A 71,470-nucleotide genomic window follows, 5' to 3' on the forward strand; every position below is an offset into this window, starting at 1 on the left:
TAAAAGATATATAACAAGATGAGAAACTACCTGTAAGTAACAGATTGTTACTTTAGAGAGAAATGTATGTGATGTAACTAATATTGGAACTTTAATTGCACTTGAATTTTATTTTTTAAACTGTAGGAGAAAAGTCCTACATTACATTTTTGTTTCCTTTTTGTGTTGTGTGGAAATATGGCATGTATGAGAAAGACAACCGTAGCGCCTGTTGCTCCCGCCCTGCAGCTCACGGTTACCCTGACAACCGTAGCGCCTGTCGTTGCTCCCGCCCTGCAGCTCACGGTTACCCTGACAACTATAGCGCCTGTCGTTGCTCCCGCCCTGCAGCGCACGGTTACCCTGACAACCGTAGCGCCTGTCGTTGCTCCCGCCCTGCAGCTCACGGTTACCCTGACAACCGTAGCGCCTGTTGTTGCTCCCGCCCTGCAGCTCACGGCTACCCTGATAAAAGTAGCGCCTGTTGTTGCTCCCGCCCTGCAGCTTGCGGTTACCCTGACAACCGTAGCGCATCTTGTTGCTCTCGCCCTGCAGCGCACGGTTACCCTGACAACCGTAGCGCCTGTCGATGCTCCGGCCCTGCAGCTTAGTTACCCTGACAACCGTAGCGCCTGTCGATGCTCCCGCCCAGCAGCTTAGTTACCCTGACAACCGTAGCGCCTGTCGTCTCTCCCGCCCTGCAGCTCACGGTTACCCTGACAACTATAGCGCCTGTCGTTGCTCCCGCCCTGCAGCGCACGGTTACCCTGACAACCGTAGCGCCTGTCGTTGCTCCCGCCCTGCAGCTCACGGTTACCCTGACAACCGTAGCGCCTGTTGTTGCTCCCGCCCTGCAGCTCACGGCTACCCTGATAAAAGTAGCGCCTGTTGTTGCTCCCGCCCTGCAGCTTGCGGTTACCCTGACAACCGTAGCGCATCTTGTTGCTCTCGCCCTGCAGCGCACGGTTACCCTGACAACCGTAGCGCCTGTCGATGCTCCGGCCCTGCAGCTTAGTTACCCTGACAACCGTAGCGCCTGTCGATGCTCCCGCCCAGCAGCTTAGTTACCCTGACAACCGTAGCGCCTGTCGTCTCTCCCGCCCTGCAGCTCACGGTTACCCTGACAACCGTAGCGCCTGTCGATGCTCCCGCCCTGCAGCTCATGGTTACCCTGACAACCGTAGCGCCTGTCGATGCTCCCGCCCTGCAGCTCATGGTTACCCTGACAACCGTAGCGCCTGTCGATGCTCCCGCCCTGCAGCTCACGGTTACCCTGACAACCGTAGCGCCTGACGTTTCTCCCGCCCTGCAGCTCACAGTTACCCTGACAACCGTAGCACCTGTTGTTGCACCTGCCCTGCAGCTCATGGTTACCCAGACAACAGTAGCGTCTGTCGTTGCTCCCGCCCTGCGGCTCACGGTTACCCTGACAACCGTAGCGCCTGTCGTCTCTCCCGCCCTGCAGCTCACAGTTACCCTGACAACCGTAGCGCCTGTTGTTGCACCTGCCCTGCAGCTCACGGTTACCCTGACAACCGTAGCGCCTGTTGTTGCACCTGCCCTGCAGCTCATGGTTACCCATAGCGCTGAGCAGCTTCATCCAGGCCGAGAGGAAACAGTCGGAATCAGCATCCAGAAAGTGGAGACAATAAACTAATGCGCACAGAGGAAAGGCTTTCACCACCACTATAGTTTGTGTTTCACCTCCCAGTCTCGTGTCTTCCTGCGACCGTGTCCTGTAGCTGCCAGAGAGAAGAAGCCCCGCCCAAGAGGCTTCTGGTATGATGGCATGAAACACAAATACTACTGCAGTATTCGCCTGTTTCTCAGCAAACTACACATTCACCCACAGGCCGGCTCTTCACATTAAATAGGAGGTGTGCCATGCTTCTATAAACTAACGTCATGTTTTCATGTCATTCCAGCTGGTACTAACATAACCATGAAATCTCGCGACGCATTATTGTACTTGTACTCTTTATCTGCACAAACGAATGGCGTTAAAAAACATGTATGATGTGAGCTGAGCGTTGGTCTGGAGGTGAACGAGGTGGCAGGGACACTGCTGCTAAAGAGGAGTGTGTGTGCGTGTGTGTGTGTGTGTGTGTGTGTTGTTTGTTTACGCTTCCCGACTCGAGGTTCAACATGTTTGTTATTAATCGAACAATTCACCCAAAAATGAACATTCAGTCATCGTGTCCAGTTTGCTGGAGGAGCTCCTCTTAACGTGTGTAAATCCCGACCCGTGTTGGATCTCTGGGACTCGAGATTCTTGGATTACGCCATGAAGTCGAAATGTCCCGTCTGTTTCAGCTGTTTAGCAGAATCACAACGTTTGACGGGAAACCACAAACATTTAGCACTAAGTGTTGCTTCTTTTCTGTCCTCCTGAAGATGACAAGATGGCGACTGACTTTTCATTTCTGGGTCGGGTTTGTTGTGAGTTGGAACGCTTCGTCGGACTTTCTTTATTCCCAGCCCGGTTTTCAGCTCCTTCCGGTAAACTTTTCATGTGTAGAAATAAACATTTGATGACACGTCCATGTCTGCGCAGTAAATCAATCAATTGCTCTTATCTTGTTTTCTTACCTAATCCAGACTGCTAAACTAGTACCCTATTCATGTTAGATTGGTAATCTGCTCATCTAGTTCTCATCTACAGAGCAAACAAACACAATTCACGGAACCTTTTCTTCCAGATCAATGATCCGGAGCGTTTTTATTTTTTATTTTATATAAATTCTACATTTGTTATTGCTCTCACCCACGCTATGTCTCCCCCTATTTAGAGGACATTAATGTAGGCCGGACCATCTGCGATAATCTGTGATAATCTCAGGTTATGAAATGATGTTGCTGAGTAAATTAAATGTGGTCCGTCGTGGTGATATCATGCAACACCTGAACATTATGTCCTCTAGAAAGAAAACTTCTAATATAACTGACACCAAACAGATTCTGGATCTGTTTTAACAAACTGTCATCATTCTGGCTACGACATTAATATCTCATCTTCTGTACCTAATATTGTGCATGACTTTCTGGGATTTCTTTTCAAAATAAGACATAAAATAGTTCGGCTAAAAATAATCCATCTGAAATTCGTAGTTTGACTCGAATGTCACGGATAATTTCCCAAAATAAACTATTGTTCCACATTTCTGCCACAAATATACTTCAGAGTCAGCCAATGAAATGCTCTAGAATTTACAGTTGACTGTGTCGTTTCTCCCTGGGAATGTATTCTGTTGTGGTTGCGCGCACGTGTGTGTGTGTGTGTGTGTGCGTGCACGCACGTGTAGTGGCTTGTTGTACTAAGACATATGTGTGTACTTTAATTGAATTTGAAGACGAATCCTTTCAGTGTTTCTGTTCGTCGGAGAGAGAAGCTGTAACGGCGCGTTGTGCCCCCCCTTGTTTGCTCCATGAAACTCCATCACTGAACCAGTTCAATAAACCAGTAGCAGAAAACGGACTTGCGTCGTCTCCTGTGTGCAGATTCTTCCGCTCGGCCGTGAACCAGGCGCAAGAAAGTCCTTACGATCCGTGCGTCTGCTCGTCTTTCCTCAGATGTGGCTCCACGTGCCGTTACACAGAACCGGCCGGAAGTGCAGGATGCTTCCGGAAAATGAAGATGGCGCCGCCGCTAATTGCTGTTATAACGCAACACAATCTGAGCGGTCGATCTGGATAACGCACCACAAACACGTTCTTTTAGCCCTGCTCAGGAGGAGATAAGTCAGGATAGTCAGGATTCCAACGCTCCTGCCACGCACAGATTCAACCAACACTTCCTTGTTTCTAGGACTTTGGGAGTCCTGCTGGCTCTGAATATAGCTGGAAGGTGAAGAAATGATTTTGCAGACATGGGGTCGATTTTATTCTGAGCATGAACTAAGGGCTTCCATCCATTTTCTTGCGGAAATCCTGGACAGAAGGCACGCAGTCACGTGGAGAACGTGCAAACTCTGCCAGACCCTTCTTGTTTTAAGTCAGTAGCGTGTCCCGCTGCGTTGATCCCGATACAGGCGTAGTTAACGAAAATGCATCTGACAACTGGGAGGAACTCCTACCCAAAAAACCTCCGACAGCCGGGCATTTCCAAGACGTGGAGAAATGTGCCAGGAGCCTCCAGGGAAGACCGAGTGTACTAGGGATTTAAAATAGTCAATGCAGCTCTGCCCTCAGTTCCCTCAATCCCTGCATACCTGACTAAACACCTCCAAAGATTTAGTGACACCCACAGCCACAACACTAGAGGGAGCTCAAACAACAGCCTGATTACCCCCTCCTATAAGACAAACATGTGTAAATCATATTTCTACAATACTGCCCCCTAAGGGTGGAACTGTTTGACTCCTGCCCTCAAAACATGCACCTCTTTGGCCTCCTTCAAAACGGCCCTAAATTCACCTTTCAGGGGGGCAGAAACGGAGATAGTCATCACGACTCTCTCCGGATCAATCCCCCACCCCCCCTTTTTTGTCCACCTACGTTGTACATATTATGTGTCTTTTTAATTTATTGTTATTTTGCATCTGTGGTGTAATTTAATTAGTTTTATTGGTATTGTTAAATGTCGATGATTTATGTACGAAAGACTTTCAACGGAAACAAGACCGCAAGGGCTTTTTAGAAATGCTCCTCTTAGACAGGATGTTTGACTGTACTTGTACTGTAATACATGCTACTGTTTGACTGTACTTGTACTGTAATACATGCTACTGTTGGACTGTACTTGTACTGTAATACATGCTACTGTTTGACTGTACTTGTTCTCTAACATTCTATCTAATAAATATGTTCATCATCACCAGGGCGGCCATTTATAGTCTGCTGGGCCTGTGGTGTAGCTGTCCCATTACTTGTGTCAACCATTTGTGAATTGCATCGTTGTTTTACCTCACTCTGTGTGAATGGCGTCCTTCCTTCTGCCTGCTCACCTCCTCTGTCGAAGGTCGAAGGTCATGGATGCATTTTACTGACATTCCATTTCTTCTCATCTTCTCACTGGAAGTCAGCAGAGTTGAATTCTTTAACGAATGGACCACATATCCCCAGCAGGTGGCAGCAGCGTCCCAACCTGAGACCGAAGGCCGCCTTCTCGCTTCAGGCATGTGTGTGTGTTTGCATTTCAGACAGAAGTCTATTTGTTTAGTTCATTACTGCCTAAATCCCAGTCCAATTACCTGAGGATAATCTGAGATGGTGTAAAAAAATAAAATGCAGCAACTTGATCGCCTCTTTTTATTATATGATTGTTATTTTTTCGATGTAAAAATTATTGATTATTAAAATGCATCTAACGATTGTATAGGCCCATTAAAACAAAGGGGATGATGATGCAACAGCAACAGGACGCTGGCAGTAAAATATTCGGTTGAACAGGAAAAATGAAAGGATTGATCGACCTCGCTTTTGTTTTAATCATTGCTTCTTATTTGAAAGCACCGAGGGGCAGACTGCAGCAAAAACCCGGGACTAAATCCGAATCCCAATACCTTATTGATCCCAGTGGGAAACTGAGGGATTCTTTGGGATTCAACATTTAGATGAGATGATTATTACCATGATTTTTCAACGATCAGTTCTCACATTTGACTGAAAGCCATGAACATTAAAGGTTTGAACATTTTTGCCTATCTTCTGTTATTTGGCTATGAGTTAATCAATGATTACCTTTTTCCAACTCCATGCTATACTTCAAAGATCTGCTTTTGGATAAGTCTGAGTCTGAGTCGTTATAACTCCTGAAGCTTTAACAGAAAAACGATGGATCCATATTCTTTAATCATTTCTCCCCTTTCAGTAAATATTTTTCTGGCAGTATTTTGGTATAAAAATGCACTGACGTTGAATTCATGTTATGTTTCGATTTAAATTAACTTGATGAATGCAAGTATCTACGGTCAGCACGGTGGCACGCTGTTGCCTCACAGCGAGAAGGTTGCAGGTTCAAATCTGACTTGCAGCCTTTCTGTGAGGAGTGTGCACGTTCTCCCCGTATCTGCGTGGGTTCTAAAAACAAAAAAGAAAAGAGAAAGGAAACATATAGATCCAGTTACAACAAAGGATATCAACACTTTGATACACCGCCATGCATGTTCCAGCTCCTCTTTCTATCACAATCAATGGGGGGGGGGGGGGGGGGGGGGGCAGGAGGGCAGCCCCTCTCTGTGATGCCTCCACTCGCCTGTAACAAGTTGAATAGTTAATAGTGTTTTTATTACAGAAATCTAGTTATTATAACTGTTGGGTAACATAATACAATCATTTTAACGATGGAGGAGGTTTGTATCCATTTCAGCACAATTGCATCTTGACTTCCTACAGTTTGGTTTCCGTTAGTCCCCCCCCCCCTCACCCAACATGGTCTGCCCCCCCCCCCCGTTCCCTGCACGATTTAGATATATGAGGCAGAAGGCTGTGGAATTGAAATGGAAATTGAGCAATGAAATATGTCTTGTTTGTTTCTTGTTTGATCGCAATTGCCTCGTTTTCTTTATTTAAATGTGTTTTTCACACAGATTGTAATTTGACTGCGCTGCAGCTTTGCATATAAGACAGATACTGCAGAAAACAAGGACATAAACAATAAGACAAAAGAGAATCGATCAGACGCAATCTGTTCTTCTCTTCTTTTCTGTTCTTTCCTTTTTAATCTTATTTTAGCATCTTTTTTTTATTTATTTTTTACTATTTTAGCATATAGACCTGATCAGTATTTAATGTACACTCATTAAATATGTAATTTGCTGCATTTTTTACATTTATTTTTTATTCCATAAAAAGGAATTTCTGTCGCTGGAGAGATAGAGAGAGAGATAGAGAGAGAGAGAGAGAGAGAGAGAGAGAGAGAGAGAGAGAGAGAGAGAGCGAGAGAGAGAGAGAGCAGTTCGCACCACGCGGCGCGCATTCAAGCTGACCAGCGCGTCGCTCGCACCACGCAGACTCTCATCCTCTCCCCACAGAGAGCAGCTTCACCGCCGCGGACCGCCGGAGCCGGTAGGTCCATCCATCTTTTCCTCGGGTACCCTTTACGCGGGTAGAACCGCTGCAGACGCGCACATCGAACGCGCACAGCGCGGCCGCGGCGTCCTGCCGGGTTCGCGCCGCCTCTGGACCTGCAGCTGATGTTTCATTATAATGAGGGAGGGAACTTTCAGCATGCGTTTTCAAACAGGCATGCATTTCACGCAACCACAACGTAACGCATTTGCCCTCGAGCTTACCGGAGCGCGTTCACGTGAGTGAGGTCAGATTTCAGGCGCAGCAGGGCAAAGCGTCCGGCTGCAGAGGCGCACCGGAGCTGAAAAGTTTCATCTGAGTTCAGTTTCACAGAGAGGACAGCCGGGTGTGCTGCAACAACAACAACAACAACAACAACAACAACAACAACGATGATGATGATGATGATGATAATGATGATGATGTTTATGGGATTCTGTTTGGGAGCTCCAAGTTGGGTTTGAAGAAGTATAAGTAAATGGAGTTAAACATACATTCCTTATCTTGGTTTATTTGCTTCATGTTCTTTAGTTCATATTTTACATTTACAGAGCTGCAGCTCGACACACTGCGTATTACACAGACTCTGTAATCTGGAGTACACAAAGACGTACCTTACGATTCTGTGTTAGAAGCAGAAAAGAGGAAATACTTCAATATGACCAGTCGCTCTGGAGAGCATCTCTTCTCTTTTCTTCTCTTCTCTTCTCTTCTCTTCTCTTCTCTTCTCTTCTCTTCTCTTCTCTTCTCTTCTCTTCTCTTCTCTTCTCTTCTCTTCTCTTCTTCAATAATGTTTTTTTTTGCATCTTATCATCAGTCTTTGTGGGACATTATACTTTTCTTAGACTGTGTCAATATGACACACGGTTGGTTTAGTTGGTTTTGTTGGTTTCGTCACCACTTTGTGCCCCGAGAACAAAAAAAGATGTAATTTGGTAAAACGTCTTCTGTGTATTTGTGAGTAATCGTTCAGATTTTACAGGCTTGTGCGAACAAATCTAAAAAGACGCTTACCGGTCATTTAATTCAAGACTTGAGCTATCGCGTACAAAATTTAATTTTTCAGGAAGAATATTACCTTAACTATTAGAATACAGGATAACAGGTGACGGATGAGCAATATGTGATAATAGTATATAAGCCATATAATATATACTATAATATATACTCGTCACACTGTCACTGATGTGAACCCTCCTTCACTTTGTTCATTCCAGTGCCCAACTATTTAAGACATCCTGAAGACTAACAGACTATTACCTGACCTCCAATTGTTTTAAAACACAATAAGTTGTAAATGCTAGACATGAAAGACAATGTATTTCTCTCATATTGTACTTCACTCGTAATATATATTGAGAAAAATCGTATCAATGGAGGAAGCCTAAATTTAAACATGTTCCTTAAATGAAGCAAATAGTCCATCCTCATACATTGTAAAAAAATGAAATTACTTGATGCACATTCTTTAATTTTCTTACATTCCCAGAGAGCCTAAAACTGAAAACAAGCTTCTTTGGTGAGCTTTTAATGATTCTGGTTCTTTTTGCTGATCGATCATACAAATTCTTAATAATAATTGACGACAATCCAGAAAGAAAAGCATAATACTTGTATTTCAGTGTTCTCTGAATGCTCCATCAGTCATTATGTAGATGAATAAGTTATAATGCAGTCACACAGACCTGACATACACAGACCTCACACACACACCTGACACACAGATCTCACACACACACACACCTGACATACACACACCTGACACACACAGACCTGACACACATATTCCTTGCACACACAGACCTAACACACTCGTACCTGATACACACAGACCTGACATACACAGACCTCACACACACACCTGACACACACAAGGGACTGAAAGGGTTTCACTAACACACTCTATTATTTTATGGCTGTTGAAGTGAATGACTGATGAGCAGAATGTACAGAGGAAACAAGATGCATATAGAAGAGCAAAAATAAAAGGAAGTTGTATAATAGTAAATAATCCCTATTTACCAGAGTAAACAAATAAACCAACAAACAAAGAAACAAATGAGCACAAACACAAATAATCTCTTAAAATGAGGGAAGCTATGAAATGAAAGTGAATTATTTGTCAACAAACTGTTTAATGGCTTTTCTGATGTCTCTTTTTTTCCTGTCTCGCTGCACTGTTGCGTTCTCAGGTGCAGAGGAGGTTCAGAGGAGGTTCAGAGGAGGTGCAGAGGAGGTGCAGAGGAGGTGCAGAGGAGGTTGAGAGACGACGAGGTGATGCTTGCTCCTCGGCTCACTTTGACTCTGAGCTCACTGAGCGTTTAAAGTGTTTCAGGACGCCGCCCCTCAGACCGGCGCTACCCACCCCCTCTCCTAGAGAAACAAGCAAGTAACCGTCCCGACCTGACACCCTGCTGTCCACCACACACACACTCTCTACTCGTGTCCTCAGCATCATGGCCTTCACCCTGTCAGAGATCATGGCAGCTCGGCGGCAGCAGTCTCAGGCGCAGTCGCACGGCCAGCGAGGCGGCAGGACGGCCGTGGAGGTGGACGAGTACAGCGCCAACCCCACTCAGGCCTTCACCTTCTACAACATCAACCAGGGACGCTTCCAGCCGCCGCACGTACACATGTGAGTAGAAAGAGTGTGATGTCGAGTTCAATAGCATTTATCCGAGTCTGCATTTCATTTTAAAAACATATTTTCAGTGAAATGTTTCATTGTATATGAAGTCAGACCCGATGAGGAGACATACACCTATTGCTGTGTCTCAAATCTGATCATAGTAAAAGTGCACTACATCGGTGTACTACAAACACCCGTTGATAGGGGGCGATCTGTCAGGCTAGAAAAAGAAGGAAACAACAACAGCAATGTAAGAATATCAGCGGCAATGATTTGGCATTTCTAATGAAGCAAGGAACATGATTTTTAGTCAAATGAAAAGGCAGGCAGATGTTTTTGATGTTGCAGCCTTTATTTCTAGAAAGTACATCGTGGCTGTATCTGATTTGAGACAATTCATGCATTACACAAATGGTAGTACAAGCAGTGCACTGAAATGTACTGCATCATCAATGGAAGCTGTCAAAGAGTGATTCAGATAAACATCTACAGGCATTACGGTGAAATGACGCTGTTTGAGACGCGGCTCTATGTTCACTGCCTGCGTGAAATGACTCTCCACACCAGCAGGTGGCGCACAATAAAACAAAGAACTCAGAAGAACTAGATCTGTAAATGTTTCTACCACATCCACACCGCACCGGGTCTGTCCTAACTTCTTATTTTATTCCCGTTGACCATGTGGTTGTGAAAATATTCTAATGCTGGGATGAAAAATGAGATGAGCTTTCGTTTGCTCTCTTTCTTCACTCGTGTTTCACACTTCAGACATGAGGGAAGTCGACACCTCAACTTGTTCGAGCATTTTAAGACGAGTGGGATTTTGCATTTTAGCTGTGTTGCATGCCATCGTTTCTATCCCATGTTCTGTTCGTGCTTCAGATCATGTGACCAGGGGCTAGCTAGAGTCTCCACAAAATATAAAAATGATGGAATGAAAAACAGGCTGTTATGCCAGCTAGAGCATAAAGTAAAAATATTGATGAAAAATATTCAACAATATGATAAATTTTCTTCTTCAAAAGTCTTTACTTCCGTCTATTCCTTTTTGGTTAGATCGATTTGTTTCTGTTCTGGATATGTATTAGTTTAATTATACTGATTTAAATGCATAAATCAACCAAATAAACCATTAATGAATGAATGAATTAATTAATTCATACTTCGAGAGTCAATCTTATGATTGACTTATGGTTTATGATTGAAAAACATCATTCTGACATCTACCTGTGAGAATATAGCACTGTATTATTCCACAGCTTGTCCCATCAGCTTTCGTAATCTTAAGAAGTAGTGTTGAGTTTAGGTCTAGATCAGGGGTCGGCAACCGAAGACACGCGTGTCATGCCTGGCACGCGAGGGTATTTATGTTGACATGCGGAGAGTCAAACATTTTTTATATTTTATTGTATTATTAAGGCAGAAACCAAAACACGCCACTAGGTAGTGCTGTAGCACTAAACCGTTTTGCTGAGCCAAGCAATTTGAGTTGTTTGTCCTTCGTAGGACACCGTAGGTTACTGCTGTTCTCCGGAGGGCTCCGTGTTTCACTCAGTTTTCTCATAGTGAAACAAGGAAACTGTTCACTGATGGAGAAAACATGAAGGCTTTCCTAAAGACTGCGGTAAGTTTTGTGTGTGCCCTACATACAACGGTCAACTAAGCACTTAGTAGTTCAGTGAACATGTTTAAATACTGCAAAAAACTGTAAAAACATCATTTACAAGAGATTTTATGAAAGAAGTAAGTGCTGACACTCTGGGCTTGAGTATATTGTAAAGTGGCACGCGTCATGGAAAAGGTTGCCGATCCCTGGTCTAGATAGAGGCTGCCACTTCCAGGTATCAGGAAATCGAATACTTCTTGATCCGCAATAGAGTTTAAAGGGCGACTCTCTGCATAATGCGCATAAAGAAGAAGAAATTCTGAACAATTTCTGTGGCTGTATTTTAGATGTCTGAGTTTACAAGGTGTGTTTTAACATTGCCCAGATGCTTTCTCGAACAAAGAGGTGTTGATTTCAAGTTTAGGAGGTGCAAGGGATTTATATAAAGGATATAAGGAAGGATAAGGATTGATATAGTTCGGTACAACCCCTACTTACACTACTTGTCTAACAAAAGTAAAAAAAACAACTACAACCCCAGAGCGTTCATTTGAACTTTTATAAATGCTAGTTTTTAACCGCACATAAAATGATCTTTAAATCCAGTTAAACGGCTGCAAAGAGAAGGAATCTCTTTGTGTAAAGCGTCACTTCACGATTGCTGCCGTGTTTTCACTTCCACAGTGATTTACACTCCATCCCAGCTGTCCTGCATGCATTCTATGCCCTGTTTCCTCCTCTTGGTGCATGAGGAAGAGGATGAGGAGGCACTGCTGGGTCTGATCATACCTGAAGGAGAACTCACTAAAGTGGGCCATGGTTATTCACCAGCTCCCCCCCCCCCCCCCTGGAGACTTCATGGATCCGCACACTGGAAGTCCCACAGGACTCTGCTCTTTTCTATATCTGCGCTTTATTCTTTCTCTATCTCTACACGCTTCCCCGCCTGACTCGCTCCGCGCTACGCTTCCATTGTGGCCGCTTGTTTTCTCCACCACTTCGGTCTGTGGGGAGGATTCTCTGATTCGCTGCCGGATCCTCATGCAAACTTTATCACTGTCATCCTCCTACCGCAGAGAAATCGAGTTTAGTTCCAGAGCTCCAAGTGACCCATTTTATTTTTCTTCCTCTCTACATTAAATGTTCTTGTTTTCCAGGGTGGACCCGATGCCCCACGATGCACCCAAACCGCCTGGTTACACTCGCTTCGTGTGCGTCTCCGACACTCACTCCCGCACGGACGCCATCCAGATGCCGTACGGGGACGTGTTCATCCACGCTGGAGACTTCACCGAGCTGGGGCTGCCCTCCGAGGTCAAGAAGTTCAACGACTGGCTAGGTCAGCATCTCTCAAAGTCGTGGCTCTGCATTCAGAGCATCAGGGAATCATTGCTCTGTATTTTCCAGGTCGTGCTTTGTGCATCTGTTGATACAGCTGGGGTCAAAGGTCAAATTGACTCTGGTTGCGATGCTGTTGATTTGAACAGGGAAGGCTTCAGATATAATGAACTTTTTATCTTCAGCGTTATAAAGATTTCACACTTTTTTTTTAAAACATAGGCTGCAAATTGAAAATCTCCATTATTTTAAGTCCTTTTCAAAAGTAGACCATAGTTTCAGCAATTGATTTCCACCCTTGCTGAGAATAATTGAGCCTTTTCTTTCATTTCCTTGAGTTCAGGGATGCACGTGAGAACATTCGTGATTTGAATCGACTTCTGCAGCATGTTTCTGAAGCATAAGAAGCTGCAGGATTTGACAATCTGCTTATTGTTTGTCTTCTGTGCTCAAAAACAAAGCCCCTGAATGCAGCATTTATTGGCGACTTGTGAGTCCTTGAGGAGTTCCTTGAACACGCCACAAAGGAGCGTTTTTAAAAATGCGCTCTGCTCGTATCTGCATTGCCACACAATGAAAGCTGCGGTTAGCTGTCCATTCAAAGGACGCATGAAAGGAACAAAAAAAAAGAAGCCAAAACTTAAAGCTCACGCTCGACCGCAGTGATATTCAATCAGCCGGTGTGCGATTTGTGTTAAACATGCAAAGCCGTGTGATCATTTGAGCTTTGTGGTTCTGGTTCTGCTCCTCTCGGCTCAGACAGAGGCTGCACATAAATCCTGCTGTATCTGTGCATCTGAACCCCGAGCGCTGAATCTGACACATTTAATCGGATTAAAAGCCTAATCGGAATAAAAAATGCTTCATGTTCACACCCAAATCAGATTAGTCTGACCCAATCAAGCTCAATCCGATCGAGAGGGGTGGTTTATACCGATTGGTGATCCGATCGGGGCGCATGAAAACACTTATTCCGATGTTTCGGTACAAGCCGTCATTACTGCGCATGTTTGTGATGTCAGCTAAACGTGCTTCTGTTATTCCCTGAAGCTAGTTGAAGCAGAGCGAGTGAAAGACAGAACCGGTTAATATCTAAGACAAAAAAGTTGCCGGAGACATTAAAGGAGGAAAGTAACGGCGTGAAATAACGCTAACATTTCAAGCAGAAAAGGGCGGACCCATGTTTTGTTTACAAAGTAAGTTGCTATGACTACTACTACTATTTCCGGTATATTTGGTATAAATTGCGCATCAAAAGTGTGATGCAGGAACACGCACGTCCTAATCGGATCAATATTTTTAGAGTCCATGAACACAGTGCATCTGATCACAATTTTACTCCGAACTCTGATCGGATGAAAGAAACTTTGTCCATGTAAACGTAGCCAAAGAAGCACGTTCCTGCTTCTGGGGTGAGGACCTACGCTGGTCCACAGGCCGGATCTCTCCCAGGTAGTCTCCAGAGATGTGATCTTCAGAGATATCACATACAAATATAAATGTCATTACTGTAAAAATATAAGCAGGGTTAATTGCTGATGAATCGCGATTCCAGAGTACGTTTGAGGCATTTTTCTTTTCAGTCCGGTAGCGCTGCTAACTCGAGCTCACACTCCCCTGACTTCCTGTATCGCCAGCCTCCGCTGGAAGCATCGTGTCTCTGACCGTTGCTGCCAGAATGAAGCGACCTGCTGCGAAGCCACGGGACAGAGAAACATGTTGAATCCAGAATGTTCTTAGTGAGCACAGCTGCCCCGCCATCATCACCATCATCATCATCATCATCATCATCATCATCATCATCATCATCATTGTCACTGGCATCGTCGGCTTCGGCATACACCTCCCCTGGGTTGGCAGAGGACTGTTAGTGGGTGTGTGGGCCTTTGTGCATTGTGTCTGTCTATGGGGGGGGGACTTGTCCTTTCTTGCCTCACGCGCACGCACACACACACACACACACACACACACACACACACAAGAGCTGCAGGGAGCACAAACTGCAAATCCGCTAGCCTGCACTCCAACAGTGAGAGAGGCAACAGGAGAGGCGGGAAAGAAAAGATAAGCCGAGCCAAGCATGCCTGCTGCCGCCTCTGAAGTCAGCCGCTCCTCTCTCCCTCCCTTCCTCCCTTCCTCCCCCTCTTCCGTCCTCTGCCGTTATTTCCCTCCCCGAAACTCTGCAGTCCCTTCCTCTTCTTTTCATATAAATATTTATAATCTGGCTATTCCTATTCTTTCTCTCACTTCCATTCCTTCCTGCTCCCTTTCTCTGTCACACACACACACACACACACACTGTCTCATTCTGCAGATGAATGTAACTCCTGCTGTTTAGTGTGTGGATAGCAGGGAGATCCGGTCGGCGGAAGCTACGCCTCAGTATATAGCAACGTTATCTTTGCCTAACTTTCTGCTGGTGGAGACTCTTCTCAGTGCTTCTAAATTGTTTTCTTTTAAGCCCCCCAGGAAGAAGAAAACATTTTTGCATCCCCGCCCCTCTGCGACACAGAGAAGTAGCATCAAGTAAATCTCTGCATAGCATTGTATTCTTATTAACATTAAGAAAAACTAAAAAAAGAAAGAAAAAGGAAGCAGTTACAACAAGAATAACTTCATTAGGCTCGTTTTTAGTCTGAAACAGAAAAGATCTAAAGTGCGTCAATTTGCCTTCAATTCCAAAAAATGTAATTTTAATTTACCGGTATGTAATCTATAAAAACATTTCAACCAACTAAGTGAGCCGCTTGATCTCCACCCGTTTTCTCGTGGACGAGCCGACCTCAGCAGGCTACAGTCACTTAACCGTCTTGTGGGTTGCAGGTGTTGCTGCAGCCTATCCTAGCTGACTACAGGTGAGAGGCGGGGTACACCCCAGACGTGTCGCCAGCACATCACGGGGGGGCCACTCATGCAAACACCTGTAGAAAATTTAGCGTGATCAATTCGCCTAAAGTGCAAATGTTTTTAGGTGGGTGGATATACCGGAGAAAACCCAACAGACAAACTCCACACCGATGGGATTCGAACCTGGCACCTTCTTGTTGCGATACACCAGCGCTACCCACTGTGCCACCCAGCCAGCTCGTACTGAAAAATAAACTTCAATTAAATCGATAAAAAAATATGCAATTGATCAGCACCATTACCTCAGGAGCACAACGTATAAAGTATTTTAATCTACAAAACAAAAATTGGCAAACACACCCACACACACACGCACACACACGCACACACACACACACACACGCATACACACACATACACACACACACACACACCCTGGTATTTCACTCGTTTTGCATCTACTTTGGCTTTTGTTAATTTTATGTTTATTTTCTCTCCATCTATTCTGCCTTCAAACTCTTCGTCTACGCCATGTCATCCCCCCCCCCCCCCCCTTTCTCTCTCTCTCTCTCTCTCTCTCTCTCTCTCTCAGTGGCAGAGAGAGATTCCTCTCCCGGTCCTTATTTTTAGCAGGAAGTCAGTCAGCTCTCGGGAGCTGTTGGCAGCTGCTCAAGGCTTTGTCAGCGATGGCGAACGCTGCAGGAGAGAGGAGGTGTGGGGAGGTGTGGGGGGGAGGAAAACAGGGGAGGACTGGGGAGGCAGGAGATGAAATTCGTGCCGAGAGAAAGAAATTGAAGGGTTGGAAAAAGAGAATGGCAGAAGGTCATGGTTTAAAAAGACTAGGGAGGAGAAGAAAGCAGGAGGGACAACGTCCTGCTCTTCCCCTGGGTACGGCTGCCCCAGAGACCGCCACCAAAGTTCTGCCTTATGTCGTCATGGTAATCCATGCAAGTCCACCTGTCACTTACTAGACGAGGACGTGGGTATGTGAGTGAAGTTTCTCTGTGCATAAGACACTTCTAGAGCCTCCGAGTGTAACAGGGTTGCACACTTGTGTGAAAAAAGATATATTGTTTACTGCCTCTTTTTAATGAAGCTGTAATAGTCTCTAGCTCCGCCTCCTGCCTTTCCCTCAGAGCCGGTGGGATGACCCTTTAGTACGGAGAGAGAGAGGAACCAGGGCAAATCTGTGATGCAAAGTCCCGACAGTCTGACAATAAGACAGCAGTTTTAGTTCTGATTGGTCCATAATGACTGCTAGTGTTCTGGTACCTTACTGTAGACAGGTGCCCTTCACTGTTTGCCCCCTGCCCCCAGACCGTCAGATTCAGATTCACTTCCTTCTTTAGGATCTGTCTTTGTGAAACGGCTCGGACTCTTCTTGGTTGTCATCAAGTTTAGTTTGATTAAAGAAAATATTTTAGCTTTTCCAAAACACTATTTTTCATTTTTAAGTCTCCATAATGTCGACTTAGATATTTTAGGATGAGTAGGCTACGGTCATTTTTGAGGCTATGCTCGGTGATTGTTAAACTCTTTACTGATAAATGTGTCCAGAGTGTTTGTCAAACCAAAATGTTCCCGCAGAGAACATAATGAGGAAGAGCGGGCGATGAAGACAGGACTGTCGTGTTGAGATGGATGGAGGCGGGACGGCAGAAAGGAGACATCGAAGTGAGACGCTCAGAAGGGCAGGAGAATGTCTCCAATTGTCTCTAATAATGGCCTCTTTGATCAGGCCTTCAGCGCACGCACACACACACACACACACACACGACTCTGCATGGACTCCTGTGTGAGTGTTTGCTGTCGTGCACAGCGCTCACCGTAGACCTGTTCTTCATGCCGAGTTGGAAACTATTGTGTTTAAATATGGATCGCATTGTGCTTCAAAGTCGACTTTGAGTCAAGAGTTTAATTGTTGAAGGCTCTCTTTCTGGGTAGAGGTCTACAGTCTCTCTCTCTCTCTCTCTCTCTTTCTGGGTTGTTGTCTTTGATCTCTCTCTCTGTCTCTCTCTTTCTGGGTAGAGGTCTACAGTCTCTCTCTCTCTCTCTCTCTTTCTGGGTAGTTGTCTTTGGTCTCTCTCTCTGTCTCTCTTTCTGGGTAGTTGTCTACAGTCTATCTCTCTGTCTCTCTCTCTTTCTGGGTAGTTGTCTTCGGCCTCTCGCTCTGTCTCTCTCTCTTTCTGGGTAGAGGTCTATAGTCTCTTTCTCTGTCTCTCTCTCTTTCTGGGTAGAGGTCTATAGTCTCTCTCTCTTTCTGGGTAGTTGTCTTCGGCCTCTCGCTCTGTCTCTCTCTCTTTCTGGGTAGAGGTCTATAGTCTCTCTCTCTGTCTCTCTCTCTTTCTGGGTAGTTGTCTTCGGCCTCTCTCTCTGTCTCTCTCTTTCTGGGTAGAGGTCTTTGGTCTCTCTCTGTCTCTCTCTTTCTGGGTAGTTGTCTTCGGCCTCTCGCTCTGTCTCTCTCTTTCTGGGTAGAGGTCTACAGTCTCTCTCTCTGTCTCTCTCTTTCTGGGTAGTTGTCTTCGGCCTCTCTCTCTCTCTCTCTCTTTCTGGGTAGAGGTCTTCGGCCTTCATCGTCTTTGCTGCTACTCTTTACTTAGCGCCAGCTCCTCTCCCCTCTGCTGCTAAATAATAAATGAGGGACAGCCATGATGCGATTGCCGTGTAGGCACTTTAAATACGAGTGTGTGTTTTTCCTTTGCCCTGGAGACGGAGAGTTACTCGCGTGCTGCACCTGCCTTTACAGCCGTGCGTGTGCGTGTGCGTGTGCGTGTGCGTGTGCGTGTGTGTGTATGTGTGTGTGATGCGCTGACAGGTGTTGAACCCCCACCTCCGCTTTGGACTTCCTCATCACCTCCTTAGCTTCACTTATTTTCTTCCTATCTCTCTCTCTCGCTCTCTCTCTCTCTCTCTCTCTCTTTAGCATGGTAGCAACGAGGGCATTACATTTTTATGACTGTCTTTTTCTGGCTCTCCTCTCCTCCTCTGCTCCCTTTCAATGCTCCTTCCCTATTCCCTCTATGCCGTCTCTTTATCATTCCTCCACTTGTTTAATCTCTCTGCATCCCCGATGTCTTATTCTCCTTCTCTCCATCGCTCCACTTTCCTCCCTTCATATCCTTTTTGCTTCGTCCCATCTTCGTAACGAGGAAGTTTGACACTCCTTTGTGGTTTTTAACATTGGCAAACTAGACAGAATTTGAAGTGACTGTAAATTTAAGCAAACGGTTCCCCATCTGTCCGTCACAGCTTTCCTATCTTCTATTTGCACACTTGAAAGATGGCGCGCCTTGCCTGCGTGCAGCGGGAGGAAGAACACGTCTCGACTTCCCCTTTCAAACAATTTCTTTTCTTTTTTCCCCTCCAAGTTCAGAAAACAATTGGAGGACAGTGAAGTCTTGCGAAATGATGAAAGCGTTTCTTATAATTTCATCTCTTCTCACTCCCAGATTTGTTTTCTGGGTCAGCATCAGCGCTTTAAATTTTCCGTATATAAACTTTAACTGTTGAGTTAAAGAGCGAATGGGAATTGGGCGTGAGTCTCTACGGATCATCATCATTATCCAACATGTCAGCGTAACAGCTCATATCAACACAATACCTGCACAGGCGGACGACACAAATACGAGCTTTCTTTATAAGACAAACATCCAGATGATACACAAAGCAGTAAGAAATACAGCTAACAGGATGCGGCTCTCGCTAAGCTTGTGTGGTGTGATAGAGGGAACGTCGAGGTGTTATTATAATGTAATAAATGCATGATGTAGCAGGAATATCTTTACAATAGCATGACAATTATAATCACAATATAATGGTAATAATACAGTAATATTATTATCAGCATTACATTCTGGTTGTGCTGGAGGACAGAGCATCTGCAAAAAATATTTTACTTTTCGACAGAAATTGAGATTCAATCTTTGGTGTTAAAAGTTATGAATGTCAAAGTTTATGCCAAAAAATACAAAAATGATGCCTTTTTGGATTTGTCCGGTTCTGTTTCAAAAAAATTATGTAGGATTCGTAGGTCAGAACATCTTCATAGAAGCTTTAATTTTATGTTGCCTAATTTAGGTTACAGCTCATGTGACCTAAATCCTTTCACCTCTGCCAAGGAGGATGATGTATTCACCCGTGTGTGTGTGTGTGTTGAGCATGCTTGGATTCATATATGTTCAGAAATGTTCCTCTGAAATGAAATTAATTTTAAACTATAAAAAAAGATCCTCTATTTCCTAACATTTGGGCGACTCAGAGTCTTGTCCTTCTGCCTATAAAATAAAGACAGCCTGAGACAACAGTCCAGGAGCCAGCTTCACTTTATTTCATGAGACCTCCTGTGCATCAGAGGAGCCATGCACGTCCCCCCCCCTTCCTGCAGCGGGATCGGTAGACAATGTAAAGAAAAGCAAACGAAGCTTCTGGACGAGGGATTATCGAGCGGCTGTAGAAGTTACTTCCAAGCCGTCCTGATTGCTTTTTGAACCGAGGTTCATCAGGTTTCATTAACCACCGGTGAAACGTGGCTTCAGTAGAACTCCGCTTGAGAAGCAGACGTGGGACAGACGGCGAGTGGCCCCGTCTTTGAAATCGTCGGCGTTCGACAGAAGCCCACGTTGTTCGTTTTGAAAGTTGAAGCTTAATCTTCTCCATCCTGGAGGCGACGCCGTCACAGTGAACGTGGAAGTGGAGCAGACGGGATGAAAGAGACAGAGATGGAGTGTAGGAGGGGGGGGGACCACCTACGATGCCGCTTGATGATGGGCTGTATCAGCCTTTGTCATTGCATTGTGTGTGTGTGTGTGTGTGTGTGTGTGAAATGAATTCTGTTCAGTGAGTGTTTAAAGGCGCTGCTGCATGTATTCAGATAAAATGTGTGTTTTGGATGAGTAGCTCAGGAGCTGGCGTTTGTGTATGAAGCCTCATAATTGCTGTCTGTCTTTGTTTTTGTGCCTGTTTGTGCATCTTATTCCATGTGTGTGTGTGTGAGATGCAGTAGTGTGTGGGTGCATTTAAGCTGAGGTGAGAAGGCAGAAGCCTCTTTGCTTTTTCTCCTCCATCATCCTTCTCTACCTTGTTGCATGCCTCTTACTCCTTTCTTTCTCTTTCTTCTGTACAATATATCACATTCTTCTTTCACATCTAGTTATCCCTTTCCTTCTCAGACTCACACACACACACACGCACACGCACACACACACGCACACGCGCGCGCGCGCTATAAAGGAATTAGGACTGATCCGACGAGTCTTCAGCATGTCTGTCTTTGAACATCGGTGCTGTTGCTTTTGAAGCCTCCCTTTGAATGCCGACATTTCTGTTCAGGCATGTGCAGATAACGGCTGCAGATGCGTTGCGGAGAGCAAACCGATCATTTATCTTGTACCGGAAGTCGACTGCAGTATTTCCATCGAGTTTACCTCAAACTTCTACCTCACCTTTGAGTTTTAACACAGAATAACCTTTCAGTCCATCATGTAAAGAAGTATTGTCGACCACCCGTCCACTCCTGAATGAAGATTTCGTCGGTCAGAAATCCATGTGTGCAGATGGACTGTGTACAAATATGCTTTTGCAAAGGAACAGATATTTAATTAAATATGCTTGTCTAGAGTAAAGTGATAATTAGTACAAAATGCAACTGTAGAGTCAAACACAAACACCGTAAATTCATGATGTGTGTTAGTTAGTGGATGGACGCTGCTCAGTCCCCCTATGTTGTGATTTACACCAAAAATAATTGCCCTACATTTATTTTATTTATATTTTTAGATTCCTTAACCATGAAAACAAACCTTTAGCACTGGGTAATGATAGAAATTGAAATTAAAGCTATTTGCTTTAATCTGCCTTTAGAATGCAAAGATAAAAGATGGTGAGATGACAAAGACTGGTCTGTGTGTCTGAGAGAGAGAGAGAGAGAGAGAGAGAGGATGGTGGGGCATTTGTTTCCATCTGGTAGAGTTTTATATTTGCCCCTCTGATTTATTCCTCTCAGTTTACAGTTGGCCATCAAAAAACACTCGTGAAAAACTGCCGGCGTTGCAGAATTTCTGAGGAGACACAGATAGTGTTTATTTGTTGGAAATTTACGAGCGCCTTGTTCTGTCGGTGTCTTTGTCTGCTTGCATAGTTGCGCAGTCAGTAAATCTTTTTCCATTTGAGATTTTTGATGTTTCCATTTTAGCCATTTATGCTAATCTTCCCGGTTCTTACATCATCGTGTTGTTTCATGCTGCTTTATTTATGTGAAGCGTTTTGATGGACGGAGACAGGATTCCACCGCCTCAGAGAAATCTGCTGTAGAGCAGAAAAGAAAATGTTTTAACGTCGCCGTATGTTTTGGGAGGATTAGGTACCTTCTTTTTGATACGATTATATATTATATATATTTATCTGCATGCAGTCTCAGGTAAATCTCATTTTCACAGTCATTTGTGGTGATATGGACAAAGCTGGAAGCTTGTGAGGACTGAAGGTTTTCATTCATTGTGATCACAACATTGCAGCGTCGGAGAGGGACTGGACTGCTTCCCGCTGTCCTCTAGAGCTGCGTCTGTCCTGCTGTAGAGCTGCGTCTCTGTCCTGCTGTAGAGCTGCGTCTCTGTCCTGCTCTAGAGCTGCGTCTCTGTCCTGCTGTAGAGCTACGTCTCTGTCCTGTTCTCGAGCTGTGTCTCTGTCCTGCTCTAGAGCTGCGTCTCTGTCCTGTTCTCGAGCTGCGTCTCTGTCCTGCTCTAGAGCTGCATCTCTGTCCTGCTTTAGAGCTGCGTCTCTGTCCTGCTCTAGAGCTGCGTCTCTGTCCTGCTCTAGAGCTGTGTCTCTGTCCTGCTGTAGAGCTGCGTCTCTGTCCTGCTTTAGAGCTGCGTCTCTGTCCTGCTCTAGAGCTGCGTCTCTGTCCTGCTTTAGAGCTGCGTCTCTGTCCTGGCGTGTTTATTCACTGTTTTTCTATCTTGTCCTGCTCCGCCTCTCTCTCTCTCTCTCTCCCCCCCCCCCCCCTTAATGTTCTTGTCTCCACTGGGATTGTCCGCCCCCGCCCCGATTACGCTTCCTGATGTCTGCTCATTCTTCTCGTACGTAAATCTGCGGCGTTCCTTCCCAGTTTGTTGCTGATGTTCCGCCTCTTCCCTCGTGTTTCATCTCAGAGATTACACTCCATCGACTGTCCCGGATTATTTACCATTTAGTGTATGGACCACTCACTCTGCTGTTCTTGCTCAATCCATCCATTTCCTTGCGGGTCACGGGCATTGCTGGAGCCTCTCCCAGCTTGCTACGGGCGGGGGGGGGGGGGGGGGGGGTACACCCCGGAGGGATTGCCAGCACATCGCGGGACCTGCTGTAAACGACCCGATTTTAATTCTTACTGTCTTGTTTGTGAACGTGGGTCTTCCTCTTGAGGTTGCAGCACGTGGCATTTCTCAAAATACTTCAAAGGACACAGTGTGTTCAAGTATTGAGTACACGCGTTTCCAGCTGTGAGAACTTCACCCCCATTATTAGACACACAGAAACAGGAAATCCTCGCTTGGGGAGGACGCTGCCGTTTCGTCCTCGGTCTGTCCGGGGTTCTGCGTTAAACGCCGACAACAAGTCGAAAGCCTCTGATTGCACAGATGTGTGCATGTAGGCGCCTCATTTATGGGGGGGGGGTGTTCCTGACAACTAGACACGAGCCCCTCTGTCATGTAAATGAGAGCTGAGTTTGGGGGGGGGGGGGGCGTCCCAAAATGCGGAGATGGGCACTATCTGACAGCTGCTCTCATCTTGTTATCATTCCTCCTTCACACACGCTTTCTTTTTGTGTTGCTTCTTCTGTCGGCCCATTCTCTTTCTGCCACCGGGCCGTGATTGGCTGTTATGACAGCGCCGTCACCAGGCTGCCAGCGTCTTCTAAGGCCCCCCTTTAATTACTCCTTTTCACTAACGTGGCATCATCAAGCACACAGATAGATGCACGCAAACGTCCACACACGTCAGTCACACACACACACACACACTGGCACACAGCTGCATGCTGCACCATCCTGGCACTAACAAAATAAATAAGATGGTGATGGAACCCTTTGTCAGTCGCTACCCGACAAAGCCCCCCCCCCCCCAGCAGCAGAGCTTTGCAAACATCATGTATGAGTGAAGGGCCGGCGGCTGCGAGGTCTGACGGGCACGGATCAATCGCACGCCCTGCCAATTAAAGTCATAGTCAAAGGGGGAAATGGGGGGGGGGGGGGTGCAACAAAGTGGGCGATTGATTAGAGACTGACGATGAGAGAGATGGGACAGGAAGATGTGGCAACAGGCTTCACATCCCAGTGACCTCTGGCCTTGCTTTCATCTCCTCATCGTTTGTGAAGATGAAGATTCCCTGAAGCCACGCCTCCATTATCAGAGGACTCTGGTGAGACTTTGGCTGATCGAGGGAAGCTAAGACAGACGCAGCGGTTTGCTAAAGAATAGAGGAGAAAACAATGAGAAATCCTCATCGCAGATGAATGCCAAGGCGTTAGTTCTGGATTTCCTGTCATTTTCCCCTCTCTTCTTTGTTCCTTTTTTTATGCCACCCCGCGTTCATTTGTTGCCTCCCTTACCCCTCCTCAACATCCCCCGTTTTTTGTTTGTTCCCCCTCCATGTCCTGACGTCTCCTTTAATCTTTTATTTCCTTCCTCTATGTGCCCTTTTCCTTGTTTCCTTTCCTTAACACTCGCCTATTCTGCTTCAGTCTCCTTCACACCATCTTTTCATCCAAACCCACTTTATTATATAATGTATCTCTTCTTTCCTTTGCTTTGTTACCCTTCATCCGTTGTTCTTTCTCCTCGTAATGCTCGGATCGCTTCCATCTTCCCTGGCTCGTCCCTTTTTCTGCGCCCCTGCTTTCCTCGCACCTTTCGTGCTTTGATTTCTAAGCGTTCCTCTCCCCTCCTCTGCTATAGGTACCCTGCCCTACGACATCAAGATAGTGATAGCTGGAAACCACGAGTTGACTTTTGACCAGGAGTTTATGGCCGACCTGATCAAACAGGACTTCTACTACTTCCCCTCCGCCTCCAAACTCAAGCCGGAGAATTACGAGAATGTCCAGTCGCTGCTCACCAACTGCATCTACCTGCAGGACTCCGAGGTCACGGTGCGAGGTTTCAGGATCTACGGCTCTCCCTGGTAAGGAACTCCTGCGTTTGTCCCCGTGTACGAGAACGAGCAGCAAAATGTCGCTTTCCTGTGAAGTTTCTCAGCCATCGGCCTTTCAGGGGAATATCATTGAAACATGTTTTTTTAAATCCTTCAACCTATATTTCATTATTGATGGTATCCCTTAGTGGTAGCGTGGTTTGCTATTTTGTTGAATTCAAATGGTTGGTTCTTTCCTTTTTCTGCAGAGAATTTTTCAACAGAAGAACACAGAAAATCTGAATATTGACATTTATTGATATTTTTAGGGAGTGACAATGAGTCCGTAATAATATATTATTCTTTCAGTATGGTTAGATTGCTGCTGCTTTAATTTAGTTTATTTTCTCACATAACTTCATAACATTATGTGTTGATAGAAAAAGTCCAAGGTTTTCACGATGGAAGAATTTTAAACTTTGACACAAAACAATATAATGGAGCTGGGATTGACTTCAATCATCATGAGTAGTGTGATCATTTTACAGTAATGTGGGGATCAATGAATTATATTTTTACACTGTCCGGGTGTGCTGGAAGCGAGCATCGACTAGACTGGCCTAGCTTGATGCTACATTCATTGGGCGTGCAGCTTTAAGGACGGAAGGGGAAGGGCAGGAATGGGGTTGTGGAAAATAATTCTCCCGTGGCTTTTATACTTCCGTTTTGGGTCTTTGAATTGTTGAAATGAATTATTTAATAACTTTATGTAGCATCAGCCATCAGTGAATATACAGGCAGCTTTTTAATGTGTGTGTGTGTGTGTGTGTGTGTGTGTAACCCCTAGTTAATATCAATCAATCACATTCTCTGTTCATCTCGACTGTAATGGTCACCCAAAGAGGAAACTGCAACTGTGCCTGTTTAAATGTAGCAAAGTGAATTATTCATCATAAAAAAAATCCTGCTTCAATCAAATCTTTAGAGGTAAGATTTTTAAATCATTAGAAGTTGTGTTCTAGTTTCAAGTTTTGTTTTGTTTTCTAAAATGCTAAACTTTCTTGGACAGTTCTGGAAACTTCCCAAGGAGTTATTTAAACGAGAAGATCAAAAGAAGATTATTCAAAGAAGTATATTTCAATCACGAGAGATGAGTGAATGAAGTAAAGCTGCGTTCTTGTTTGACGTGTGACGTCCTTACAGATGGACGCGTCTTTTAGATTGATTAGGCTGCAGGGTGGACGTGCACACACTAAAAAATTCCAGAACAACGGTGGGGAATGATTACGGTTAGTGAAAGCAAATAATTCATTCTAAAAAAAAAAAAGCATTCATTAAATACGGGTGTGTTGAAGCTTTGATTTATTTGCTAAACAATTAAAATCCCAGGAGGGTCTTTTCCAAAAATAACAGCACAAACATTCCCTGAAGCGCATAAAACATGGTCGTCTTCCTCCTGGAGACCAAATGCGTCCACGTCTCTCCCACCTTCGGGCCATGACGCTTATTTTGCTTACGCTAAGGACAAATCTTGGTGTCAGTCGGGTGAAAGATGTGCAGGTTTTTCAGTGCCTCATGCGTTGTGCATCGTATGTTTAAAAAGGACAGAACGCGAACATTGTATTCTGCAGGATGTCCCATCGGTAGCATTGTAGAAAGCACGGGGAGGGGGTCAAGGCGCCACTTTGTGGCCCAAGAGAGGGGGCTCCACCACGCCTGCACGATTTTACATACACAGAATGAAAAGGTATTATCATTTATTAATGAGACTTGATCTTTGAGAGTCTTTATTATTATTATTATATTATTATTTTATTATTTGTCTGACTACTCACTTTTGAAATGAGCTATTCACGCAAATAGCTTCGCCAGCTGGTATCACAGCTCGGACGCTCAATATCTCGGAGCGACTCCTCTACTCATAATTTAGCGACGAAGATGCTCGGCAGCAGAAACCAAGATGAGAAATCTTGGCAGATTACATCTGAGTCATTATTAATAATGAGCCGCACGGCCGGGACGATTGTGGAGCGGCTCTTGTTCGAGTACAAACCGGGCCGGCCGCTCTTCGTGCATCTTATCTCGTTTTTTTTTATCAGCAGCCAATTAGGAAACTCATGCTTGAGCCTTCATCACAGTGATCCATTCTTCTTTGAATATAACATAATTAGTAGATAAACAGTGAACACTTGACATCATTGTTCATCTTAAAGATGCTGCGTAGTTCATTTGTACTCAGGGTCAGATTCCGCTGCTACCGACTTTGATTGTTTCTGTTTAATTGTTTACTGAGACACCCCCATAAATAATTTCTAAATCGATGGTGACCAAGCGTTTAGATGAACAAGTCATCAGTCACAAATGACAATACAGCGGCTCCAGGTTCTCAATTCTGAATATTTGTTTTCTCTGACAGTAAATGCAAACTCCAGCTTTTTCACAATTTTAACTAATTGTTTTGAGAACAATTTTTTTTCAGATGAATTAAAATTTAAAGTAAGGGCCGTGATTGAAATGTAAAGCAGAATGGAAATCCTAAATAGTTCCCAGAAACTTGTAAAGATTGTCCGAGAGATTCAATTTAAAATCAAATCAAATCAAATATTTCATGCCAGTTAAAATTATCCACGTAAAACAAAGCAGAAGTACAATCTTTAAAATGTGATGCATATTCATTTAAGCATTTCCTAATATTTAAATTTAAATATAAAAAAAAAGTGAAATATTAATCAATTAATTACGTTTGATTTTCTTAAAATCTAGTGACAAATGCCAAATCTAGTGACAAATGCCAAATTTTGAAATGTATATTGTGTCTTCTCTGGCCCCCCCACAACAAACAGACTGACAACGGAAATATGTAGTTTTTATGTCCCTCCGTTTGTAAATACTGGCTTTGATGAAATACAACTTAATAAGAAATGAGCAGAATAGAAGTTAATAGATGCGCGGTTTATCTTCACCTTTTCTTTCGTTCTGTCCTGTAAATGACGTCAGAATCGGTCGATAAAGGCAGCAGCTACAGGATTGTGTAGAACTAGGATAAAAGCAGATTAATCTAATCTGATTATAGCACAAAATAAATCTGATCCAAACTGTTGTTGGACCGAGAGATCTTCCGGTCGGATTCTTTTGACAATGCAGAAATGTCTGTGATAATTATTCAAAACTTTTCATCATCCTATCTACTACTTCCGGTACGTACTTTCTGCTTGTCCGGTGAGGCGTCGCCACAGCAATCCAACCTTCTCCACTTCACCCTGTCCTTCGCATCGTCCTCCCCAACACCATTTACTCAATGCAGTAAATACTTTCAACCACTACCCCTCCCATCCCTCTCAGGAAGTCACTGACTCAGAGTTTCCCTATGGGGGGGCAATGATGTGCAAGTAAATCATATCAAAAAGGGGTCTGCAGTGCATTTAAAATCCTTTTAAATGTTTACGGTGATGGTCTCTGAAAAATAAGACGGGCATGTGAGAAGGACGGCTGTCCCCGAGATGCTCACGATCAGACGGCGGGGACGGGAGAGACATCGTGGTCTGTTTGTGACGAGGGAGCGAAAGCTCTTTTTTCCTCCTTTAAATGAAAATGGCAGAAACGCGTCGCTCCACATGGAATAATTAAGGATAGAGATGCAAAAGACTCCTTAATTAGTTTTTTTAATTATTGAGGATTCACTTCTCCTATAGTGGCCCAATTAAGAAAGCTCATCAAAAACTAAAGAGATGAAGAGAAGCCCCCCCCCCCGTCTCCTCTTCCTCCATCTCCTCTTCCTCCATCTCCCTCATTTGTCAGAAATGGACTACCTGCAATCCGTTTGATGGCTTGTCCTCGCCGCTGAACGAGAAATAGAAGGGACTCTTACCAACTTTAATTAACTTGAGCAAGGAGGGAGAGAGTGTGTGTATGTGTGTGTGTGTGGGGGGGTGGGGGGGGGGGCAGCAGTGGTGCATAAAGCCTTCCCTTAAAGATAATGAGTCTAATGATGGTGCTGATGGCAGGAAGGTAATTTGACCTTTTCTTTTCTTCCTGAGCTGTTCCTTCGTTCTCTCTCTGATCACAGAAGGAAAACTTTGAATGATGGAGGGAACAGTGAATGAATGACAAACACAACTTCTGAAAGGTGGTTTTAGACCATTAACTGCAAATTGTGTTTACTTTGCATTACTGCCGACCATTTTCCAAGAAGTTCAGGTTTATAGGCTGATTTCCTTCCTTCCTGGAAGCCGTTGGCTTCACTTCATTTCAGGATGAAACCCAATTGCAGGTTCTTAGATAAGTAATCTGTCAGTGTGAATATTTTTACCTGGATGTTGTGTGGTTACACACCTCCTGTCTTGTCCTCAGAGTCAGTGACAATGAAGGGAAATGTCTACAAGACAGTGGTGAGGCCAGCCGTGATGGACGGCTTAGAGACAGTGGCTCCGAGGAAAAGACAGGAGGCGGAGCTAGAAGTGGAGGAGATGAAGATGCTGAGGTTCTCCTTGGGAGTGACCAGGTTGGACAGGATTAGAAATGAGACAATAAGAGGGACAGTGAAGGTTAGACGTTTTCAGAGAGACCAGACTTTGATGGTTTGGACATGTCCAGAGGAGAGACGGGGACTATATCGGTTGAAGGATGCTGAGGATGGAACTGCCAGGGAACAGGGATAGAGGTTGACCCAGGAGAAGACACATGGACGTAGTGAGGGAGGACATGAGAGTGGCTGGTGTTGGGGAGGACGATGCAAAGGGACAGGGGGAAGTGGAGAACGTTGGGTTGCTGTGGCAACCCCTCACGGGACAAGCAGAAAGCACAGTCGTAGATATGTGGTTACAAACATGGACATGGGTTTTTAAAGAGAATCTCAATTCCAGCATCCAATCATCCATCCGTCTACACACTTTTACTAATTGCAGATCAAGCTCCTCCACTTGTGTGATACCGTCTGATAATCCCTGTAAAGAGTTGAGGGTCGAGTCCAGGGAGTCCTCACAGTGAACAGGCTCTCTAACCCCCCCCCCCCCCCCCCCCCCCCCCTCCCTCGTCACCATGACGGTGAGCGAAAGACACGGGGACGCACGCACGCATGTGCACATTCGTCCCGTCTCAACCAGTGCGATTTCTTCCAGACGTGTTTCCGGAGGTGATTACAGACCTACGCAAACTACGAAGGACTGACTGGATGGTTTATTTTGCTGCTTTGGGTGTTGATAAGGACCCAAAACCACCATAATAGCGTAGAAACATGGGAAAAGTGAGTTTTCCATAGTAATAATAATAATTAAGGTACTATTCTTGACTCCAACTTAATCAAGTTCTGCTGTCGCTACAGCATGAAGAACGCCGTACGACGTCACCCCACAGTGGTCTTGAAGTTCATCGCTGAAGCGGGCAGACAGATCACCCCCCCCCCCTTCCCTCCCAGTCTAGCATCGTCTTCATCGCCACACTCTGACTTAGTTGTTTCAAGTCTTTGATTCTTATAGCAAAGATGGCCAACTGGCTCCGGGCCAGATGGCAGCGCATGAGACGCTTTCCAGCCGACTACATTCTGCTTTAAGTCACCATCATTTGATTTTAATGAATGCCATATTTCCCCACTGGATGAAGGATTGTCATCTTAAGTTATCAAAGAAACACGCGGAGCCTGTGCCGGTGGAAGAGCGGCTCGCAGCCCACCGTCGGCGTTCCGGGTCCACCGAGCAGCACGCCGGTTCTGAGTTGTGTGCTCGGGGAGGAATGGATCTACCTGGGCTGTGATAAATAGATTCCAACCTGGTGCCCGCCGAGAAGCAAGCTGAGCAGAAGAAATTAAACTTGGAATACTAGACGCGACGTAGAAACGAAACCCTGGGGTGTAACGTTACGTGACAAAGGAAACGTAGTCAAAGGTACCCTTAAAAACTACAATTGGGTTCATGACAGTTATCCCACTAAATGCTACTCTGTGTTGGAACAAAGCCATCGGGCCGGTCCTAGCGCAGCCAGCGGCCGTTTAGGTGTAAAGGGGGAGGCGTCCATGATGGACGCCTCCCAACTTGGAGGTGATGTTTCTATAGTCTGCTGCAGCCGGCGGCTGAACTCAATCATGAAATCTGCTTTATGTTGTGGAATACTGCTGCTAATGTCGTAGCATGCTCGTAGCAAACGGGCTGTTTGAGACGTAAAGGGACACAGAGACATTCATCTGGGACTGGATGCTTTTCTGGGACTTCTCGCTGGAGCCCAGACTAAATTAACATCCGATTCACTCTGAGACTCTCAGACCCCCCCCCCCCCCCCCCCCCCTGGGCCCTGTCCTCTCCCATCGCTCCTCCGCTCCTCCATCCCTTCATCCTCCCATCTCCCATCTTCATGCCCGTAACCTTTACATTCCCACAGGAGCCAAATAAGGTAGCCTAGGAACATTGAACATTAATAAACGGATACTTAAAGGGGGGGGGGGGGTTGGCCTACTTTAACACCATCCCACCCTCTCGTGCTTCTTCACTCCTCCTCCCTTTACGTCTCTTTCTCCCACTCTTCTCCCGTTCCAGTAAGTGCTGCCAGCCTCGGCCCGGAGCTGAATAAACAGTTATGGAGCGGAGAGGAACAGACGAGAGGACATTTACCGTGTCGTTTCCCTGAAGGGATTTTCCTTTAAATTACCTGTTAAATGGCCTCCAGGGGCTTCAGCGTGCGCCGGTGTGTGTGTGTGTGTGTGTCTGTGTGTGTGTCAGCATTTGCGGGTGCTTGTGTGTTATGGCGTGCCACAGGGCATTCCCCTTCCATTTCACACATGCCTTCCCTCCCCGAGGCATGCGCCTTTGTCGAGAAGGAAAAAAATGAATTAAACTAATTCTGGCCGTATGTTCCTCCTCGCCTCAGTCTCTGTTCCCGCCATGCACACACACACACACACTTCCTACCACTCCTACCTCACAAGTTCATCAGTCAGCATTGATGTTGGGCATTTGACCACGGACGCTGCAAACAGTGTCCACGCTGGAATCGCACGCGATCTCAGCTTCTGTCTCCGTTTCTTCTCGCGTTTCTTAAAACCAGTGGATTCGATGATTCCTCGCTCTAAATCGAGCTTCATTCATTGGAGCAGCTCAGCACAGACAGACGTGCTTGTCGTGAAGCGAGGCCGATTAACTCGGATCGAGCCGCTTGCGTTGGAATGAGACAGATATGTTGATGTGCTGAAATTACGGCAGCGTTACTCGCTCGCGTTCTTTGTTGTGAGGACAGGAATTACAGAATTATACATATTTCTAGTTTATATCTTGTGGCCAATTCATTATTTACTTCTGGGCTGTGCATATGAATGTTAATGCAACTGTGCGTCTGTGCATGAATGTTAATTCTTACCTCCGCCAGGGAGGTTATGTTTTATATTTGTCTGTCTGTCAGCAAGATAACTCAAAACGTTCTGGATGGATTTGAATATAATTTTCAGGAAACGTTGATAATCTTACCAAGAACAGTTTATTCAATTTTGGTGATGATGCTAGATTCTGGATTAATTTTCAATGACATTGCCGGGGGTATCTATCTTACCACCGATTTTCATCCGTATCGGATCCGGATTGCAGATACTGTAGCGATTTGGATTTTCCAATTTTCTTATAATGGAGGCTTTTTCAAACAATCCTATCTTGTAAAATCTGCATTGAATTCAGTCACCACAAATCAGAGTCATAACGGGGTCCGACATGAACCATCATGAAACGTGTCTTCTGGATCTGATCCAGAATGAGTATTTTCAGGCTCTCCCGTTCTCTGTGTCATCCCTTATTCCCTAGTCCTATCATTCATACCTGAGGAAACACATCCAGGCGGCCTACAGTCAAAGACGCGACTAGTTAGCAAAGCGCTCAACGAACGCCAGGACGGGTGAACTAATCCGACTTTAAGGATCCAGCAGATGCTGCAGGAGTCCACCCGAAATCTTCCACACAATGTCCAGCATGTCCTCCGGCTGCACGGAAGTTTCTGGTCTCTGTCTGTGGGGCAGTTTATTCCACCGTGTCTCTTTGTTGCTGCTACTTGCTGTGGTTCTGCTGAAAATGTCTCCTAACGTGTCTTATAACGTGTTTTGATGGATTTGGTGAAGAACTGTTCGTTGGTTTTTTTCAACCTGCAACGAACCCCTTCAGTCTGACCGACCGACCGACGGGACTTTATTAGAACTCCATGTTGCCGCCAAGCTTTCAATGCGTCAAAAAGCTTATCTACGTCCTGAGTTAAGCGTTTTAATCTGTTTTATGACAATTCAGACAAGGAACAGTTGATGGAGACCTCAAAATGAAAAATAAAAAATCCCATCATAAATAACTAATAATAATAATAGAACACGCTACTAAATCTACGTTTTGACGGAGGACCGCGCTGCAACAAAAGCAGGCTGTACGTTCACGCTTTGCTGTTCGGGCGCCGACGTTTGGCTTAAACGTTACTGCAAAGACGCTACAGAAACGGTGCCATGAACTTTTCAAATCACTTTGGAATCTTTGGCCTCTGGCGAGAACTAATGATGTTTGTTGTTTTTACCATTTTAAATGAACGTTTGACTTATTCAGCAGTTTGACAGGATGCTGCGGAGTGACTAGATATTAACAAGTGAATTTTCATTTCTGGTGAATTGGTCCGAACACTAAATTATTTTTGCTTCAAACAGCAACCACAAATTGTTGTTTCTCTATTCATTAAAAATGATCGGTGTGTTTTTTAAAGTGTACAGGCCACGCCTTTCCCTGGAGTGCAGCTCAGTACATCCCACCTCCGTGTGTCCCTTCTGCCATGCTGGCAATAGGCTCACAGTTCTTGCCACTTGCCCCCCATCCCATCCCGGATTTGCCCACTCCACCTCGCCGCCCACCCGAATCCGGCCTTTTTCCACTTCCCGTGAACAAGCGACTGGATCTTGACGATTTGCCTAATCTCCACAGTTCGAATGCTGAAGAGGAAGAGAGGAAAGGTTTTTTTTATATTGTCTTTCTGTTCTTTTCTTCTCCTCTTACCCCCCCGGCCCCCCCTCGTTTTTCACTCTCCGCCGGAGAACTTTGAAATAATTTGCGTCTCTTGTTTTTTTTACACATTCTAATTTCCAACTAAATGGGACATCTGTTTGAGGAAAGGAAGATTTGCCATGGTTGCCGAGGCAACTATCATTCTGAAAGGAAAGGGAGGGGGGCAAGTTGTGGGAGAAAAAGAAAAAAAAAAGTCCAACAGCTTTTATGGATAGATTTAGTCTTTGGTGGTGTTTTATCCCTGCAAGACAAACAGCTCTCTCCTCCTCCTCTCATCTTCTCCTCTCAATCATGCCTCATCCCACTTATCCCACCTCCCACTGTCTCTGTTCTCACTCAGGGCACCATATTCCTCCCCACTGTCCCCGTTTCCCTTCTTCCCCCCTCGTTTTTCTATCTGCGGCATCATCAGAAATATCAGAATAAAATCTGCCTCCAATTAGAGGCCTAACCCCCCCCCCCCCCCCCACTCCAGCCCCCAGCTGCCCACCCCTGACAGCTCTTCTGCTGTCTGAATCGTCTCTTCAGCTGTGCTGAAGCCCACCTCATACTCCCTGGTAATTGGTCATTATTTAGAACAGGACGGGGACAACTGCGCCCCCCCCCCCCCCCAGTGCTTCTAAATGCAAGTTAAACGTCCCTTCGTTAGGGCTGCGCTGGCAATAAGGACCGGTGATGGAGGAGGAGGGAATCCTATCTCACGCTGCAGACCAGACAAGACACGACGGAGAAAGACGGCGTCCTCCTCCTTCTAACGACGTTTCATGGAGGCAGGGAGTCTGAGCGGTGGAACGCAGGCGAACCGGCGCTGGGTCTGTCTGGATTATGGAGAAATCTGCTGCACCCGGTCGCTGAGGGACGGGGGGGGGGAAAGGCATTAGTCTAAGGCACAGTCGTTCTTAATGGAAGCATATTATACATTCTTATTATCAATACTGATATCCCCCCCAAAAAACAATCCGTGGCTGCAGCTGTATTTAATGTATACAGTAATGTATAATGTAATGTAATTGCTGCAGTGAAACTGAGCCCGTTTCCCTGCTTTCACAATGACAACATTTCCTGGACCAGTTCCTTGTCTGGGTCCATGCCATGACTTAATGGGGACTATTCCGGTCCAATACCCATCCTCCCACCAACCTTTATGGGGTTTTTTTTAATTTATTTTTTTCCTCACAAAACAAGAAACATGAAAATATAACCTCCTTGGCAGGAGGATGACTTCCTGTCAGTCGCCGCCGGTCAAGCCTCAGTGAAATATCATCTTAAATTAACGGTAATATATTTCACAACCAAAGTGGTCCCTGGTACAGCCCGTTTACGCCCACAGGATGACTGCGTGTGACACAGCCACCTTTTTTACGAGCTGTTTTATGAAAATAGCTCGCTCAGAAATATTCTTGAACGTCTCTCACTCACAGGCCCCCATCGAGCTCGAGCATTATGCTCCCTACGGGGTTAAATTTGGCCTCCGATGTCACCTGTCTGGGCACCTGTAATCACACACACACACACACACAGCATCATCCACCTGCTGCAGCAGGGGAGGGGGGGGGGGGCTTACATGGCGCTGAGACCATGTGCTCATCCTCACCCAGCGTGCTCTAAGCCGCTTCAGAGACTTCAGTGGGCGCACCTTCCATGCTCTACTCATCGGCCTTCATCCTTCCATGCTCTACTCGTCGGCCTTCATCCTTCCATGCTCTACTCGTCGGCCTTCATCCTTCCATGCTCTACTCGTCGGCCTTCATCCTTCCATGCTCTACTCATCGGCCTTCATCCTTCCATGCTCTCATCGGCCTTCATCCTTCCATGCTCTACTCATCTGCCTTCATCCTTCCATGCTCTACTCACCTGCCTTCATCCTTCCATGCTCTACTCATCGGCCTTCATCCTTCCATGCTCTCCTCGTCGGCCTTCATCCTTCCATGCTCTCCTCGTCGGCCTTCATCCTTCCATGCTCTCCTCGTCGGCCTTCATCCTTCCATGCTCTCCTCATCTGCCTTCATCCTTCCATGCTCTACTCATCATTTCTACACGATCCTCCCTGAGAAGTGAATACTTTAGCTCTTTTGAAACATTCTTTGCAATGCATCTCAGCCGATTAGCGCTTTGCTAACGTTTTCCACGTCGCCTCCCCCCCACCCCCAGTGAGAGTCGTACTCCGGCGGGAGCTCATTATCTCCGGGCATGAAGCTGACTGCAAGGGTCCCGGCTGATTTGTCACATCCCAGTTCCCTCCCGTTGTTGTGCCCAGCAGATCGGGGGGGGGGGGGGGTGTCGCTGCGTGGGTGGAGACAATCGACTCGAACTGCCTGCTCTGGGGAGCCACACAAAACGCTTTCCTATGGCCCGAGCTTCTTCCTGACAGTAACTCCTGTCAGAGTGGGGCGGCGGCGAGTCGCGTGATGCTTGCTGAGAGCTTTCCGTGTGTCGTTTGTCATGTCGCCGGTTTCATTTACATGCATTCTCCTTCACGCCTTTAAATTGTTCTGTGAAATGGAAATGGTCGACGGGAAGAGCGTCATCCAAAAAAAATGCATGAGATGGGCTGTGGAAGAAGGAAATGAGCAATGAAGCCCGAGATGTACGATTCAATCGCAAATCTTTCTGTTTGTTGGCTTCATCTAAGAGTCTGAATCAAGCCATCCATGAGGCTGACTTTAATGTACTTATTATTCTCTATCAGCGTTACAAGCACAGCTGGAATTTGTGATTTGTTTATGTTAGAGCGGGTCGGTAACCTAAGGCACGCGTGTCACGGCTGGCACGGCGGTTCTCCGTGCCCAGTGCATTATTACCATAACATAGCCAACAATAGCGCCGGCGCTACGGTCGTAGATAACGGGTTAATAATATTTTATTATATTTAACACCTTACAAGAAATGGATGACATTAAAAAATGCTAATTCTGTCGACAAGCGCCAGTATCTTTGGCTGCTGTGCATTCCGGCGTTAATTTCAATATCTCGTCGCCGTCACTTTTACGACTCCCTAGAAAGGTGCATGACCGTAATAATTTTGAGAAATGATCAGTAGGTACAAATATATTTCATGTATATTTTTAAGAAACCCTGCAATTTATGTCCTATTGCACTTGGAGCAGCCTTTAGACAGATCCGTCATTGGAAGCTGAGTGTTCTGCAGTCTTACTTAAAATTCTATTCGAGCTCAAAAGCACTATCAGTGCAGAGAAATGTGTTTAAAATGATGCACGGCGCATCTAGAATGTCTTGTCTGGTGCGATTGTGCAGTCATAAAAACCTGAATATTCCTTATGAAGGTTTGATTCCGCGCTAAATAAATCAACAAACAGATTGATCACGTTCCCTGTGGGATCAGATGTTCTTAAGTTGGGGCGTATGACAAGACGCCCTCTCTCCCTGGAGGGGTGGTGGTGTGGCTCTCCTGACATCAGAGCGATAGACAGAAAGACCGAGCGACGGATTGGCTGTCAGAAAAGCAGACGAGAGCCGGAACAGGGGATTCAACTATTCATCTGTCACTAATCCTGAGCATGATTCCTTCCCTCTGTTTGTCCTCTATGTCCCACTTTCCCCTCCGAGTCTGTCTCTCTTCCGTCTCTCTTCATGCGCGTGGCATCTGTGTCTCATCTCATTTCAGTTTCTTTTTCTTTCTTTCTTTCCTTCACTGATGGCGCCGCATCTTTCTCTTTGACTGGCTGTAGTATTCCTCACCCCAAAAGTCTCCCCCTGTTTGTTTCTTACACACACACCCCCCCCCCCCCCCCCCCTCATTTCTTTTCTAGAGCAGACCTCCACTTCTCTAGATTCTCCTCTACCAGCATCTGTTGGCCTCTGCTTTTACTGGTAAAAACAAACAGCTAATTGATAAGTTACAAATATAATCGGTCAATAGCTCTAATCATCATTCCAGCCCTAAACTTTCTAGAAGGCGTGCGCTTCTTTTTGTGACCACAGACAAACACGCACACTCTCTCTCTTAGCCTTTCTGTGTGTTCTCTCACTGTTTCTTTGATGAAGATTTCTTGGTCTTTCTGTGTGTGTGTGTGTGTGTGTGAATGGACTGATGTCCCCACTCTGTCTCCCACAGATGGGCTCTGTGATGCCAGTTTTGGCTGGACAGAGTGAGGCGGTGTTGGGACGAAACAAATCCACACTCAGTGAGACGGAGCGGCAGGCTGGACAGACTCTGTCTCCTCCTCACTTCATCTGTCCCTCCCGTTCCTCCCCATCTTTCTTCATCTCTCTCAAACTTCCACCCATGACTGTGGAATTCATTATTTGCTGTACAACAGTGAAGTTTGTCTCTAGCGCGCTTGCCTCCTCTCACTCCATGTCTATGTCTCTCACCCCCCCCTCAGCATCTCCCGCTGTTAGGAGCGGCCCCCACTCGTGGGCTGATTCGCATGTTTGCTGGCCAACCATCAGATATCAGAGTCTGTAACAAATTGGGAATTGACTAGTTTGTGTCTGCTGTCGTTCTTCTAAATTTCGTGTGAATATTTAAATTGAAGAACTTTCTGTCTTCTCCCTCAGCCCCTCCCTGCTGTGCCGAGTGGGCCGACTAAGGCTAACTCTCACAGGCTTGCCTTGTGAGAGGCGTGCCTGCAATGTTTCACCATCTTGTAGGATTTCTTTGCCTTTTTATAACATGATAATCAAAGCGCCGGTGGCTGGGGTTGTCTGAGGAAGCGTCTTCCAACGGTACGCGCGCACGTGTCGGTCAGACATGACTTGTAGCTTCACGATTGGTCTACAAAGTCCTGTAGGCGTGTTCGACGGAAAGGTCAATTGGAAATGAGAGCGAACTCGCAAAACACATTTATTTCACAAAAAGAAATCAGAATTGAGCATCACGCCCTTCGGTGTGAACGCAGCCATAGTTAGCTAATACTTCAGGTGAGAACTGTAAATAGCAGCGGTAAGGCTGAATATGTGCTTTGTGTTGGGATCAATACTTCAGCCATGGAGCTGTAATTACCAGTCAGGTTGTTAAATAGTCTGTTTGGTGTCCTGTAAAGCACGTCTGTCCTTCCTGCACGGCTATTCTCTCTTGTGTTTGGAGGGAAATGCTCTGATGTCTTAGGGATGTCTCAAAAGCAAGAAGTAACATCAAAGGACACTGATTTGAGGACAACAATGGACAGATTATGGACAGAGAACATGGGTGGTTTGAGCGGGGACTGTAAAATCAATAAAACAACCTCTCAATAAAGGTTGGGGGGCTTTTCGGAGCAGACGCTAGGGTTCCTCATGAAGGGATAATAATAATAATCCTCTGCCGGAGGAGGAAGTTAGGACTCCAAGCTGGGGTTAAAGAATCCTCGCATAAAGAGGAAATTAAGCCGCAAATAAGAGAGGAGAGCTCTCCTGTAGGCCGCTGAACTCCACCCCCCCGGCATGTCCCCCAGGCAGTTATTAGGGTTGTTAAGTCGTGGATAGTTAATTAGATCTGGCAGAGGTGATCACGGCTGGCTTCTTCCACTGCGTCGGTGCTTGTAGTGATCAGTGTGAGGCCTGGGCTCCTCGTTACGCTGGACCTCGTCACGTTCATCCTCTTTAATGCATCGCACCTCAGCAGCTCATCTTGCGCTTGAGTGTTCACTCGCTCTTATTCTCCTGCGTCTCGTTGAAATCATGTCAAACCCCCCGGTTAGGAAAGCAAAAAGCTTGTGATGGGAGGACATTTGTTCATTTCCCTGCAACCAAACAGGAAGGCGGTGGTGACAGATGTAGCGATAGCAACATCAGGAAGAGCTGGAGAAGGTGCGGGGCGTGAAGGCAACAGTGGTGCCAGTAGTGATCGGGGCACTAGGGGCAGTAACCCCCAAGCTGGGTGCATGGCTCCAGCAGTGATCGGGGCACTAGGGGCAGTAACCCCCAAGCTGGGTGCATGGCTCCAGCAGTGATCTGGGCACTAGGGGCAGTAACCCCCAAGCTGGGTGCATGGCTCCAGTAGTGATCTGGGCACTAGGGGCAGTAACCCCCAAGCTGGGTGCATGGCTCCAGTAGTGATCTGGGCACTAGGGGAAGTAACCCCCAAGCTGGGTGCATGGCACCAGGGGCAGGTGGCACCCAGCATGACTCCAGATGTGTGCTGCTGTAGGTGCAAATAAGATAATTTTATGTTCACATATTTTAGATGCTGAAGAAAAAAAACTGCTTTGGAACTTGCAAATAGCTCAGACATTTTGGTCTGACCTATGGTTTGAACCTCAGCATCGCTTCTTCATGAGCTCAGTCCAGGCTGGATGAGACTGCAGCCGCCCCGACAGCGAGCCGCTGCGCTGCCAGCAGGTCGTTGCCCCGCTAACAAGGAGAAATGAAAAGTGAGCGAGGAGGCGATAGATGGAGTAATATGTCGAGAAGAGACAGAGATGGAAGAAAAAGGAGGAAAGGGGAAATTGAGGATTTGATATTAAGAAGAACAAGAAAGAGTGAAAGAAGGGCGAGGAAGGCGTCTGTGTCTTGCAGCACTCAGCAGAAGCGTTCAATGATTCATGGCAGAACTCAGTCAGACACGCACGCCATGCGAGGACCCACAACGTGATAGACGGGGGCCCCAAAACGTCAGCAGCGAGAGTGAGAATGCTTTCTAGATGAAAGGAGCGCTTCATCAAAGGATGAAGATTCAGTCATTATCCGCTCGGACATGTTTGTAGTTCAGCAACACAGCTGCATTTTCCTACACACCTGGAAGATTTGTATTCTCCCCGTGTCTGCGTGGGTTTTCCCCGGCTTCCTCCCACTTCCAAAAACATGCAAATTAGGTAAATCGATTTCCTTAAATTGTCCACGGTGTGTGCGTGAGTAGTTGTTTGTCTCTTGTGTGGCCCCGCGTTACGCTGGCGACGCATTCGGGGTGTACTCCCACTCTCGGCCACAGCGAGCTGGGAAAGGGAAGTCCCGTGAACCACAAAGTGGAAAAGCAGCAAAAAATGGATGGATATTACTTATCCACTTGTTCTAAACGAAGTGTGAGCGTGCGTGTGCGTGCGTGTGTGTGTGTAGGTGTGTGTGTGTAGGTGTGTGCGTGTGCGTGCGTGTGTGTGTGTAGGTGTGTGTGTGTAGGTGTGTGTGTGTAGGTGTGTGTGTGTTACATTAATGGCTTGAACATTGTTTCTCTCCCTGTGTGCTGCCTGAAGCTGCGCCTTTAGGTGCTCGAACACAAACATCTGTTTTTTTCCGTTTTAAAACCCAACGTATCCGGACGCAGCGCATCAACAGAACGTTCGCCTGATTCTCTTCCCCACCACTTAACACAAATCATTGGTGCCATTCTAATCCCTTACCTTCATCCGATATTTTGTTGTATTTTTCAAAACCATACAGCGCATATAGTTGTTGTTTATATAATTTGGAGTTTGAAATAGAGGAACTTGTTATGTTTATATATTATGACAAATAGGGGTGGGATTAAATAAGTTTTCTTCTTCCCACTCCCTTTCAGGCTGAATTGACATGTTACTTATTACTTATTATTTATTGTTTAAACATGGCTAGTGCGATGTGGCACGGGTTGTTTTGTTTGCTTTTGTCATTGCCTGAAATAAATAAATACCTAACCTAACCTAACCTTACCTGATAAGGGGGAGGGATATTATCCGTGGAATTACATTCAGTTGGTCCCTGATTTGCCGGACAGATGCAGGAGTGGATCTCGCACAAGGGGGGGGGGGGGGGTCGCTAGGGTAATTTCCTCACCAGAGAGAGTCTGTTTTTAGCAGCTGCAGACACCCACAGTCGCTGTGGACGCATTGTCTCAGTGGATGCTATGACGAGGACATAGCAACAGCTTTAAATGTTTTTTTCCCATTAACTACAAAGAGAGCCAAATGTTTTCCAAAGGAAATTTTTGGAAATATTCCAACTTTCCTCTAACAGTAATTTCTCTAAATGAACTGGCCTTATTAACGTACCGCCTTTCTGTTGTGACTGACCACTCAAATTGCTTTGCAACACAAGCATGCATTCACCCATTCAAGCCAGCATTCACCCATTCAAGCCAGCATTCACCCATTCAAGCATGCATTCACCATTCAAGCATGCATTCACCCATTCAAGCATGCATTCACCCATTCAAGCCAGCGTTCACCCATTCAAGCACGCGTTCACCCATTCAAGCCAGCATTCACCATTCAAGCCAGCATTCACCATTCAAGCCAACATTCACCCATTAAAGCCAGCATTCACCCGTTAAAGCCAACATTCACCCATTCAAGCCAGCATTCACCATTCAAGCCAGCATTCACCATTCAAGCCAGCATTCACCCATTAAAGCCAGCATTCACCCGTTAAAGCCAGCATTCACCCATTCAAGCCAGCATTCACCATTCAAGCATGCATTCACCCATTCAAGCATGCATTCACCCATTCAAGCCAGCATTCACCCATTTAAGCCAGCATTCACACAGAGGTGGAATGGACGGGATTTTTGCCGTGTCGTGAATGACTATCCGCGTCACAAGCTTGCCTTTGAAAGGCCGTAATGTTTCTTTTGCAGTGATGTGCAGATGTTTCTGTCTTAAACGGCTGCTGAGACACACCGGAGAGGCGTGTCTTACACTGGAGGCCACGCCCCGCCGGTCACGCTGCGACGGCCAGCTACAGCGAGGCGGGACAATCCGCTCATAGCAAACCGTCTCAGGAGAAGAAGAGCTTGATGCAAATCGTGCCCAGGCAATGAGAGCCGGAGCCATCATGGAAATGTGTCGATGGTCCATTTGAGAACTTCCTGAGTTGGACTTCGCTCAGACGTAAACGTCCCATTCTGAAGTCTGGACATTTTAATGCACAGTTGATGCTGCTGTTGTTGTTGTTGTGCAGCAGCAGCATGCATGCTCAGTCAGCATCTTCACAGAGACGGTGTTCATAGTGAACTGAAAGCGACCCCCCCCCCCCCCCTGCAGGAAGAACCTAAACACTGATTTGGCTGTGAATAATTTAATAAAACATGCAGCGCTCCAATATTGAAGTGGAGCTGCTTTATCCACCGATTGAAGCGTCTCATCACTTGTTCCCTTCATCCTCGTGAATCTTTCTCTCTGCTCATGCATCACTCTCATTGCGGGGGGGGGCACTTTACTCCTGCCCTCTCTTCATCCCTCTGTTCACACTGACAGAATCACCACTCGTTTCATTTTAATTGAGATGCTCGCGTTGAGCCGGACATGAATATTACATTCCGCAGGCTCTATTAAAATGCTCAGGCCAGTAGAAGTGTTTTAATATTTGCTGTGTGAATTATTGAAATTGTGTCCGCCAGATTATTCATCATAAATGTTTAGTCATTGATGTTGGCATGGTGATGGAATTTTAATCACCGGCTGAAACGGGCCCTGATTTTCCGTGCTGGACGGTGGACAGGTTCCTATCGTCAGGCCTTTCTCGTGTCCTCATCTGTCTTCCACGTTTCCATGCACGTCTTTCTGAAACACGCACACACACACACACACAGAAAATGACTATAAAATCTCCTCGTCTAATGTTCCGCTCAGCACAGACGTGTTCGGCAGCAGCCGCGCCGATAAAGTTGCCGTTTCAAGCGACTGAACTCAGCCATTTAAAAAAAAAACAAAGGGAAAAGGCAGCAGCAACAGACGCTGTCGTCTGTGGTTGCACACACACACACACACACACACACGCACGCGCGCTATGCTGGAGAGGAAGATGGATCGGAGTACAGATAATAAGTGACATGTTAATTTTTTCTCTGTCACTCATGTCTGAGGCGTCCTCCATCAAAGTAAAAGGAAATGAGCCCCGGCCATCAAGACTCTCCTCTTCTTCCTCTCCTTTTCCCCTTCCTCCTCTTCCTGCCGCGGAGCGTTCCAGAGTGTGACTGTCATCAAGGAGATGTTTAATGTAAATTCCTGCTCTCCCTGTCTGCCCGTAATGGGATTTGTTTGATTCCTCCGCATCGGATAGAGCCCCCCCCATGAGGGTTTCATCCCAAATGTCATAGTTACATTGAAGGTTGGTGCGGTGAACAGAAAGAGGTGGGGGGGGGGGGGGGTGAAACGCTGTTTACTCATGTACATCTGACTCAATAGTATCATAAAAGATTATGTTATATTTGATTATTTCACACAATAGTTTGTGTTTCTTACAAGAGGAACACGAAAATGTGTTTTGCTCTGGATTAAAGCGACGCTTTGTATCTGGACTAATGGCAAATGGGCTTTTGTGACTGGTTGAAATCGTGCATTCAGGTGTTAAATTCACTGGATAGGAAAATACAAAAATGGCATTTTGTATTTGTTATAACAGTAGTCCCTCGTTATAACGCGGTTCATCTTTCGCTGTTTCGCGGATTGTTTTATTGCAATTTTGCATGTTTTTTTTTACAGTGCTTGAACGCGCATCGTGTTCCGCTGCAGCACAGCCACGTCAAATCAGGAGAGAATGGACCTTTCAACAGTAAAGATTAACAGTTAACAGAAATTATTATTGATCCACACAAAACAGAACAGCTACGTGTCTTTAGATATCTTGGGCTAATTTCATGTTTTAACGCTGTTCGCTAACTTACCAAACATCTGTCCTCTCACACAAACTCCGTGACGGAAGAAAATGACGCGTCGGGTTTAAGGGTTTTTACTGACAGCTCATGTGTCCAATAGCATTCAAGAAAGGGACCAGAAACGTGAGTTCACGACAGCTGACGTGAATTCTGCATTCAAAGTGTCATGCATGGCGTGTGTGTGTGTGTGTTTGTGTGTGTGTGTGTGTGAGTGTGTGTTTCGGTCAGTCTTTTAACAACACAATGCGTGTGTGTCACTGTGTCTGCAGGCAGCCCTGGTACTATGGCTGGGGCTTCAACCTGCCGCGGGGTCAGGCTTTGCTGGACAAGTGGAACCAGGTCCCAGACAACACAGATATCCTGGTGACACACTGCCCCCCACTGGGTGAGACATGCGGCGCGTGAAGTCTGCTAATGTGCACTCAGCTTATACATACACACACTGCTTGTTCATACAGTGCACACACACGCACACACACACCCAGGAGCTGCATTGGTCCTGCAAGGGAGATTTGAGATTTTCAAACGGTGATGCCTGCTTTGACGAGGAAGAGATAAAAGAACACGATCGCCTTTCAGTCAGACTGCTTGATCTTCAGAGGTAGGGCGGTTTCACCAGGCACACCTGAAACACCCCAAAACACTCCAACACCCCGTCAATACACCATATATGGTATCTGTTTACATCTGCGCCTGGAAACGGCCCCAACAGCACCATAAATCTGGCCCTAATGCTTTTCACCTACTGACAAGTAGTCACATATCAATATACTGAGCGTAGAAATCCTGCACGGGTCTATAGCAGGTGCATAAGGGTATGTGCACACACACACACACACACACACACACAAACACACTGTTTTCTTGTGTTCTGAAAGACAGCAGAAATGTCGCTGAGGAATCGTCGTATTTAGTGGATGAATCAAAGAGAGGTCTGACTGGGCGGTTAGCTTAGCCTGCGCCACCTGAAAACACACTTTACATTCAGAGGCGATCATTAGCCTACTTATTGATCACCTCTGCAGCTCATGCATGCCTTCACATGCGTTCAAACATCAAGAGATGCTGTCTCCAAAGCTAGCAAAGCCGAGTGGACAACCTGCTCAAAATGGGAAGTCCATTCCTCTAAAGCAGACATGGGCAAACTAAGGCCCGGGGGCCATATATGGCCCGTTAGGCTTTATAATACGGCCCGCCGAACTTGTCCAAATAATATCATTAAATAAAATGTTATTATAAACCTCATTCATTTTACCTTTTTCCCTGTAATGCTACCTGTAAAGGGCTAAATCCTTTCATGTAATGGCTTTTACATGTCATTTATATTAGTTCACACAAACACTCCAGCCTGGCCCGGCCCCTCTGTCAAATTTTAGAACCCATTGTGGCCCGCGAGTCAAAACGTTTGCCCACCCCTGCCCTATACCCTGGCGTACTCCTACTGTGGAGCTGTCCGAGGTGCTGAAACGCGCCGCTGTTGTTTTGTCATGTGGGGGGGAAGCGTTGTTTCAGGGGGCCCTCCAAAACAAAGCGGCGCGTTTCAGCACCACGGACAGCTCCACAGTAGGAGTACGTCAGGGTATAGGGCAAGTCCGTGTCACTGAAACGGCCAACTCGCCTTTAGGAAGGAAACATGCAGACGGCTGTCGATCTTTAAGTTTTGAGCAAAATGACGTGATACTTTTTGAAACGACTTTCTTTTGTTCACTTCACTTTGATCTTTTCTTCTGCTTCTTTTCATCCCCGTCTGGGCGGTGTGACAGACAGCAGGAAAGATGGAGTCCCAATCATTTTATATTCCTGGCTTGATGCTTTTATTGACTCAGCATCCGCAGCACTCCTTATCTCACACACGCCATGCTTCATCCTTGTCACACACTGAGAAGCCTACATCTGTGTGTGGCTGTGATTGATCTTTATTTTCTATAGCTGCTTCCTGCGAGGGTTTTTTTTTTTTTTTTTGTGATGTGCCGTTTTTCCATTAGACGAGGAGTCTTAAAAGGACAGCTTCATTCTAAAACGTGATTTATTGCTTTGTGAAGACAGATGAAATTCCTAAGCTTCGTGGAAACGCAGTAATGGGAATACAGAAAATAAACCCAACACTGTCAAACATCACACGGTTGCCATTAGATACATTATCAAAATGTGGATCATTACTTTATTGCTGCCAGTTTGTGCAGGAAGGATTAAACTGGTAATTGTTCTGTTCCCCAGTCGTTTTTTTTAATTAGCAGACAAATCTGACGTAAACATTTAAGAAAGGAGCCTAAGAAGAGACATGTAATATGATTAACTGTCTTTAAGCGCACTTTGAGTGAGCCTTCGGAGGGCAACACCAGGAGATACCTTTTTTTTCACTGACTCTCCTGTACAGGTTTCCTAGACTGGGTCCCCAAGAAGATGCAGCGTGTCGGGTGTATGGAGCTGCTGAACACAGTCCAGAGGAGAGTCCAACCAAAGCTGCACGTGTTCGGACACATTCATGAAGGTGCGTGTGAAGCAATCCTTTGTGTACAACAGACAGTCAACAAAGTTCAAAGCACGCGCTCGTTGACAGACTTTCATGGTTTCGAGACTTCTACGTCTTGAATGTGATTATTTTCTCCTGAAAATCCTGATCAGACGCGTACATCTGCATTTTGCATGTCAAAAAGATTTCCAATTTAGAAAAAATATATAAATAAATATAGAAATGTATGTTTCATCTTTCAGGCTTATTTACCTCATTATTAGGAATATTGGTCGCCGTAGTCACAGCTTATAGCAATTATACCATGACAGTCATTTTTTATTAAATTACAGTTTACGCACTGTAACTATGCAGCATAACCTCAGAGAAAAAGAGAAACCGTTACCGTACTATTCCTGGAAAAAGTGATTATGGTATAGATTTTATATTTTCGTATGACTGAACAGACGCATCCCCATCAGGTCTCCTTTTAGGCCAGAGAGGGCACAGAGGTCATCTCCGCTGCATCTCCGCTGCATCTCTGCTGCATCTCTCCTGCATCTCTGCTGCATCTCTCCTGCATCTCTGCTGCATCTCTCCTACGTCTCTGCTGCATCTCTGCTGCATCTCTGCTGCATCTCTGCTGCATCTCTGCTGCATCTCTCCTGCATCTCTGCTGCGTCTATCCTGCATCTCTGCTGCATCTCTCCTGCATCTCTGCTGCGTCTCTCCATCTCTCCTGCATCTCTCCTGCATCTCTGCTGCATCTCTGCTGCATCTCTCCTGCGTCTATCCTGCATCTCTGCTGCATCTCTGCTGCATCTCTCCTGCATCTCTGCTGCGTCTCTCCATCTCTCCTGCATCTCTGCTGCGTCTCTCCATCTCTCCTGCGTCTCTGCTGCATCTCTGCTGCATCTCTCCTGCATCTCTGCTGCATCTCTGCTGCATCTCTGCTGCATCTCTGCTGTGTCTCTCCATCTCTCCTGCATCTCTGCTGCATCTTTGCTGCATCTCTGCTGTGTCTCTCCATCTCTCCTGCGTCTCTGCTGCATCTCTGCTGCATCTCTGCTGCATCTCTGCTGTGTCTCTCCATCTCTCCTGCGTCTCTGCTGCATCTCTGCTGCATCTCTGCTGCATCTCTGCTGTGTCTCTCCATCTCTCCTGCATCTCTGCTGCATCTTTGCTGCATCTCTCCTGCATCTCTGCTGCGTCTCTCCTGTATCTCTGCTGCGTCTCTCCATCTCTCCTGCATCTCTGCTGCATCTCTCCTGCATCTCTGCTGCGTCTCTCCATCTCTCCTGCATCTCTGCTGCATCTCTCCTGCATCTCTGCTGCGTCTCTCCATCTCTCCTGCATCTCTGCTGCATCTCTGCTGCATCTCTCCTGCATCTCTGCTGCGTCTCTCCATCTCTCCTGCGTCTCTGCTGCATCTCTGCTGCATCTCTCCTGCATCTCTGCTGCGTCTCTCCATCTCTCCTGCATCTCTGCTGCATCTCTCCTGCATCTCTGCTGCGTCTCTCCATCTCTCCTGCATCTCTGCTGCGTCTCTCCATCTCTCCTGCATCTCTGCTGCATCTCTCCTGCATCTCTCCTGCATCTCTGCTGCGTCTCTCCATCTCTCCTGCATCTCTGCTGTGTCTTTCCATCTCTCCTGCATCTCTCCTGCATCTCTGCTGCGTCTCTCCATCTCTCCTGCATCTCTGCTGCATCTCTGCTGCATCTCTGCTGTGTCTCTCCATCTCTCCTGCATCTCTGCTGCATCTCTCCTGCATCTCTCCTGCATCTCTGCTGCGTCTCTCCATCTCTCCTGCATCTCTGCTGCATCTCTCCTGCATCTCTCCTGCATCTCTGCTGCATCTCTGCTGCGTCTCTCCTGCATCTCTGCTGTGTCTCTCCATCTCTCCTGCATCTCTCCTGCATCTCTGCTGCATCTCTGCTGCATCTCTGCTGCATCTCTCCTGCATCTCTGCTGCATCTCTCCTGCATCTCTCCTGCATCTCTGCTGCATCTCTGCTGCGTCTCTCCTGCATCTCTGCTGTGTCTCTCCATCTCTCCTGCATCTCTGCTGCATATCTGCTGCATCTCTCCTGCATCTCTGCTGCATCTCTCCTGCATCATTCTTGTGGTTATCAGGGTGAACCCGATCAGGAATTCGCTTAGATTTTTATATCAGGAAAGATGAACTTGAAGCAGTTATTTTCATTAATGTGGAAAATGTAGAGAGGAAATATCAATCCAGTGTTTTGTATTCACGTATTCCAAATCTGAAAGGACCAACGCAGAAACACAGCATTCTGTTCCAAGGGATGGTGAAAGTGGCACTTCCACTTAAAAAGTCACTGATGGTGCAAAGTTAAATAGTGATGCTTGAGAACACTTATGCTCAACCAACTGGTAGCACTGTTGCACGTGCCATCTGGAAGAGACGTCGGTCCAAAGTGCCATTTTGAGCGGAGATTCAACTGTAGTGGTGTCAGTGTCACACATAGCTGAAAATGGTTACCAAGCGCAGATATTTAGTTTTTATCATCTTCTGATTTGATTAATTAATGTATTCATTTTTTTATTAATGCAGCCTCATGGTAGTACGGGTAGTGCGGTTAGCAGGAGTTAACTTAGCATTGCCAGTTTCTCCCCTGTGCCGGTCCCAAGCCCGGATAAATGCAGAGAGTTGCGTCAGGAACGGCATCCGGTGTAAAAATGTGCCAAAATTGAACATGCAAATCATTGCAAATAAGAACGTCACCAGCACCGTTGTTAACCCACAAGAGGCTGCTGGAGACTGGATTACTGTGGGTCGAAGACGGAGACGAATAAGAGGAGGAAGACAGGTTCATCAGCAGCGAGAGAAGAAGGGATGGAATAGTTTAGGACTGAGATGAGGTACTTGGAATGTTGGGATGGGAAAAGCTAGAGGCAGAGCAGAGGTCAAAGTGGTGGAGGCTGAAGAACGAAGAGTGTTGTGTGGCTTTCAGAGGCGAGGTGAGAGGTGAAGAGGTGAGACAGGCTCTGGGTGGGCAAGAGAGGCTTCCAGAAGACTGGAACGAAACAGCTAAGGTGATCAGGGAGACAGGTAGGAGAGGACTGGGTGTGTCCTCTGGAAGGAAAGGAGATAAGGAGACCTGGTGGTGGAACTAGGAAGTGTAGAAGTGTATACAGGAAAAGAGGTTGGCTAAGAAGAAGTGGGACATTGAGAGGACAGAAGAGAGTAAACAGTAGTACAGGGAGATGAGACGCAAGGCAAAGGTCAAACAGAGGGCATCTGATGACCTGTATGCCAGGTTGGACAGACAGAGAGACAGAGATGGGAAGGATGTTCAGCATGTTAGAGTGATGAAGAGTAGAGATGAAGGTGTTGACAGAGGCCAGTAGTGTGTAGGAAGATGGAAGAAGCATTTAGAGGAATTAATGAATGAGGAAGATGAGAGAGAACAAAGGGGAGTAGAGGCACCTGTTGTGGACCAGGAAGTGACAAAGATTAGCGAAGGTGAAGTTATGAAGGTAATGAAGAGGATGCTTTTGGACATTAGTCGGCTGAGAATGTCTCTCATTTGAATATGGTCCCATTTGTGGTTTGCACACACGATTTTGCATCTTGTTTTGTGTGTGTGTGTGTGTGTGTGTGTGCTGACAGTGTGCAGGCGCTCACCTCTCTCTGCACCACAGGTTACGGGATGATGACGGATGGCACCACCACCTTCGTCAACGCCTCAGCCTGCACCGTCAACTTCCTGCCCATGAACGCACCAATCGTCATCGACCTTCCAAACCCCAGGAGCACATGACTAGAGGAAGCTGGCCATCAGGAGAAAGGAGCCAGAAGATGAACTCTGTGGACGAGGCGGACGGATGACTGTAAATATAACGCAGGCGCACGCCTCACGATGGACGGGACGGACCGTGGGACGGACGTCCCCTTGTGATGTTAATCATATGTCGTGTGCCGTCATTTCTTCATTGCAGCCGAGTGTAAAATCAGAGTAACGGATGAGCAGAGAGATGCTAAATGGACATTATCCTGTCTTCTTTTACTGCACCGACAATCTGACGGAGCTCTTGCGGAGTCAGGAGACACCAGACGTCCCTGTTGACCTTTTTTTTTTACTTCATTTAAAGTCTAAATTCGAGCAGTGAAACCAAACCAAAATGTTGACGCTGCGATTTTATTCTGTCCTGTTGTTTTGCCCTCCCTGTTTACTTCTGAGTTTCTTCCAGGTCGCGCTCTTTGGACTTGTTTTATACCAGTGCTACATGCGCTACCTGCTAACGCTGATCCCAGACAGCCGAGCTAACGCTTTCCGAGCAGCCGTCATGGTCTCAGAGGGGGAGGTGGAGCATTTAAAACTTTTTTCGGGAGGAATTAATCTGTATTTAAATGTACTGTAAATGGTCTCTGTAAATGTTCTCTGTCAGTGTAATGAAAAAAAGTTTCCTTGAAGATTTCAAATTTCTTGCTATGCTTTGAAATCTCTTGTTCTCTTTCCTTTATTTCCTCGTAGCGTAACGCTTGCTGTGGGACGTTCTGCTCAGCCCTGTTTGGCGATTCTTAACTTTAAATGTCCTTTAGCACTTTGTCTGTGTTTTGCAAGGATAGCGTGTCACGCTTTAATCCCGCTGCTCCCTGGGATTACGTATGAACGTTCCCTGAGGCTGCAGCTAATTCTTGTCTCATCGGTAGACGGGCGTGCCAGCTGATGTCTCAAAGATTCCAAATGGGCATTGGAGATTAAAAAAAAAGACAGCTGAAGTCGGCCGTCTTTGGATAATGGTGGGGAATGTAAACATTCACGTTCTGTGTCTGCATTATTTGGTCATGTTAGTGCAGATTTAACTGGGAACACACCATAGCTTGGTTTGTGAACGTTACCTCTTTCATTGACTAAAAGACATGAGTGTGATTTTTATTTTCTATAGCGACGCAGACAGCACGTTGTAAATGAGTAATAATCCTGCTGAACAGGCGTTCTGATCGTCGTTTTACGTAATCGGCCACTGACACGCGACACCAGGTTGCATTTCTGAACATTACCGTAGCAGGGCAGATGCGTTTTGTTGTTGCTGATGGTCCCTGGTGGCTCAAAATGCTGCAGCTGAAACACACAATGGATGCAAAAAGAAAAAAAAAGAATAACTGGAGGAGCAAAATGTTTGTTTGAATGTGGCCTAATAAAAAAAAAAAAAAACATAACACTGACCGATGCTGCAGCAGTTTCCCAAACTAAAGCGATATTACTTGCACCATGATGATTATTACTTTGATAGAAGTGTAGGTATTTAATTCAGAGTAAAAATACATTGAATTATGCAGCTGCGGCAGCACTGCCTTTCCAATTACCCATCTGTGATGAGCAAATAGAACAACAACAGCACAATAAAAGATTTCATCATTAAACAAACCAAGAACCCTAATTGACGACAGTTAACAGCTCCGAGTAAACATTGCATTTCGCCAGCTTTATCATTGGTGCATATTTTTAACACAGAAATTGGAAGGTATTTTCTTTTTCTTCTGTCAGGTGTAAATTATCTCTGCTCAACGCCTTCGTCGTTCATTAGAAGCAAACAAAAACGAATGAATGGCTCCGACTGGATCCGAAGACGATGCTCTGCTTCTTTGCTGACGCAGCAAATATCACGATATTATCACGACTAATAGTTACCTGTTTCAGTTTGAGCTAAGCCACAGATATAATTTATGTCAATTCAGCTAAATGTTCCGAGGGATGAAGAAAGGGAGCGGAGAACCACCTTCCTTTGATGCTTTGCTTCAGTAGCCGTGTTTTCTATTGCTTTTTTTTTTCCTGCTGCACTTCTTGATTTATTTATTGAGGCATGCTTAACAGAGTTAAGGATTTCTGCTACTCAGACAATCTGCATATGAAGAATTTTGTTCCAAAATCAAATGTTGTTTGAACATTTTTATTTTTATTGGCTGTACCTTACGACAATAACAGAAGGTTATAAGGTTCAGGTCTGTTTTTTATTTTTTTTTAATGGATGTATAGTATTTTGGAATGAAAGTGTTCATATGGGAATGTGTTTTGTCATTGTTGCTGCTGACTATTGCATTTATTTTTAAACCGTGTCATTCCTGGACACACGTCTAAAGATACAAAGTATCTTTCTGTCTTCAAGCCGCTGGGATTCCGCCGGCTCTGAGATTATTCGCTGCTTGAATAAAACCTTAATGTGACCAGGGCATCATGCTTCCTTATTCCTGTCCTTTATTCTCTCCTTTCATTCTTACTCAAGAGAAAAAGAAAAGAGAGGTGGCGACGGAGCTTCTCGTTCTGGTTCTTCCCTTTTGTTCAAATCAAAGGTATTGATCCCGGAGCCCAGAGTGAATTCCCAGCAGCTCAAGCCTTCCCGCTTCGCCTCCGTTTGCTTCCACTCCTCTGCACATTCTAACATTCTAACCCTCGTTCAAATAATTACATTAGTAATCCCAGAGGAATCTGGGTAATTTATTCGCAGACATCGTTTTACTTTGCCAATAACTAGCTTTCATATACTCTTGTCCTCCTCCAGCGCCCCCCCTCCTCCCTCCTCTTTTTTCTCACTCTTGCTCTCCAGCCACAGCACCGAGCTCTTTTTCTCAGTTCTAATCATCGCTTTTCCGTTTCCATCTGTTCCTCCCTTTCTTATATAATGATTCTCAGCTCGGCACACTTTTCTCTCCCGGGTGCTGCCGTGGCGTTCCCTTTGAGCGCGTGGCGGGCAGCCGCTGCCTCCCTTCACGCGTTCCGCCTGAACAAAAGATGCACGCAGTTCTTTCCATCATAAGGCACCTTAGTGTCCAACAGTCCAAGAGCTCGCGGAGGGTTGACGAGAGGGTGCGGGGTTATTGAAGCTTCTATCAATCTGTTCATATTTAAGGCTGCAGTCATCAATGAATGAACAAAAAACAACTCTGATTATTGTTATGATAGTTTATTATAACAAACTGCTGCTGCCCTGATTTGATCTGAAGACTGAGCGTCCCACAGAAGACGCCAACGTGGGCTCAGGAGTAAGTTTTGTTCTGCTTTATTTGATGTGAGGCACCGTGAAGGTGTAGAGAGGTGCTCTAGAAGTGCTCTAGAAGTGCAGTCCCTTTGCTATTATGTCTGCTACAGTTCTAAATAGCTGTCCTCTGTTGGTTATTGGTGATGCTCCCCCCCTGACAGTTATTTTGTGTATATTTATCATTACATCTTTGCTGCTACACAAAAACAAGGTAGTGATTCAGAATACCAGGTTCACCTGCTAAGACCACGGAGTGGAGATAATTCCAGTGGAAACTCAGTCAGACCTAAGGGAGAAGAAGTTCAGTGGGACTCGAGCACACAAAAAGGAAAGCAGGAGAAGAGGCGAGCGCCTCTTTGCTATTTGTGCTACTTAACTTCTTCGCAGGCTGATGATTGGAACAAAGTGCTTTTTGCTTTTGTTCTGTAAACTTGTGCACACGATCAGATCCGCTAAGATGCATGGGGGGGGGGGGGGGGGGGGGGTCCGTATCGTTTCACACAGATGGTGGGATCGGTAGAGACAATGCAGGTCTTGGTTCCAGATTAGGCCGTCTCCCACACACTAAGTTGAAGCTTGGATCTCAGCAGGGGGCTCTTTTAGAATGTGCCCACCCGTGTGTCATTGTTCAAAGCTTCTTTACAACCCCCCCCCATGCCAAGAAAGTACTGCAAATGATAAAACGTGTCCAATTTGCTGGTAATGGCGGTGAGCCTGAAGGTGGGAGTAGAGAGTAGAGGTCCCCACTGAGTTGACACATTCTGACAGCCCGCCGTCGGCCATCACCCCCCCTTCATGTTCTAAACCCCCTCAATACAAGACAATAAAGCTGTTATAGATCCGGGGCGGATTAATCTGTTCATGTGTGCTAAGAACGTCACCCTCCGGATCCATCCCAACAGGATATTTTTTTCGTGTCAAAAATATTGAATGAATTGATCTGCATAGAAAAGGTTTTAGTAAATAACTCAAGTAAACACCTTCACGTGTCTCAGATGAACTTGTCTTTTTACAGTGTGCTGTTCACCCGCTGTCAACACGACCCAAAATTCTTCACCTTAGATTGGTGTAATTAGCCTTTTCCAAGCCGTGTCATCGAGATTTCCAGGTTGCAAACAAATTATTTTTCACAGACACAGATAGTTTGTCTTCTTTCGCGTAATCAAAAATGACATTTATCACGTCAGTTTTGATTAGCATTTAAAAACATTAACATGAAATGTACAATTTATCACCTTTAAAATAGCCTTTCACCTTAAACCACTGTGACCGTTGTAAAGCTTTAAAATGAGAAGCTTCTGAATAAGGCCTGGAGACAAAAGGACATGTCGTCTTATGTTCAGCCTCTCCACAGCACTGTGTTTGCATCGTTGTTCAGTCCGCCGTACAGAACATTTAAATGCCCCATAATGCTCAGCGTCATAATGACGCCTGGCACCAGAAGGCTTCCATTATCAGTGGCAGGTCATGTTGGAATCCCAAACAGATGAGGGCCAATCATTGGATTCATCCCCAGAGGTCGTCTAAAACTATAGTTGGCTTAGAAACTGGCTCAGTTAAAAAAAACAAACCTCATTATTGTCTGTTGGCGTGACGACACTCTTGTTTGATCTCCCACTGCTGAAGAGATTACTAAAACAGTTGATGGAGTGTTTTTTTTCCCCGTCTCGTGCCATTAAAAGGAGGAAATTCTGGCACGTGTGATTTATATCTGGGAGAGGCTTCACATGCACACACACACACACACACACTACTCAACACACAGACTTCCCCAAACTTGGAAGCTGACTGACAGAGGCGGTAGCAACATCAAACAAACTGTGAATTAATGGAATATTCAATCCTCCCCCTTCCCTTAAATGTAGACAAACTCCAAAGTTTCATCCACCTGAAGGAGACTGATTTGAAATTAAAGAGGCAGAACTGGGAGCCGAGGCGCGTTGGAGGGGACGGTTGTCAGACGAGCATATGGCTAGTGACAGAGTAGCCAACCAGTGGCCATATGCAATCATCTAATCATGTTTATGGCCATCAGAAAGCCGAGGATGATGATTAGCTCATCTGTAAAGCTGTCTGGCATTCCTATTTAAAGCATAAACCTGAGCATGTGCCTTTGTCTCTCAGCAATCTGCTGCGATTACTCCCATGTGTCCTGTCTAATAACATTCAAAGTCACTTCTGTCTTGTCTTCTACTACATTTGCTGCAATAATGTTAAAATAGGGGAGAGGTGTGGAAGCATTGTGAGTGTAAAAAGGAGATTCCTTAGCCCATTGTTAGCCTCCCTAATCCTCAGTTCAACCGTTTTCCAGCTGATGAGAGATCTCTTTCAGTTTGATGGACATTGTCTCCATCTTGAAGTTCTTTGTTGGTGTTTTAGCTCTTCCCGTTTCCTCCTTGGCTCTCCTTCAGGTCTGCACAGCTGACGCTTTGTTGATCGTTGCCGTTGGTATCAATCCTGGTGGCTTCCATCTTTGTTTCTTCCAGCTGATGCGGTTGCCCTACTTCATGGCTCCTTTCATTTTCTTGCAGAGTTTTTATCATCTTGCGCCTGATCTGTTATTCCTTAGTTGTTACCTATCCTTTTCTTCCTCAGTAAAGAAGTTTAGAACTACCTTTCGTGCGTGTATCTGCCTGCTTCCTGGGGTCCAGCTGCTAGCGCTGGTCGTAACAGAAATGAGGGACGCATTATTGGGATTGTAGAGATTACACAATCTAGAAGGAAGGCTTCAGGTGCAAGACTTTAATGATAACTGATTAGTGACTAATGTCAAGAATATCTCAATTTAAGGACCGTTACAAGCTCAACTTTGTCCCTTCTTTAGCACACGCAGATTAAGTGTGTCTCAAGCGTGCATACGACGTAAGTAAACCAATTAAACTCATTGACAATGAGCCTGTCGTACACAATCCTCTGGAGCCACGTCAAAAAATGGAGTCTTGTTTCTGTAATAGATTTGACTGCGGGGCCCAAAGTTTTAAGAGTCAATTAGCTCACTCTAGTCCTGAAACAATGGTCGATCATAAAAGCAATATGGATGTTGGTCCTATCTGAAAGGACAAAATCCCCGAGCCACCACTGGGAATACTGGGAATAGTTGAATCTGAGCATCTGAACGTGTCGCTGCTAAACATTGTCATATGCACATGTTTAAAAAGCCCCTCCCCTTTTAGGTATATCGCCATTGAGTTTAAAAAGTGCCCAGCATTCAATACTCAGCTTTTTACTTGTTTTTACTTGAACATAAACTCAAACTGGTTTCGGACAACGGTTCTATCTTTCGTTACAGTCACCCCCCCAGCATTGCTCTCTGGCGGTTCTGGTCCCTGCTCACAGAATACTGTTGGAGTGCCCATTTTAAATGCTACATTTTGCACGTTTGATTGTTCAGGCAGACCCGAGGAGCAAGCAGGTTGAGAGCTTTTTGTTAACGACCGACACACATTCCAAAACCTTTGGACAGAAACCTACTGGACTTTGTTTCTCCTTCGATCGTCAGGAGGGAATATTCAATATCCTATCGGCACTCGACTCCTGCAGCTGAAGCTCCGGCTTTAGTCTAACGCAGGTAAGAGTTTAGGATCTGACCTGCAGAGCACTGAGAAGGATTTCTGATATATCTGGAACACCCTGACTCTAGTTGGATGATCTAGATCAGCTTAACATTGGTAGAGATCAGTTGCTATCAGTCAGACTCAGTGAACGCCCCTAAAGTCCAAACTGTCCCGTCTTTCGAGGTCTCTTCAATGCACCAGCTCATTTCATTGCTCCAGGGCGCCACGCTAAGCGCAGAGGAAAAAGAGCACAGATACTAAATATACCCCGAGTGACTCTTGGGTAATCAGAGTCTTCTGTCGCCCAGAGAAGTCTCTATCTAATTGCACTCTGATTAGACGAGCTGCCAAGTGTCTCGGCGAGCGGCATAGATGGGAGCTTCCCTCGCGCCGCCGCGCTGACATTGTCTCTGCGAACACACGAAGAAGAGCTGACAATAAAGTCGAGCAACAATACAAGCGCCGGTCCTCGGAAGTGTTTCGACACACGATACTCTGGACTGTGTCGGCTCGCTTCTCAGTCACAGCGGCGAAACGCTAAATCTGCCCTTGTTACGCGCTAATAATTTAAGCGATGGTGCAAGCGGCTTCATGGGCAATTAGCCCTGCATTTATGCCACCTTTCATTTTGCCCGAGCCAGGGGAAGGGAAGAGGCACTACGCGGCAGCCCGTGCGTTTTAAAAAGATCAAATAAAAGCAAACGTATTAAAGACGGGTGGAAATACGAATCTCTCCCCATCCTGTCCTCCCTCTCCCTCTGATTTACAGGATTCTGCTCTAATTAGAAATATGTTAAAATCAAAAAGGAAAGAGAGAGGAGATCAAACGGTCTTAATGAACAGAACAGAGGGATATCATCCAATCTCCATCTGCACACACACACACACACACACACACCTCTCCTTTTATCTGCCTTTGTTTCCACATCTTCTAAATTCCATGGCAAACTTTGTTGTCTTTCTATTCTTTTCCTTTTGTCTTTCAGCCCACGTTTTTTTTTTTTCTCTCTCTGACAAATTCCTTGTTTGTTTCAGTTCTATCTCTTTCTCTTCTGCTTTTTCCGGCCCCTCCACCCCCCCCCCCCCCCCCTGTCCTTCGGCGGTGCCAGTGCTACATTAGGCAGCTGTGTTCTGGTTGGCGTGGTTGGAGGCCTGGCGCTGTGCCGCGCTCAGAGTGTCTCAGCAGCCCTCCCAGCCCATCCGTCTGCCCAGCCAGCCCCTTGGTCCTTAATTAATGAAAGCTCTGTTGTTTTTGTTTACCAGCCTGTTGTATGCTAATCCGGCGAGCCCATCCTTCCTGGCTTTCCCCCCTCAGCTGATTGGTCAATAGCCATGACCCAAAGTGCTAGCCCGACAGCGCCTGCACCACCGTGCCGCCCATCATGATGATGATGGAATATTAGATCATGAATTATGTGGGATTCCTTTGTGTTTTGCCACACCAGTGTAAAAACATCCAAATATGCATTGATATCTCACGTTCTGCCACGTGCACTGATGTGTGTGTCGGAGAGCAACGTCTGACACCTATAATACAACTTATACAAATACACGATGTACTGCATTTTGCTTTTCTTTGCAGGAAAGCCTAATAAAGAACCTTCTCATCCCAACAACGCACCATCAATTGTCTCCTACAGAGAGACATCCACGTGTGTGCATGTGGGTGTGGGTGTGTGCGTGTGCGTGTGTGTGTGTGTGTGTGTGCGTGTGCGTGTGTGACGGCAAACTGCACTGCATTAGTGTGAAAAGGCGGCATCACGTCTTACGAGATCTGACTCCTGTTTGTCCGTCAAAGTCCACAGGACTCCAAACATGCTGAGGACTCTGGGGACGTTACTTAAATGTGTCAACGAGTCCATATACACACATCTGATCATCTGATCATCTGTACTCTGCAGCAAAAAACAAAAGTAATGAACAAAGTCCTGAGAGGAGGCAGATGGCATTAACAAACAGCCGAGAATCATCCTTCATTCTAGCCTCGGATGGCTACTTCCTTGTGTGTGTGTGTGTGCGTGTGTGTGCGTGTGTGTGCGTGCGTGCGTGTTGTCATCCTAACAGAATATTGATAAGTGAGGTGAGGCCGCAGAGTAAACAGCTGTTGCTCGTCCTTCCCTGCGTGCGCGTGCATCACTCATTATCAGTCCCAGCTGCTCCACCGAGATGAATCATCGGTGTCTGCAGACTCACACTTATTGGAGGAATCGACAGCCACATTTGTGAGGCGGGTGGCGTACGTTGTCGTCGCATCACAAGGTTGCTGGTTCGGTTGCTTGCCCCCTTCCGCCTGTGAAGCACAAGTGAAGATTCGTTGGGCGAGGCAATGAAACCGAGGGATTGTTTACCCGGTAAATTCAGGACCTGCTCGGGGGCCGTCCTGTCTCTGGGACATCAAAATAAATATAGAAGTGGAACGCAGAGTTGGGGGGTCGGCTGGGGCAGGGGGGCTTTTGATTTCGGGCTGTTCCTGTCTGCTGCCTTAGCGATAGGAACTTTAAATGGATAAACTGTTTTGTCCTCGTCCTCACAGGGACGGGTCTCCAGCACGTCATCGCTCACTTTCAGCCGTGGTGTTTGTGGAGAAGGTTTCGTTTGCAAAACTGTTTTGAGTTTGGCTCCAGACAGACAGACGCTAAGCAGCGTTATGCAAAGAAAGGAGCGGGACATGGGCTGAAATGAATGCAGATTGTTCTGTGGGCCGTGGGCCGTGGGTTGGTTTACTGGAAGACGGAAGTGAGCAGGCGAACGCAGTTACGTCTGGCATAAGGACTTCCTACGTAAAGCCCGGATTCTGCGAGAATCCTTACGACGGAGTCACAAATCTGCTCGACTCAAACCACGCGCTTCTTCAGCAGGTTAGCTTGTAGTTGTAAAACCTCTTCTTACTGATGACACATATTGCACCTGTGTGGGGAGGGAGTGGGGCAACAGGTGAGGCCATTTAGGTGAGAGCGTAGCTGCTGTGTGTCAAAAAGGTTTCTCTCTAGACCACGCCTGAAAGTACAGAAACATGCTAACACATGCTAACAGGGTCTCGTTGCTTAAATGGTTTCCACAGAAACACACAAATACAAGTATATTTGATCATGAAGACAAATATACGCCTGCTCTCGCTCACACGCACACACACACACACACACACACAGACACACACACCTATTTTGGGGGCTCATAATCAAAGTACAGTCCCCGTTGCCGTGCCCTACATCCTTCAGTGGTGTAATCCAGCGCAGCGTTCCCCAGTGAAGCGTCTAACATTGAGTCTTATTATAGACACCACACCATCCAATTATCATCGCTATCAGCTGTAACACACAGCCCCAGCTCAGGGGAGTCGGTGGGGGGGGTCCCAGAAGCAGCATTGTGTTACACCTGCAGTTCAGTTTGAGGCTGAAGGTGAGGTAGAGGTCAGTGACAGATGGTATGAAGGGCACTTTAGAATATCTGTTTAGGTGATAATGATGTGTGGATGACCTTAAACAAGATAAATAATGACCCCTCGGTTTGTGTAAGCGTTACCCAAACCCATACTGGTATAACATTTTTCTACACTTTAAAATATGGAAAATATACAGATATTTTTCTAAAATGAAGGTTTTACTCAACAAAATTTGGAACAAATCTGGTTTTATCTTTGCATAATTTCTTCTACTTCCTCTTCTTTCAGCTTGTCCTGTGAGGGGTCGCCACAGCAACCCAACGTTCTCCACTTCCCCCTGTCCTTTGCATCGTCCTCCCCAACACCAGCCACTCTCATGTCCTCCCTCACTACGTCCATGTATCTTCAAGTGGAGAAAGTCCCATCCAGGGACAAGCCGAGAGTACAGCAGTAGCTTAATGGAATTATTCATCAATATAAAGCCTAAATATTCATATTATACCAGTGTTTGATCAAAAGGTATCTGCTATTTCATTTGTTTAAACAAAGGCTAAAAATATACACACCCAAAAAAGAAACAAATTAAAATAACGCTAGGAACTGTGCTTCAATTTAGGGAATGTTAGAGTTTGCAAACTGTCTTTACTCAATCCTTGTCAGAGTTTTGAGAACAGACGCTCGTGAAATCACCACTAAGGATCTCTGAAGTGAGTCCGTGCTCCTACCAAGGACACACAATCCTTCACGCCTGTCAAAACTTTACCTCAGGCCTCGGCAAAGTTTGGTACACGATAATGACAACATTTAATCCTGACATTTATTCGTTTCACAACTTCTGCTCCAAACTGTATCAGGTCATTTCCCTGTCTATTCGTCACATAAAACAGAGCGGCAGCACCAAGACCTTCTCCTTTTTTTTTTTGGACTGTGCTGTATTGTATGATTGAAGACAGTTATGGGTGTACCGCATCAGTCCATCACCCTCCCCTCCTCAAAACGTCATCAACCTTTGAGAATAATCATTTCAGATATTTTGACCAGACAAATAGACTTGGGTGAAGGCATGACCTCCTTCTCAGCTATGTTGGTCGAGGTGATAACAGCAGAAGAATAAAGGGGGGGGGGGGTTGAGGTGTGAGTGCATAAAAAAAAAAAAACCCTCCTCATCAGAATGCCACTGCTGCTACTCCTGCTCTTAAAAGTAAAGTTTCTACAACTCTCCATAAAGCACCCACACAATGTCCTTAATGAATAAGACTGTGCGTGTGTGAGGAGGGGGGGGGGGGGGGGGGCTGGGATGGGATGGGGTTGGAGGGAGAGACAGGCCGTCAAACTGCCAGGCGTGAGTGCTGAGACGGAACAAAGAGGAAGAGTAGAGATGATTGCAGTGGCGTCAGGCAGAGCCGTTCCAGATGGAAGCCACGCACGGGCTCCAAACACGTCACGCACATGCAGGGAGAAGAACCTGGTGCAACCCGGGGCCTTGTGGGTGCACAAAGCCAGCTTCTGCACCTGCACCAGACAGCTGCAGCAATGATGCTGCTTTCACGGCCATTTGCTGAGAACATCTGCAAGCTGCTGAGCAATTGATGAAGTAAAGGCGATTAAGATCCATCTGTGGGCCAGTTCAGGGAAAAAACCTGATGTCAGCCACGAGTCCACGACTACAGACCCACAAACAAATAGCGTCTGCTGGACCAGCTGCCAGAATCACTTGCTTTCTGACCGGTCTCCTCATTTGTCATCTTCTTGCGAGAGATGAATGAAATCGTCTACTGCCATCTTCTGGATGATTCACAGAGCAGCGTAAATGTGAGCTAAATGCAGTGTGAACTTCAGGGACTTTTCTGGACACTGGGATTCCAGGGTGGAACGCTTCAAAGTTCACTCCTCACAATTTAAATAAGAGTTGAGTGAAGCTTGAGAGAGAGAGAGAGAGAGAGACGCCTAAATGAACCACAATGATTATATTTCTAAAAATAAAGGAAAGGAAGAAAGGACAAAAAGAACTAACAACAGCTGAACTAAAAGGTGCCAACCAACTCCTTTTACTCGCTTGCAAGTTAATGTTTTGCTCTAGAATCTGTTAGTTGACGTTCCAATGCTCCTGATGGAGCCTATTCCAGCTGGGCTGGAGGCAGGGGGTTGCCAGGTTACCGCAGTGCCCCATGAAAAAGACAAAAAAACAATCACACTCATATTCAAAGCACTCTCGTCTCACCAATATAGAACATGTTTCTGGTGGTGGGAGGAAGCCGGGGAGTCTATTCAGACATGGGGAGAACATGCAAACGCCACACAGAAAAGCCACAGTGAGGATTTGAACCCAGGACCTTGCTGATATGAGGGAACAGCACTTAAAAGATTACGATTCAACACTAGTTGTACTTTTGTGGGATTGATTCTGAAGGACCTCGTCGTGCTACAGTGTGAAGGCAAAGTGAAAATGTGCACGAGGGCTTGTGCAACACGTTTTTACAAGTTTTTCTTCAATATACTGCATCCTCATGGTTTAGCACGAACTGAAGACAATATAGAGGACGTATTATTTCCAAAAACAAACTGTTGTGAGCATATGAGGCACTGAACCTAAATATACTGTTTTGAAAAACGGCAACATCGTTTTTATATGAAAGCAACTAAGCTAATAGTACAGATTATGGTCATAATGAGCAATAGGCTAAGCAGCTATATTTGTCAGAATCTACTTATATATCTATCAGGTTTTTGTCTTAACATTTATTCATTTTGGTACATTTGAAAGGTACATACAGAGGTTTTATTGTGAAAACCGGAAACAGTTTGTGGTGGACGTGGTGGCGCGCGTCTGAGTAAAGAGTGGAGAAAAAATATCTCCCCCCCACAAGTTGTTTCCGGTTTTCACAATAAAACCTCTGCGTGTACCTTCCCTCAGTGTCACAATAAAACGGCACAGAGAAGTAGCTAACAATATGTCATATTGTAAAACACCGAGCTGATCTTTGTGGGTGAAACAAGATCGAAGTGTCGACGGTTTTCTTCCATTTGCATTCTGCAACATTAAATGTCTCGCAATTTAAGGTCTATCACAAAGGAAACAAAAACAGTCAAAAACGTCACTTCCGGCGATTGATTGTGACGTGTGCAGACGCCGACACAGTTTTTAAGTGATACATTGAAGCAGAGCTTCGGAGCTACGGATTCAAACATCCCATCTCTACATAACGGAAACACGGACTTTGGGATTTTTCGTCTTAAATTGAGTTTGTTGTTTTGAATGCATCCCCCGTTCGGTTATGGATTTAATCCCTACTTTAATCCTGTTAAGCACTGCTAGGGTTGCCTGAGTTAAAGGTATTTTCTTGCCTAGCAAATGGATTCCCCGGCTGTGCATCAAAGATTTTTTTTTTTTTTTTTTTTTTTTAACGTATAAATAAATAAATAAAAACCTCGTTGGTATTGTACGTAAATCCTGGAGCGTGCTTTAGGTTGTAGCCTAACAGGGCAAACTCGGGGCTTTATCGCCCGCAACGTGGAAACGGAAACAGCAAAGCGGCCTGGATGGAGCCGCTCAATGGTCAGTATTCGTTTTGGTATATTTTTATTTTAATCCCTTTTCTAAAAGCACTGTTTCACACACGTTCACTTCGCTAACTGAGTTACCCGGAAGCCCTCTGAGCCAATCAGGATCCGGGGTTGATGAACTTCCGGTAACAGGAGCTAAACAGTGAAGCTCAGTTTGTTGAATGAGATGATGCCTGAAAGTCTTTTCCTGGCTTTTTGCTTTATTTTCGTTTGTTTTGCAAACAAGAAAACCAAAGTGGTCTTAATTTATCAAGTCAAATTCCTGTTTTAGCTCCTGTAAATGTTTAAAGCAGCCTTCCTTAGTTGATGCACACCAGGCGGTTCTACCTCTATTGATCCAACGCCTGCATGTAAGGTCCCGGTAGATAAAATCTTTATTATAAGCAGCCCCCAGGAGAATTTGTGTTTTGCTATTAGAGGGAGGAGGGAGGAGAGGGGAGGAGAGGGGAGGAGAGGGGAGGAGAGAGAAGGAGAGAGAGAGAGAGAGAGAGAGAGAGAGGGGCAGACTGGAGGATAGTCAAAAACAAGGAGATGGATGGGGAAGCGATGGCGAGACAGAGCGGGAGCGGACAAAAACAATAAGATGATAATGTTCCACAGTTGGTAAAGAAGAAAACCGTTTAGTAATAGAAGTGTCTTCGCCCCGATTTGGCCCCCTGAACTGTTTTTATGACGCCAAGCATTGTTTTAGACTGATGATCGGTCTACCTGAGCTCTGCAGAGGGCCGGGAGCCGAGGAGATCACCTGCTCCCGCATTCCTGTGAAGAGTTGACGAGGAACACGCAGCTGGACTTATAACCGAGACATTTACACGTCTGTCCAGATGTGCAGGCAGAGCTGGACTCGGTGGAGCAGGAACTGGAGTCGGCCCGTTTGCAAATCGCAGAGCTGCTGCGGAGGCAGACGGAGCTCGCTGCCCGTAAGGATGTCCTGCTGCAGGAGTTGGGCGGGGCCTTTAGTTCCGGGGGTCCGTCCTCCTCGTCCTCCAAGCCGTCTGCAGCTGATCCGCTGGAGCCGGACGCTCAGCGCTACGATGGCACCGGTACCGCAGACGCACGGCCGTGCATGTAGTTCGGTTTTCAGGGTGTTTCTTTGTTAACCCCTTGCTTTCCGGTAGGTTTCCCGTGGTCCGGGGAAGTGGAGAAACACCTGAGGGACTCGTTTCACCTCTCGACGTTTCGACCGCAGCAGCTGAAGGCTGTCAACGTGACACTGTCGGGCACAGATCTGTTCCTGGTGATGGCGACGGGAAGAGGGAAGAGCCTCTGCTACCAGCTGCCTGCAGTCTGCTCCAAAGGTACCGCTGGAGGTCACTTCAAGGTCATGATTGTTTGAGGTGTTCCCCTTTTGATCCCATCACGTGCTGCTTTTGCGTCAGGTTTTACCTTGGTAGTCTGTCCCCTGGTGTCCCTAATGGAGGACCAAATCATGTACTTGAAGTCCATCAATGTGCCAGCTGTCATGCTGAATGCATCCAGCGACAGGGTAACCATGACAACCGCATTCTATTTATTAATTTCACTCGTCTATTTCAACAGTTTAGCTTGCCTGACTCGTCGCTATAAGCAAAATGAACTGTTTCTCTCTTCTTCTTTTGTTTTTAAACAGGCGGATTCCAAGGCGGTCATGGCTGGAATGACGGACCCCAAGGCCCCGTTCAAACTGCTCTACGTGACTCCAGAGAAGATTGCCAAGAGCAAGCTGCTCATGTCCCGCCTTGAGAAGGCCTACAACGCGGGCCTGCTGAGCCGCGTCGCCGTCGACGAGGTGCACTGCTGCAGCCAGTGGGGGCACGACTTCAGGCCAGGTGAGGGCTCTTCGGCGAGGGAGGGGGGTGTAGATCGGCCTTCTCACCTGGCGTTCTGTCTCTGTGTGCAGATTATAAGATGCTGGGCATCTTGAAGAGGCAGTTCCCCGGGGTCCCGCTGCTCGGGCTCACGGCCACAGCGACCCGCAGCGTCCTGAAGGACTGTGGGAAGATCCTGTGCGTGAAACAGGCGGTCACGCTCAGCTCATCGTTCAACCGCAGGAATCTCTACTACGAGGTGGGAACCGAACGACCTTGGGTTCAGCACGTCTCACTCGTCGTCTCGTCTGACGTTCGGATAGCGGCTGCGTTTCCTGCTTCCAACACATCAGAGAGCTTACTGGTTGTTTCGGTCAACGGCTTTAACCCCACCATCCATCCGCGACCTCTGCCGGTCGAGCATAGCGTGCATCAGAGGTTCGGGGCATGGCACCATTTGAGGTCAGTGGGTTCTCCCCCCCACCATTCATCGGATCCCTAGCGCTCTACCCCCTGCTTGCTTGAGTTCCATTTGCACTTTGTCTCACCTGATACTGATCCCCGTAACCAACAACCCGACCCAAAATCGAGAAGGCGTCACGATCCAAACCCACGTCCCACAAGCTGTGGGGTTCGTTACCGCCCCGGAGGAGGTTCTGTGGTCGAGTCGGTTCCCTTCGTTAGGAGGATCACATGAAAACGAATCGACAGATTTGTTTAAACGTCTTTTTCCAGGTGGACTCTGGCATAACCGAGAGGCGATTACATTCCGGAGCCATTTTTAAAGGGCCCTCGTGGTCTTGCATCTGTTGTTGGGGCAGAGGAGTAGATGTTGCTTCAACTCGGCCAATCGGATGAAAACTAGAGGCTCAGATCATCACAGCATGGGGTCGTTGCTCAATGGGTCTCTTGGGTCTGCTTGGTTCTCAGGTTCGTATTAAAGGTTCAGACAAAGAGGCATCAACAGACGACGTCGCTTCCCTGATTAAAACCCGATACCGGGACCAGTCGGGTACGGCCAAAAAAACGTAGTAAAACCGATGTGGGTACACGGTAACACCGAGTTTTATTGCCTGATTTGTTCCACTGCAGGGATCGTGTACGTGTTCTCTCAGAAGGATGCAGAGTCGATGTCCTCTGACCTTCAGAAGAGGGGCATCGTGGCCTGTCCTTACCATGGCAACATGGAACCCGAACAGAAGACGCGCGTCCACCGCAAATGGAGCTCGAACCAAATCCAGGTAATTTAGTTTGGGAGGGGGGCGTCGGTAAGTATTCGGTGGAGATGAACAGTGACTCGGCCGAGTACAATATGGAGGCTTTATTCAAATACGTATGTGCGTCTGTCCACTTCCTGCAGGGTCCCTTTGTCTTAACTTTAATTCTGTTCTCGCTCCACGTACACACATTAAATTGTGCATTCATAGACTTCCTGATGGCGCTTGTTCCTCATTGAGCCGCTCTACAGTGCACGGTCCCGTTGTCCCTAGGTCAGGGGTGTCAAAGTCAAATGGACGGAGGGCCAAATAAAAATAATTAGCTACAAGCCGAGGGCCGGACTGATCGAATGCTCATTGAAAAATGTTAAAATGGCCGCATATAGTCAAGCTGCTCTTTTAGATTGATGGACAACTGGTCTATTCGCTCTGAACGGTGTTCCTGCTCAGGCTCGCGTTTAAAAAGAGTTCGTCACAAACTTTAAGCATACAGTCTTTGATGAAATCCCCGTCTGTAAATGGCCGGGCTGACTCAGCGATCTCTTCTGCCAAAATAAAACTGGCCTTGACGACAGCCTGGCTTTGTGATTTGGCTTTTTTGAACAGAGCCTGTTGAGATTTGAGGCCGCGTTTTAATTCCTCAAGCCTTTGTTCCGTGTCCATATTCTTGTTTTTGTCCGCGTGTTTTGTTCCATAATGTCTCAGATTATACTCTTTCAGTCCCGCCACACTTACTCCACACACAGAACACACACAGGTTCTCCAGCTACCTCCGTGAACATGGACTCCGACTCCCACCTTGTTTGAAACCACGGTTCTCAGTGTCCACCTTCTGTTCTGCCATTTTTGATGGGTATCTGAAAGTTAACTTTACTGTTATGCTAACGAATGCTGCGCTAATAAATATTGAATTGAGGCGGCCGACTGTTCGGTGCGTCACCGTTGCATTGTGGGAAATGTACTAGTATTGGTGCGTGTAAAAGATCTGTGTGCTGCGGGCCGGTTCTAATAATAAATCAATATCATCCCAGGGGCTGTAGACAACCTTGTCGCGGGCCTGATGTGGCCCCCGGGCCTTGACTTTGCCATATGTGCCCCAGGTGGTTGTCGCTACGGTAGCATTCGGCATGGGCATCGACAAGGCGGATGTCCGGTTCGTCATCCACCACACCCTCAGCAAGTCCATCGAGAACTACTACCAAGAGAGCGGCCGTGCAGGTGGACGCTCGGTACCTGCCATCGGGGTGAACGGGCGAGCTGATGCTACTCTAGTACTGTAGTACTCTGTCTCGCTGCAGGCCGGGACGACAAGCCTGCCGACTGCATCGTCTACTTTGGCTTCCCCGACATCTTCAGGATCAGCACCATGGTGGTGATGGAGAACGTCGGTCAGCAGAAGCTGAGGCAAATGGTGGATTACTGCCAGAATATTGACAGGTAGAGCCGGTTCACGAAGCAGTACATTATCACCTTATTCTTATTGATTACCCATTTAGATGTTCATTGACATTATTTGTATGTGATATAACAAGCACTCTTCTTAAATGCTAATTAGACATTAATTAGTACGTTTACCTGATGAAGTTATTTCATGAGCTTTTTTGGATCGATAAAGTTCTTTTTTTCCTCCGCCGTGACTTTGAACGCCTCTTCCCCGTTGTGCTTGCTGTGCGAAAGGTGCCGCCGCTCCCTCATGGCTGCTCATTTCGATGAAGTGTGGGAAGACGAGGGATGCGACCAGATGTGCGACACTTGCCGCCACGCGGAAGGTGCGTCTCGCTTACGGCCGCGTGCGTGATCCGAGCGTTCCTCACGGGCGTGGGACTCTTTTTCGGCGCGGTGTAAACTGTCGTCTGCCGTCTTGCCCCTCCAGCCTCCGCCCCGGTAGACATTACCCAGCATGCCAGGCAGGTGGTGCGGATTGTGGAGGCCGCAGCGTCCGAGGATAAGAAGCTCACGCCTTTAAAGCTGGTTGAAGCCTGGATGGGGAAAGGCCCGGCCAAGAGCAGGAAGATGATCCAAACGACCACAATGCCCCGCCTGAAGGTTGAATCTGTCATCGTACAGCTGCTGCTGCGGGACTACATCAGGTTGCTCGTTTTGTTCTGTTGCTCGTGTACGTTCTAATACTTAATATAGTACTCTCTGGTTTGTTCATCTTGAAATGATGATTAATGTTAATGTACCGTTTCTGCTGGTAGCACAATGTAGCGCAAGACACTTTCCAGTGGCACGACTGTGCAAAGACGCTAACGGAGAGTACGCGCTAGGTGTGTAACGGTACACTAACATGTTGATTTTCGGTACAAAAAAGGCAGGAAAAAAAATAACAAAATGCTTTTATTTTTTTTAAATGAAAACTATATACAGTAATTTGTATAAATGAAAGTGACCGATTTGGGTAATATTTCAAATAAATTGGACTGAGTTTTTAAAACTATTGTAACAATTTTAATTTCATATTAAAATGTTAAATAGAACTGTAGACTTTGAACACAGCATAATGCATAAAACCAAAACGGTTCAATACATCCGTACCGTTACACCCCTAGTACTCACCAATACATCTGTATGATGGGACCGCTGTACTCAATACTTTGCTTTATTTACTACTAGTAGACACATTGATGGTGTTGTTGTTGCCTTCTGTCTGTGCGCTCAGAGAGGATTTCAGCTTTACTCCGTACACCACCCACTTCTACGTGAAGCTGGGCCCCAAAGCTCCTCTGCTGAAGAGCCAAGCTCACACACTTAGCATGAAGATGAGGCCGACACCGACGGACTCTACCCGGGTGAGTATTCTCCGTGTTGGTAATACCAGCGTGTGAAATCTCACTAAGATATGGATTCGTCATCCCTTATCATGAATGTGGGGGGGGGTCACTGTTCCTCATTTTTCATTCTGAGTTTAATTTAGGCTCATGCTTTGTCTCATGGGGGTTCCTGGGTTAACAGTATTAACTTGAGTAAACACTATTATTCACCGTTTATAATTGTGATCACCATGTGAACCCTTTTTAATACAGAGATCTTTAAGCGTGACTAGAAACCCGTCAGCTAACGTCCTACGAATGTTCCACGTCGGTCTTGGAATCCTCTAAAGGACTCTTTTTACTTGCAGGTAAAAAGTAGGAATGGCCCGGGCAAAGCCAAGAATGGGAAGCGATCATTGCAAAGTGCTGGAGACGCCCCTGTGCCCAAGAGAGTAAAGGCTGACCTCTAACCCCCCCCCCCCCCAGCCTCGATGAGTAAAGGTTATTATTCTATCTGCTGCTGCTTCCACTTGATGCTTCACGTTTGGACCGGACTCGAGTCCGATTATGAAGATGTTTGACGTTTCGTGACTGTAGGTCACGTCTAGTTTAACTGCAGCGGAATGAATGCACGTTTTTTTCCGCTTCATTTATTTTGCATGTGTTTCTCTATTGATCACACACACACGCACACATGTCGAAGAAAAAACTTACTTGCTGGCTGTATTGCCTTCAGTCACAGCAACAACTATATGTTGGATTTCCTCTCTTTGCAGAACCGCTTCAGAGCAGCCGCGTTGGAGGGTTTGGAAGCACGAACCTTATTTCTGCTTCAGCACGCCGTTTCAGTGGGATCCAGATCGGTGCTGGATTCCCGTTTCCTTCTCGTCGTCCTGGGCCCGCTGCAGGAAAGCAGTGATTTTCTCGCCCCGTCTTGAAATATGAAGTTTGGTTTATGCGTTTACTACATTGTGGTTTTCTAAGCTGCAGTAAAAAAACGGCCAAAATAAACCAAATGAAAACAAATTGAGTCGATTCTTTTTTTCTTGATTTTGGACTCCGTGTTTTTCTGGCTTTTGCTTTGAGGATTTAATGTCGGCTCCTTGGAATCCTCCTACGCTGAGGCCGTGACCTCTGACCTCTTGTTCACCTCTGATCTGTTTACGACAGATGTCTGAAGCTCTTAAAAATGTAGAAGGTGCAATAAAATCAAATGGAGTGTTTCAGTAGAGCGGCGTTTAATTATGGAGGGCACTGATTTGTGCTGGGTAGGACATTCCACACATGCCGGGCTTTTACCAATCAGTGATCTGTAATGTTTCCGTTTAGTACCGGTCCAGCCCAGCACCGATACACACAACTTTACACGCTGCCTCATTTCCAACATAACAGGAAAAACGACACACCTTCATCCCAAGAATAAAATAAAATAAAAACATTAATAAAACTCACACCCGCACGGAAACTTCATTTCTTTACACCAGACAAGAAGAAACATTCAAACCCGTTTGTTCGGAGATTTAAATCGTTAATAAGAAGGAGCTGCAGTGTCTGATGGGTAAATGCAACTTTATGCCAATCGCGTTACACTTAAAGCTCCTCTTACACTCGGTCTCGCTTTACTAACCCTTAAATATCACTCGACAATTAATCATTGTGGTTTCAATAATAGTTGTGAGATAAACCGATGAACCGCTGAAACTGAATAAAACTTTTGGAAATCAACGGTTT

The 71,470-nt window shown here is 46.1% G+C and overlaps 3 protein-coding genes across 3 annotated transcripts in view; 2 read left to right on the top strand and 1 right to left on the bottom strand.

Moving 5' to 3' along the window:
- The first annotated feature begins 9,443 nt into the window (after positions 1-9,443).
- Positions 9,444-50,262, top strand: mpped1 (metallophosphoesterase domain containing 1). The gene is made up of 6 exons (XM_068755319.1): positions 9,444-9,622; positions 12,380-12,561; positions 24,342-24,567; positions 44,295-44,410; positions 46,403-46,516; positions 50,144-50,262. The coding sequence occupies exons 1-6, from the start codon at positions 9,444-9,446 to the stop codon at positions 50,260-50,262; spliced, it is 936 nt and encodes a 311-aa protein (XP_068611420.1).
- A 13,696-nt stretch (positions 50,263-63,958) lies between these two features.
- recql (RecQ helicase-like) lies at positions 63,959-70,209 on the top strand. Its single transcript, XM_068755392.1, has 14 exons — positions 63,959-63,974; positions 64,807-65,025; positions 65,101-65,280; positions 65,362-65,468; positions 65,592-65,790; positions 65,862-66,028; positions 66,700-66,781; positions 66,862-67,010; positions 68,087-68,204; positions 68,285-68,423; positions 68,664-68,755; positions 68,860-69,076; positions 69,649-69,778; positions 70,108-70,209. The coding sequence occupies exons 1-14, from the start codon at positions 63,959-63,961 to the stop codon at positions 70,207-70,209; spliced, it is 1,917 nt and encodes a 638-aa protein (XP_068611493.1).
- A 756-nt stretch (positions 70,210-70,965) lies between these two features.
- large1 (LARGE xylosyl- and glucuronyltransferase 1) overlaps positions 70,966-71,470 on the bottom strand; it is a 9,933-nt gene continuing 9,428 nt past the window's right edge. Inside the window, exon 14 of the mRNA XM_068755103.1 lies at positions 70,966-71,470. This exon is cut by the window's right edge and continues 521 nt beyond it. The gene's annotated coding sequence lies outside the window, so the exon portion shown is untranslated.

Source organism: Brachionichthys hirsutus, chromosome 22 (assembly GCF_040956055.1).
Source record: "Brachionichthys hirsutus isolate HB-005 chromosome 22, CSIRO-AGI_Bhir_v1, whole genome shotgun sequence".
NCBI classification, from domain to species: Eukaryota; Metazoa; Chordata; class Actinopteri; order Lophiiformes; family Brachionichthyidae; genus Brachionichthys; species Brachionichthys hirsutus.

What these genes read in the sequence shown, in the direction of transcription:
- mpped1 (XM_068755319.1), top strand. Translation starts at nt 9,444, where the DNA reads ATGGCCTTCACCCTGTCAGAGATCATGGCAGCTCGGCGGCAGCAGTCT. An exon ending in GACACACTGCCCCCCACTGG is followed by an intron (nt 44,411 to 46,402) that starts GTGAGACATGCG and finishes TCTCCTGTACAG; the next exon opens with GTTTCCTAGACTGGGTCCCC. An exon ending in GTTCGGACACATTCATGAAG is followed by an intron (nt 46,517 to 50,143) that starts GTGCGTGTGAAG and finishes TCTGCACCACAG; the next exon opens with GTTACGGGATGATGACGGAT.
- recql (XM_068755392.1), top strand. An exon ending in TCAGCGCTACGATGGCACCG is followed by an intron (nt 65,026 to 65,100) that starts GTACCGCAGACG and finishes GCTTTCCGGTAG; the next exon opens with GTTTCCCGTGGTCCGGGGAA. An exon ending in GGGGCACGACTTCAGGCCAG is followed by an intron (nt 65,791 to 65,861) that starts GTGAGGGCTCTT and finishes CTCTGTGTGCAG; the next exon opens with ATTATAAGATGCTGGGCATC.